Source organism: Charadrius vociferus, unplaced genomic scaffold (genome assembly GCF_000708025.1).
Source record: "Charadrius vociferus isolate BGI_N301 unplaced genomic scaffold, ASM70802v2 scaffold115, whole genome shotgun sequence".
Lineage (NCBI taxonomy): Eukaryota > Metazoa > Chordata > Aves > Charadriiformes > Charadriidae > Charadrius > Charadrius vociferus.
In genome coordinates this window covers 1,498,676-1,570,764 of record NW_009648636.1, presented here as the reverse complement: position 1 = coordinate 1,570,764, position 72,089 = coordinate 1,498,676, and positions in this window count along the sequence as shown.

Below are 72,089 nucleotides of genomic sequence, written 5' to 3'. Positions count from 1 at the left end.
TATAGGATCAAAGCAAACCAACTGGGTTATGAACCTAAATAAAAATGTGAGGAGTCTAGAGACAATATGGAGAAATTTTGTCTTATAATTTCAAGGACTTTTCTCATGGGAAAAGTAACACTTTGCTTTAATAAAAGAAAATAAATAGTTCCAAGCACAACCCATTTGCTGTTTGATGTAACAATGTTATCTGCTCTCTGGGCTTTTTTTGTTTCTGTTCAAGGCATAAAATAATTATTGAAGAGGGCTGTTTCATCTCTGTAGAGTACAAAAGTCCTCTTGCTAATTGCCACATCAAATGACTAGAGGACCCCAATGGAAACCTTCAAATGACTGTGAAAAAATTCAGGCCATCACTAAATGCTGGGCACTTTTTTTGTGTGTGTGATTTCCCATTGCAGATTAGGTTACTTGGGTGTGGGCTTATCACACAGGAAAGGCCTGGCTGCAGATTAGTTCTGCACCATTGCAGGTCTGTTATGCCAGCTTCATCCTTGACCAAATCGATGGCTAGCACCTTTATTGTATTTTTGTGATACGAAAGAACACTGGACTGTCCAGGCGACAAAAGAAGAAGCAGAAGGCCTACTGTGTTTCTAAAGTGTTACTTCTCTACTTTTTGTCATGCACCAGTGACATGAGTGCCGGGTCCCAGACTTTAACCTCACACAGAGTCAGAAAAAAGCTGTCAGTCTCGGCTTGTTCAAAGACAATTCCTTTGTGAAGATCAGACTAAAGTGGCATGGTCCATATACTCACTAAAGCATGCCAAGGAGTCAGAAAGTCATAATCCGCCTTTGTACTTATGGCCATTCACATTTTCCTCCATAGCTGGTGCCCAATTACCAGTGCTGTAATTTTTTCTATTGTTAGAAAGCCATAAGGGTTTAGCTACCACTTATCCAATCGGGGTCATGACCTGATGTATTTAGGCTTTGCAAATATAAGTAACAGTTCCCTTATCAGTGTCACCAGGACTCTTTAACACTTAGCAAGCAGAAAGATAAATATACTTGGCAGATACAATTTGATCCATTGCTAAGCCTTCCATTTTACCAATGACCCATGGCGCTCTGCCATTCAGGGGTATGTTAAGTATTATAACCTTATACCCTTCAAGGCCGGCTCAGAAACTGGTCAACTTATGCTTACACGAAAGACTTACACATGACAGCCTGTCAACCTGATCCATAACACAAGGGTTTGCACTGGGAAACCAGTGATGATTCTGACCTTGCTTGTAGTAGTTCTGCTTTGGCCTAGTTTTAGCAGAATTCCTCCTGATCTACACCAGGACAAGAATTGGGCTCTGTCCAGGCCAACTCACTTCCGGGAGGAAGCCAAAGCCAGCTGATTTCTGTGTTGCTATTACTAGAAGCATCGCTTTTTCCTTTTTGACTTTCTTTGATTAACTGGCAAACTTAAATATTGCTTTATGCTACTTTACAACTCAGATTTTTCCTGAAAAGTTCTGATCACTTTCTTCTCTTTCGGATCCTTTCTAAGACCTCCGCCAGCCACAAGGTCTACAAGAGGTGGGACGAAGACCTGGTTTCAGAAGCTGGAGAGTGCAGATTCTCTCATTTATCTACCCCTCTGGCAGGTACTAAAATAAGTACCCTTAGCAGGGTTATGTTTAACAGGCACATATTTAAGAAGGCCTGAATATGCAGCATCAGATATAGAGAAACATCTCTTTTAAGCAGAATAGGGCAAGAATCCAAGTGTGAACCACTAGTGTGAAAATCCTATAATAAAACGATCAAGATAGGCTGGAGCTTTCTGCTATCTTGAAAACGCATCTTGATTGACTAGAGGTCTGAATGTTTGAGGCATTTGTTTATTGCCTCTTCAACAGTAACTTGAGAAACCTAGCCCTCATTTTTCACAGAATGAAACTTCCAAATGATATTTTGCAGTCTAAACATAAAGGAATTGAAATGCGGTTCTTACCAGAACAAGCAGGCATTGAGTAGCCAGACTCCCCAGATTGTTTTGCAAATCTGTATCCAAGTCTTCCTTATTCTCACTCTAGAATTTTGATCTTTGATCCTCACATTTAGATTTTATTAATGTCACCGTAAACTGCATGGATGGATGGATGGGAGGAATTAATGATAAAGGTACTGTTCTGTCAGTTCTCTTATGAGACATTTGGCAATGAGGCAGTGTTTTCGCCTACAAGTAAAACACTATGAAGACAACTCTGTCACTGCTTGAGAGCTGACTAGGTCAGAGCCCACCCGTAAGAATCCCTTCCCACTTAGAGCAATATGCACCGGAAGACACAACACTGAATGTTTCACAACAGCATGAGGTGAAAAGAGCTTTGCAAGCAAGAGGGAGCAGAACATGATTCTCATATGCTCTCTAACAAATTTTTCTGCATTGCTGTGGAGCACTGACTCCTAATATGAAGAAATCCAATAGAGTGCCATTGTCAACTACATTTGATTAGACATAAGGTAACACCGGAAAACACCAGAGTCAGCCCTTGCACTAACCATGGAAACTTTACACCTTAAGAAGCCCTGTTTAAAATTACAAAGACTTCACAAGCTGTTTTTATTTATTTCCATCTGTGGGCAATTTTTATGACCACTGCAAATATCTTCTATCAGAGTATCCTCCTTCATTAGGTTATAATACGCTTTAATTCCTTAAAGTGCTTAAATGCTAGTTAGCTACTAGAAGAAAGAAGATAACTTTGTTTAGGAAAATTAGAAACAACTTAGTATTTACACTGGAATCTTAACCAATCTAAAAGGATGGCTAAGACTCCTTATTCTTATTACAATGGCTTAGCCAGAATTAATGGCTGAGTAGCAGCACCAGCTCATTTGTGTATGCAATTGGGTCATGATCAGGTCAGCATTTCAGTCAAGATTAAAGCATGGAGTCTAACTTCCCACTTAAACATATGTCTGTGCACATAAAGGACTGTTTGGCCTTCAGGCCCACGGCTGGAAAGCAGAGGTGAACTTATACTTTCTAACAAGGCAAGCTTCCCTGTCTCCCCTCTCACATATAAGTGAAAAGCTTTACCTGAATAAAAACTGCCAGGTCATCTTTATACTCTGCAAAACAAGGGAATGTTGTGCTACGATCGGTGCTTTCAGGATTACGAGTCTAACACTTTACCAGTAATAATGCAGTGTCAGCACTATGCATTCTAAGGCAGAGGCCACGAGATGGCTTATGTCTTTTTTGAGTATTGAGAATTTCCTGGACAAAACGAAGACGGCAGAGGAAAAAAAAAATACTTTACATTTGCACAGCAATGTCAGTTCAGGCTGATGATACTTTTAACATGATTATGCACTGTTTTATCTCCCCAGTTTTGCAGAGACTTGCTAAACATCCTGCATATTCTTGAACAAAGACACTCAGCTAACAAAGTCCTCTTCCTCCTTGGAAAAACTGTCCATAGAGAAGGTTAGCACCCCTTGTTAAAATCAGCAGAAAAGCATGCCTATTTAGTACATGGCTTCTCTAAGTTTATATTGTTTCTCCTTCTGTCTGCTCCTTTCCTTTTTTGTTTTTTTAACACTGTCCATTCTTCAAAATCTCTAAGTACTAAGTAAGCGTAGGTTTTAATAATTCTTAACCTAAGAGACAGCAATGTAGTGCTGGACCTAGCCCTTGCAGTATGCAGCAGCAGTTTTGAAGGGTGAGCAGAATCCAGTCCTCAGCCAGAGGATACCAAAGTCCATGCTTTGATGATCCAGTGCAGACTTTGCAAGCATGTCTTTACTGCTGGCCAGCTGAACTTCTCGATTCTGACTCTGTTAGTCTAGCCTAAATAATCACATTATTATTATTATTATTATTATTATTATTATTATCTCACATTATTATTATTATTATTATTATTATTATTATTATTATTATTATTATTATTAATTTTAATTTCCTTAGAGTTCATATCCTTTGGAAGTGCATTATGGAAGTTTTCTTTTTTAAGTGGCAGCTATATGGGACTTAAAACAGATGATATATTTTAGGCTATCACTCTTATCTGGAGCTGAGATGCTTGGGAGAATAGGGAATTCTTTTTTGTTTTTTAATGATGTGTTAGGGCACAGAGTTTCCTGAACATTTAGCAAAGGGATGTCAGGGTGAAACAGCTGCACATATTAAACCAGCAGTGAAATCCAACTCCTTTTCATCTTCTCAGTTATACAGCTCTTTGTGAAATTATTCCACAGGGCAATGTGTGAATAACTGCTAACTAATGTATGATCAATTCCATTTTAAGGTGGTACAAATGGGACTGCTTGCATAGTGCTGACATAGGTGATAGAGCCAGCACTGAGAAAACACAGTGTCATAAATTGATTCAGGTTAAATGGCCTGATTCTTAGGTAATTATTTTATAGTTCATTGACATTCAGCAAATGTGAGAACTGCAAACCTTGTAGCCACAAGGTGCCATGAGATAGTTGTAAACAGAAGGGCTTTGATGCGACAAATGGTATGTAGGGCCAGTTCCATACAGGCATCCTAACACAAAGGCTCACTTACAGGGCTACAGCCAAAATAAAAAATAAAGCAAGCCATAACCGCTATTTTGATCCTGCCCAGAAAACTTTTATATGAAAAAATCTGACGTGCTGACCTTACCTTTACCTTATCGGTTCCTCATCTCTACTCTACCTACAGTTTAGAAGATGTTTACAAAAAGCGTTAAGAGAAATCAACCCATAATTTATATCAGTGTAAAAGTAAAGCCCTTCCAGAAACAGACACTGTAATCAAATATCACTTTGTAATTTAAAAGAAATATCAGAAAACTTCAAAAGTCATGCGGTAACAAGAATACAGCTAAAATAATACATCATGTTTACGAATACCCTTCACTCTCCTTTAGAAGCAGCCAGGGTGTCCTAATTGATAGTACACTCAAATAGGGTGAAGAGGGGGACTGATAAAAATAGTTTATTTTAATCCGGTTTTAAATTAACAAGCAAGATGTGTTGATTTACATGACTGGCTCTGATCTTTTTTGGTGCATGTTCTTCATTGTTTTCCCAATAAAAAAGAGGCTGTTTCTTCAATAAGCGACAAAGCCTCCTTCTCCTTTCTGTTTACCACAAAGTTTCCCTGTCTCTTCATATTTATTTCAGAGGTTGTGTTGCCTAGCGTGTATTACGCATGCATTACTCAGATCTATCAAGCTGCATTTAGATGAGAATTTGAAACTAAACCAAGTATACAAACCAATATTTTACCAAAATAGTGCTACCTTAAATACACATGAGAACCGGATATGGTTTTACCAAGATAGGGCATTGACAGATTTCTTAGATAAAGAAATATGTTATCTGTATGTATTAAACTTAATTGATTGGCTTTTGATCACTACAGACCAGAAGTTGAGATTTGCTATGTACTGTCTCTCACAGTCTGACTTTATTCATGAATTGGGAGGGGAAGACAAACTTCCTTGCATTCCCAGACCTCAAGGAGTTTCTGAAGTTCGAATCAACTAGTCGTTGTACCAGACTAACCAAACAGACATAAATGAAAAAGTTTAATAGTGCAGCAAACTCTGTTTAAAGAAGCTCACCCAGCAACCAGTTCAATGTTTTGGCTTTTGTTTAAAAGGTCAGCAGAATTAATTCACTGTTGCCAGAGAAGCTCAGAAAATATCACACTGCTGGTCACTGATTAGAGGTTCTGACTATGGAGATTCAAAAAGATCAGGGCCCATTTATCTTATTTTTACCAAAGTCCAGGACAATCCCAAGAATTCTGTATCTTTCCCTTTCCTTCCCCCTCCCAAGCTGGAACAGTTCAAGATTGTTTTGTGATGTGGTGTAGGACATCCCTAGGATCAAGCATCTGGTATAGGAAATTCATCAATTGTAAGCACTTAAAAAACCTTCATGCATTAAGTTATTGATTCACTGTTAGTGATTTCAAAATGTCAGCACTGTTTTTCCTAGGACGACTGAGGCTCTGAAACCAGGGTTGCTTCTGCTCTTTGGGACACAGAAGATGGCCCAGAGAGATTAGGTTTCAGTTCTCCCATCTACATTCACATTCACATCAATATGGTTACTCATACCTAGAACTCAGAACTGAAGGGATGGTAAAAATATAATCTTAAATTACCAATGACAATGAGCATTCATTCAAGTATATTATTGGGAAAAAAATACACTTTTTGCCACAGTGATTAGGGCAGGAAGGGATATCCACACAAAATGGGATTTGCTGAGGAATAAACATGCATTTCTTATATAATTTCACATCCCCAAACCCACCAGGACTTGCAAATTCAAAGTTTTCCCAAATTAGAAGTAGATGAAAAATGTAATTTCTCCCGGAAATGTCACCTACTAATCTTAAAATAAGATAAAATACATTTTGAAACAAGGTTCCAAGTTAAATACAATTTTAGATTTTATTTTCAAAATTACAGATTATCATTGATAATATTTTTTATCGTTTCTTTTAAAATTATTTTTAAGATTCTACTCCTCTTATTTCTCCTTTTCTTTTTCTCTAGTTTTCCTTGCTGGAAAATGGTGAAGTATGAGAAAGAAGGGGAAAGTGCTTACTTTAAAGAACAAAAATTTGTGAAAAACTGAACACACCTTTACAGAGTTCTCAGCATTGCCTTCCAAATAAAACCCCCAAATAGTGAAAGAAAATTGCAAAGCATAGAAGGAAACTTACTTTCCTCTGTTCCTGATTTCAGTTTCCTCATTTGTTTTGTGGAAAATCTATTGGACTCAACAGTGTTTCAAAGTGAAGGATATCAGGTTTGTAATTTTATTTGTTCAACCCAGTTAGTCATAAATATTTTTATTTAAGTTGGTAAATTATACTTCCCAACTAATAAAATAAAACCAGCTGTGCTAGAATTGTGTGAGCTGATTTGACTACTAGCTTTGCCCACATTTCAAAGTTTCTTGTGTTCAGGTGCTTCATTTAACTTTCAGAGATCCTAAATGGGTAATGGAATCAACACAGAAGGTCAGTTAATTCAAATCATCTTTAATTTCCAGTTTCAAAATGTTCATTATCATAAAAGGTACACCATACAATTGTTCAGTCCAATATTGCCAAGAATGTGACAGCATCATTTCTGTCTACAGGGAATGTCACGCTATTTAAGCTATTCACCTTTCCTATGCTGGTATGGAATTTTGCTTTCTATTTTGTGTCTGCCCAAGTAACCCTACTTTATTTATACGGCCTGTTCATCAGAGATATATGCATTCGCTCATGACTTCTGTGCAGCATCTTTTTGCTGTTCATCATGTTATCTTGTGAAAACAACCCAACAAAACAAAACCAAACCAAACCACAAAGAAAAACCCCTGGAATAAGAATTTATTCTTTCTTATTAAGAAATCACCCTCTCACCATTCTCTTGCTTCCTTTTAAAGACATAGTCCCCTTGATTAGCAATAAACAGATGTCTGATAATCATAGATAAATTTTACTTGCTATTCCTATGCCCGTTGGCCAAAAAAAAAAAAAGAAAAACATTTGAAGCAAAAAGCAAGCTGTAAAAATGAGTAAATTAATGTTTAATACAGACTTAGTAACCTTCTTGCAAAATGAATATTCATTCCCAAAGGTCATGAGTCAGTAGAAAACAAATTTCAAACTATTATTCTGGAGTGGGGCTTAAGTGGGGTTTAAGAACAGACAATGAAGACTGGGAATTCAGTCTTGCTCTTGATCCCTTCAGTGGTGCGCGGGTCTCACTGAATTTGTTTTGTCAGTCTATTGGCAAGAATTTGGCATAGGAGTCCAGCCATCAATCACTAGAGTTTCTTCAGTTTAGATATAAATAGCATAGGTGAAGGTTTAGGGTTGTTTATAAAGAATCCACAAAATCTTTTTTTAATCTGTTACTGACAGATGGAAATACCACAGCATGTTTTCAGGCCAAACTCAATGCATGCTGCTTGAGACAGCTTGGAGTATAAAGTGCCAGCTAGCTGGCCAAAACACAGGAAAACAGCACTTTTCATAAAATTTTTCAGTCACGATATGGGAAGAAAGTGGGGGGGGGGCCTGAAGTGCCATCCTCGAACACCAGAGCACTGAGCTGGGTCTCCCTTGGCAGACGCCTTGTGTAACGCTACAAAATACGCAATGTTTCTGTGCCTCAGCTTCTAAATAATCTCTAAAATCAAACCTCTCTCCCTTTTGTCCACCTAATTATCTTTGTTTTCAGAGAAGTTCTCCAGAGCAAGAGGCTCTATTCTGTGGGCACGTGTGGTGGGTTGACCCCGCCCAGCCGCCCACCCAGCCGCTCTCCCGCTCCCCCTCCTCAGGGACAGACAGCAGAGGGAGAAAACAGGATGAAAAAGATCATATATTGAGGTAAAGACAGGGAAATTGCTTACCCTTTCCAAGGCTCAGCTTCACTCCTTCACCCCTGACACATCTGCCGGGGCACAGCGGCTGTGGTCGGCCTGTAACAGCTCCTTCCTCCTCACACCTTTCCCCGGCTCCACCATGGTCTCTGCGCGGGCTGAGGGGGAATCTCTGCTCTGGCGCCTGAAGCACCTCTTCCTCCTCCTCCTCCTTTTCTGACCTGGGTGCTTGCTTTTTTCCCCCTCCTCCTCTGTTTGTCCAGCATTTTTTTGTCGTTTATAACACTCTTTCATGCCCTGCACAGGCCAGCCCTGCTCTCTCCTCACAGAGGTGCCCTGTGCCCCCCCCCCGCCCCGCCCCCGCTGCCAACACCTTGGCAGAGACACCCAATACAATGAGGTTTTACATTATATGGCAAAGGTAACTCCAGTGGCGGCCATTATCGCTGAGGGGCGGGCAGCAAACAGGGATCTGTGCCCTCAAAGCCTGGCCCAAACCCCCTCAGGTTGTCACCCATCGAACAGGAGCTGCGCGCCTCAGTGAAGAGCTAAAGATGGCGTTGTTAGCTTAGTAAGTAATCTTACTGTGAGACAGTTGATTTTTATCGGTCTATTACTGCGCCCAGTTGCTCCTGGAGCAGCTTTAAGGGGTACCTGGTGGCAACATGGAGTCAGGTCTGGAGTTGTTCCAGCGCAGCCACCGCTCAGAAGTGTCTGGCGTTCAGGCCGGAGATGACAGCAAGGCAAAAAGCCACCTGAGCTCCTGGGGCCTGAGCACGTCTGCCGGCATGGCCATCGGTCCTGGAGGCCGGTACGGCCATCCCGGAGGCTGGGCTGTGCTGAGGGCCTGGGCAGAGTCAGTGCCACAGCACAACAGGGAGGCCTGGACGAGGAACCTTCCTGGGACGCGTGAGTATGCCGCTGTAACTCAGTTTTAGAAAACCCATCTCTTATCTTTCCATAGCGTGGTTAAGGAAAATGTTGCACTATGCTGAAAGACTGGCTAAAAATAAAAATCCAAGTCCCGCACAGTATTAACTTCCATTGATTTTTTTGGCAAAAGCAAGGTATTTCCTACTCCTACTAATGCAGATGGGTATTATATCATCGCTGTTGATGTGCTGCTTGTTCTCGTGAAAGGCAGCATGCTGATAGATAATGCCTGTATTTCCAATCTCAGATATTCATCTGATATAAATTTGTCCCCAAATACTGCTTTTCAATGGCAAATATAGATACCTTTATGTTTGCATTTTGACCTTTGAGCCTTCCTGAAACTTCTTCCAAGCTCTTCTCTCCAAACACATGCCCTTTATAAGGGGGCACTAAAAAGTGAATAAAGAAATTAACCTTTTAAAGTCAGAAGAGCTGAGTTTCTTATGAGAGTCTGACCCACAGCAGAACAGAAACCTTAATTTATGAAAAATACTATTACAACTGTCGTGCTGGCTGATGTCCTCTACTTTTACAACAGAACAATAGAAAATCAATTCCACTGGCACCCCCCTGCCTTGCAGGGTGAGACTGTGTAAGCTTTCTCAACAGACATAGCAGATGTTTCTTAAACACCAATTTTTGAAGCCTCGTTTTTTAGGGAAATTAGGCCTCCTTTGACAAATATTATGTCTACACTTCCTCAGTTACAAATCACAAATCATTTTGTATTTCCAGGACTGGTAGGCTTTATCACTGAGACACCTGCTAAACACTGGGCTAAAATCACTAGTTCTTGGCGTATGGGCCACCAAGCTGCCTGCAGATGGTGACACTGGCCAATAACCTCAGCAAATCAACACTGCATAGAGTTAAAAATGTTTGTCCCGTTCCCTTCTCCGCCCTACCATCCTTCTCTGTCCTTAATTTTTATATCTAGAGAAAAATACAGCATTTGGTATTAGGACTCACTTTTGTAAAGGGTTTTAGCAGCTCACATTTTTAGGGATGTCGTCTCCCAGGTCAGGGAAGGACTTCTTTTCTGAATGCCTAATACATATTTAAAGGCTGATAATAGCACAGGATAGCTCTAAGAATGTTATATAACTTATAGAGTGTCTATTAAAAAAGGAGAGACTTTGCCATTTAAAAAAATAGAAGCCTGTGAGATTCCCACCATCTGGATGGAGTCTTTTTTCTTCCCAGATGAATTAGTTGTCAGGGGAGGAATTATTTTAGGCATCAAGTAACCCCTGATTGTGAGTGACAGACTAACACAAGAGCAGATGCAAGGTTACTGCTGCCTATCCATTATGTGGAAAGGAGACCCATGCATGTCCTACTTACTGTGCATACTGACTTGGGTTATTAAAAGAGTAACTAGAGGTGGGTCAGACCCAGAAGATAGCTCATACCACTCACAACAGATGTTCTTTCACAAGAGAGAAAGCAAACACTGGATACTTTCTGGGGATACTAGAGAAGGAGGGGTCTTCACTGCTTACAGCAAGGCAGTAGTTCAGATTTTCAAAAGAAGTACAAACCCAACTTTTTCACCCAAACAACAAATACTTTGGTAAACTTTCTTAGGGTCTGAATTCTGCAGAAATCGTGTCCTGGTATAACACCCTTATTTGCGAGTATCTTGTGTATAACAGCATCTTAGTGAATCCAGATAAATAGAGCAACTGGCAGCATTTTGAATACATCTTAAGATAAAAATCAGTTTTCACCATCTCTATTTCAGCTAATGGCAATGTCTTTATCTACATAAATATGGATATCTGTAAATCCCCCTGTCCTTGCAGGCAGTACAAGTTTATTATGGGAACCTTTAGTAGTATCTACTCAACAATGGTATATTTATAGGTTTGTGTAATGTAAGCTATAGTCTGATATACAATAAAAGAGGTATTATTATAGTAGAAGTGTATGAAATGCTGTCTAGAAATTTTTGTGCCACCTGATTTCTCTATGAATTCAAAACTCAAACCATGTCCACCCAAATCTTTACCAAGGCTCCTGAATTTAGGGCAATATCTGGATTAGTCTCACATCTGAACCGTTTTTATTTATTTAGTAGACCCAAAGTAAGCCTGAGTTGGTCTTAGTCTGAAAATTCGAAAGTGAAGTGGTGAGCTGTGTAACATTTTACAGCCTGAAAGGAAAATAATGTCTCTAATCAATAAACACCGCAAGCCACAACCTGGCATTTTTAAATCTAGTATAAAGAGAGCAGATGGTCAAAATAAACAGGTATATGAAATAAACGTGTGCTAAATGTGATTGATCATTTTCTCTTTAGAGAACTTGATGAAACCTTAGAGGACTGTGGACAGTACTAGCTGAAAATAAAGCCATAAAAAACAGTGCCATCTTGTGGTAAGTAAAATGCTTTGATAAGAGTTCATACATACTCAAAAATCTAGATGTTAAACCTATTTAGAACTTGAGGTGGTGCTTTTCCCCTCCTCTGGGTTGGTTTCTTTGATGAGTTCATAACTGCTGCTGTTAGAAAAACAGAAAGCTATAAAACCACGTTTGTTTCCACCAAGAAACAAACAGTAATTACATTAATTTTAAGTGAATATGTTCATGTCTAACTCCTCATTGTGTTGCCTTATTTAACATAAATCACTAGTCTCCATATATAAATTACTGAGGCAGAAGGTGAGTAATACTTATGCCCAATGTCTCACTGCTGAAATGCCGTAAAGCTGAAACTGCAGCTCAGGCCAGCTGTGCAGCAGTAAGACTGTGTAACCTCTGTGGAAGATCATGTTGAAGAAACAAGGTGTATATTCTGAGAACAGACTCTCTGAAGTTATGCAGTCTGCCCAGGCAAGCGTGTGCTGTTTGGAATGGAGTTGAGAGTATCAGAACAAGAACTTATCAGTGCCTTGTTCTAATTACTGATACTACAGTATGACTAAAAATAAACCTTAAGTGTTATCATGCAGAGTGACTTTGTCAAAATATTTCTCAGGCCTGACTAAGACTACTGAAATCAGCATGATCTTTTGTCTTTGACCTAAATGGAACAAGACTTCAACCTAGGGTACATACTTCTAACATTATCCAACATTTTCTGGTTTACTCCATGAGTTTTTTCTTAAGTCATGTGATCTGTTTACCAGTGCAGGTAGTAGTAATAATATAATAAAAGCTTGATAATTATTTTAGGAGCCATGGACTGTCTGGTACAGTATCTCCCAGTGAGTAATAAATACTCTGAAATTACTCCATTAATTTGTTCCTCTTGATTGCTTTTGAGATAAGGAAAGAATTCTACAGGTTTTTTATTAAGAATGTCTTTCAAATACCTTAAAGAAAACCTTTCAGATTTCTTTACATTTCCCAGCTGTAGTTACTGACAATAAAAGAATGATGAGAAGAAGGATGCATTTTATGGAATTTTCCAAAGTTCTAATAATATTTCTTGGAAATTGTCAAAATTGGCCTTAAGGTTAACATAACTAATTCCTGGTGCTCATCCGAAGGTATTAGAATTAAAAGAATTGCATGTCTTCATTTGAACTATGTTATTCATCCTAAGCAATAAACTCTTTGCTGTAAATGTTAGGCCTACAATATTCTGCATGTTGCCAAGAGGAAAGAGGAAAATCTTTTACATCAGGAAAAAATAAGGGTACCTTCTGGTCAAACCATGAGTAATCTTATTCCCATTCAGTTTCAGGTCTTCGATATATAACCATTGGTTTTATAATACATTTGAAACAAGTATCTTTTCTTTTTTATAGCAACACATGTTTTAAAATAGCAGTCTACTATCTTTATTTGACTAGTTCTTTACTACTGAAGAGCCTGGCATCACATACATTCAACATCTGTCAAAGTCATGTCCATGGTTTCCTAAATTTAGGCACCTGAAAGCTGAAGTTTCCAAAATTACGATTTCTTTCTGAAAATGAAGGTAAAAATATTTATTGTCTTTCATTGTTATTCTACATACAAAAACAAAGGTATACTTCTGTTGTTTTTTATTTTTATTTTTATTTTACATGATTGGAAAAAATAAGCAGTTCAATGTAACTTAGGAAATATGATGCTTATGTATTTTCCTGCAGCAGGCTTTTTGCAGAGCATGATTCTTTGATACTTGATGTAGCAAGTAAAAAGGAACAGATTGCCTTAAGAGACCTCTATAAGTCATTGAACGCTAATGCTTTGACACCTAGTCTGTGAAAGAACTGTTGAGCCTCACAAGCACTAATACTTCATATATTAAGAAAAAAGCTTACTGCATTCGACAAAGTGTGTTGAAGTCTACCAGCACCTGAACTGGGACTTCATCATTCTTGGTAAAACTACTCAGATTCTCACAATAACAACCGTTCAGGTGAGGGAAAGAAGACTGCAAGTCTCCTTAATGTCCCTTTCTACATAATATCTTATCTGATTGATTACAATCTAGCTATTTGCTGGCGGAAGTGCAGGGGCTATACTCCTAATCAGCTCCATACCTATCCCCATGAGTCAGCATGTGATCCCAGGGTGTATAAAACACGTAATGCAGAAGAAGCGAAGAATATGTTGAGCTATTATAGCGCTCACTAGCTACTGATCTTTATTCCAAAAAGGGACTGTTTCAGAAGGGTAAAGAGCAAATTGGCTGGTTCAATCTGGATTTCTGGGAAAGGTGTTATTGTACCGTCTGAAGGATGGAATAACCGATGCAATAAACATGCATAAAAATTTACTTGTGTACCTTTAAAAGTAGTCCCAACTTCTTAGGTGGTGAAATGTTGGTATATAGTATTTCTGTCAAAAATGAACCACACCTTAAGCTGTTCCTCCTCTTCACTCTCTGATGTGTGTTGAATGTATGTGTCTTATACCATTCAGCCATATCAAAATATTATAATGGGCTGATAGAGTAACTAAGTTCAATTACACCATTGTAACACAGTTGCCTTTTTTTGGTTGGTTGGTTGAGTTTTTTTGGGTTTTGTTTTGTTAGAAACATGATGGTATTTCCAAAATGGCTAAAATAAGCTATATTTTTCTCCTAAGTATTTCCCTAAGGACTGAAATAAGTAGATGCCATGCTCTTTGCTGATGGGAATAAAATCACACACTAAGACGGAGTTTAGCTGAAAGACCATGAGGCTGATGCCCTTCTAAAATATCAGAAATGAATCATTATTTCATTATTTCCATTCTTTGCTCTGAAAATATTCCCCAGGCCTAAAATACAACAGAGGAATTTATTCTAGACCTTAACGGGTATTAATTCACTAACACTAGGAAATACTTGATCATAACGTCACTGGCGGAACTGATGTTAGGTTGTGACCACAGCAGGTACGTGTATGAGTGTATTGCCAGCCTACACAGGCCAATGCACAGATTAAGAGTATTTTAGGCACATTTAGATCATAATTGTCCAGAAGGTGGTGTTATGAGTCACAGGTTTCTTAGGAAAACTTAAGTGACCTGAATGTTACAAGTAGTTCTAGGCCTTGGGGAACAAGGAGGACTACTTGGTTGAACTTTAAAATGTACGACTGTTTGATTAACAATTTGAGTTTATGTATATGATGCAGTGTGCCTAGTTAATAATGCAGGTGGAGTGAGCCACATATCGACACAAACTCATAGTCTGCTATTTTTTGTTTGTTTGCTTTTAAGACTAAGTCTCTACCGCAAATCTGTATCCAAGGCATGAAATAGACCTTTGTCACCTCTGAACTACTTAGTTTGTTTTTTTTTTTTATATTTCTAAAAATGGAAAATGAACCTGAGTGAAATGTTTAGTTAGGATTGTTCAAATCTAGGAATGTGTTCCAATAAAGTGTCTTCTAAGAAATGCCAGGATCTGAAAATATAATACGAAATCACTGGGAACAATTGGGGTTGTGCCTTCTTAATACATGAGGATCTAGGAAAAGTTGAGAGATGCATGGGAAGAAAGAGAACAAATGGGTTCCCATCGCAAGTGAAAACAGTTTTGGCTTCTCTAACCTGCTTTGGGAAGCTGATTTTCCACAGAGCACTGTCTGCTGGCTACAGGTGCCAGATCACATCACGCTTTGGCCCCAGTCCCATTTCATAGCTGTAAGAAGCATTGGCCAAGTGGTCAGCAGCCTCACAGAAGATTTGCATTTCACTGCTGTATTAAACGTGTGCGAAGAGGCGGAGGATCAGTGACAAAGGCTGTGGAAGGACCATTCTTATTGTAGCATTTGGGACACAGAAATGAAGTGTTAGAGCAATGGCTCTAACTTAGCAATGGCTAAGTAAATGGAGACCTGGATTGGAGTTTTTCCTGTTTGAGGGATGCCCTAACCCCTGTAGTTTCTTCTATATGCTTTCTCTTTTCCGCTAACATTGTTCTATTCTTCAGAAAAGACATCAAGAATTGCTAGTCCAGGGAAACTGAATTTGTATAGTTGCTTTCTCTAGTAAGCAGACAGCAAAAGAGAGCCCTGAAACCTGTCTCTTCCTTTGCCTATTTTGCACTACTGGACACCGTGTAAAATACACCAGCCATTGATGGAGTGTACACCAGAATCCAAATTTCTCACCTTCTAGATGAGTTCCTGAATCGTTATTTGACAGCAGGAGACACCAGTTCTCACCCTGTGAATGTTGAATTCTTTCCTGAGTGATGGCACAGCTTCACCCTTTGGTCTGGGTAGCCAGGGTACCTTACATGGAAGTCAGAGATGTGGGGCTGATCCCTCCTAGGAGCACACAAAAGATAAAGCTAGGCTTCTTGCGTCCAGGATGTTTGTCCCAATCCCGTATGTAAGATGATGAATATCTCTTTCTTCTTTTCAAAAGGCTGAGAAATGCTCTGTTTCTTTCCAAAGAACCCTTGCAGCCAATTATCCAAAATTTCTTGACTTTCATTCTGTTCTGGAACCCAGAAAAGTCAGGTTCTCCACAGATGAATTTGTAGCTGCTGATGGCAAGCTGAATTCAGCAATACAGATGCTTCAGATACATATACTGACTTCTAAAACCATCGTAACACAAGACGAACACAGGCCTCACGTATGAGTCCACCAATTGGTTAAACTGGAAGTATTATACCAATCAAATTTAGACAATGACTATTTTTTGAGTATAAGACTGTAGCCAAAGAGCACAAACCACTTAAAGATGTGCAGTGGAAGTTTGTGAGCTTTTAAGTACTGTTGTTGCACGTGCGTTGTTATAGACATGCAGCAGAATATATAGTAGACAACTTTCTTGTCCATGAATGTTGCAAGACGGGAAACAAGGTAGAACCTACTCTAAGAAAAGTAAATAAAAAGATGACCTTTCACGTAGGTAAGGAGTTCAGAGTTACATGGTTGTTGTTCCTTAATTGCTCTAGCTGGAACATGAGTTACCCAGTCACTGTGCTTTCTTAGGCATGCCTTTTTTTCCCTGTTGAGAAGTAGCAAAGTCATATTGCTAATTTCCGGCTCATTAGAAGAGGAATTCCAACAGATAAGTCAGTAATAGAAAGAAAAATTTATTAAAAACAAAATCATTGATGAAATAACCATTCATCAATTATAAACTTTTAATTGTAGGGTTTATCTCTGTTATGCCTTTCACCACCTGTCACAGATTTGATGGCTTATCACAATTATCTTGTTTATTACTGATATCGCAAGTGAGTAATACATGAGAGGGCGTATTCTGAGAGTACAATGCAGAGAAATTGTGTGAGCAACCATTTATTGGGATTAATGAGTGCAAGAACAGTAATAGTTATATGGGAGTGCAGCCGTAGTATTGGAAATAGTCATGAAAAGAAGGACACCTGAGACAATGATTTGATTAAAAAAAAATAAATTGATCACTTGTAAATATACATCCACATGTTTAGCTAAATTTGACACATCTCCTAGCCCCTCTGTCCCCTTGGAATATGTCCCTTACGTTTTGTAAAATCAGCATCAAGCCCAGTGCAATATAATGTCCATGTCTCCAAATTTGCTTGAAATGTAGCAAATAATAGCTAGGAAAAAAAAATTCCAGACTCCACAGAGTAGTAGTTTAACCAATCCAGGTAGTGAAGCTCCCAAAGACCATCAGTCAGGTTTGGTTTTGCAGGTGTTTCTCAGATAAAAAATGCACTTTGATGTATACCAGCTAACATGAATGAAGCAGAAATGCATCTTGTTCCTCACGCACCTGCGTCGCTAGAAGAGGAAGTTTTAACTTTCAACTTGGAAAAAGCCTTCTAGAGAAAGGCAACATTTACCTGACAAACCCAGCCATGGAGTGTAAAATGCAGTTCCAGCAGTACTCTCACTTTCCTTTTAGACATATACATGCAGCAGCTCAAGAAAATGATGAGTGTCTTTAGCAGGTTATGGATTGGGTCCTTACACCTGTGAATGTCTACATTGGTTAGATGGTATGACTGTGGATTTTTGCTGTGGTCTGCAGTGGCAGAAAACCATCTGAGAATTTCCTTTTCACCCTTGTGTACAACTTGACTAGATGAGTCTTCAATAAGCAAATTAGGAATCCTATACTAAATCACAAAATATCTCAAGTCTTAAATTAGTTGATGACAGTCACACCAAAGCAGCAGTTATTTCAGTAATCGAGACTGTTTCTGAAGAAAAGTAAATCCCCCTAAATCTGTGTGGCCTAATATGTGGTAATTTTTTTTATGATCAAAGGTTTTTCCTTTTCTTCCTCTGTAAATTCTTAAATAATTCTGTATAATTAGTCATAGGCAGCTGCCTGATTACACATGTACAATGCTTATATGATAAGACTTTAAGTTTAAATCACAAGTGACATCTGATGGAAAGTGAGTGCTTCCTTTAGTGCAGGCTTCTTTGGAAATCCTAGTTTTTGTCTATAAAAACATGATTTCCAGTACTTTGCAAAGATGTATACAGAACATATACAAGTTTTCTTTAAAAAATAAACAAAAATGATACATAAAAAAGCCTATGATTTAAAATATTTGCCACAGGATGTTTGAGAAGAGTTTCTGAAAAGAGAAAAGAAGCTGACGTTGGAGACATGATATTCATTCATAGTCCAGATTGCTGTTCACTTTGCGTGTATGGATGATGGAGTGAATGCCTGTTTCCACTCCCTAACAGCCAGAATTTCAGGCTGGGAAGCTCTCAGGGACTTTTGAACAGAGTCAGGGTGGAAGTACATGAAATGTATTTAGAGTACATGAGGAACTGATGTATTGGCGTAACACCAAAGTGGAGCACCAGTATAGCACAATTTGTGGAATGGCCTCAAAAATGTTAGCATTTTCTTACTGCAATTGTTTCATTCTCCTTTGCTCTAGGCACCTTTCTTTGCAATCTAAACAAAACTGCCAGGGATTAGGTTGAATCAACTAGCTGCTAATATTTTAATCCTTTTGCAGCTCATTGACCATAGCTGAACTAAGCGCTGGTCAAGTGCCATGTCACTAGTTCAATGGAATTCAGACTTTGGCACTCTGAAAAAGGCAACAGATGTGCTTTAATGATTATCTAATAACTTGTATTTTTTTTTTCAGTTTGCTGTGCTAATGAAATCTAATCTCATTGACCCAACAGACAAAACCGTTACAGTAAGAACATTAATGGCAAGACAAAGGACCTGAACAATACCACACTTTGGCAAAAGTCCACAAATCAAAGCACTGCAAAATGTACTGGGAGCAACAGACAGGTTGATTCCCATTCCATGCGCAGTTAAAAAATTAGCTGTACAATCTGTGAATTAACTACAGGAATATGAACTCAACGTGCCTTCAAATAAGCATCCTGAAATATCACTGCTTTTCCTGGGACTGGAAATGAGCAGAGTAAAATCTCTAGCAGAAATCAGCAAAAAATCGAGACTGAATCCAAAAAGTCAAGTTTAACCCTTGACTGTTTCATTAAGTTCAGCAGAGGTGTATAAACGATTAATTCAGCTTCTGATGCCTGATTTTCTATATAAAATCAGGATACTGCAGGCAGCAGCGCTGTTTAAGTCTTGACTTCCATTTTTCACTTCATGTTCAATGACTGTCAGATCATGTACTGAGCAGTCTAGAAAAGAGATTAGTAAAATGCCATTTAAATAAAACTGGGACTACTGTTTCAAGCATAAAATTAGGGATTACTAAATCAAGTGGACTTAAACTTTGTCATCCTCTCTCAAATACATCTGGCTGTTGTGGCAGCTGGCTTCACTGCTCATTACCAATCTCACTGCGAGGACTGCTGCTTAGATGCACTGATTGGGAACGAGCACTGAATTCCTGTTGATTTCCTCTGGGATTTTAACGGGAGTGAAATACCTAAATGCTTTTGTAGACCTGGTGCGAACTTTTTAAATACCAGAATTTGTCTGGTATTTAATGCTTTGCATAAAGCATTTAATGCTTTGGGCTTTGCAGCAGCATACACAACTGTAAACAAGTACTGTTTCAGAATTTTCCCTTAGCTGTGCAGAATTTTCCCTTAGCTTGTGACTGTGTAAAAGTCCCATTTATGAGAAGCTTAAAGAGAGCTTTAAAAAAGAGAAGACAAGCAGCTCTCTAAAAGATAGCTTTCACTCATGAGCCATATGGCAGATATTTGTAATATAGTTTTTAATATTCTTTTATTATTATGTTTTATTTGTAATATAGTCTTTTCTTGTCTCAAAATGTTGTCCTAAAGTGCTGTGGAGCTGATCTGTTCCCTCAGTGATGGCTGGCTTAGTTTAGCGATGATATTGCAGTTGTATTTAGCAATGATATTGCTAAACAAGATGAAATATTTTCTTCAGCCTTATGTGGCTGAAGTGACTTAATCATGATGGACTGTATGGCATTAAGCAATAAGAGCAACCTGTTGGCATTGGAGGCCCTATCTGAATCAAAAAAGTCTTTGAGTTATATTGATATTCAGGGCTCGTGCTCTGTAAGTGCACTTCCATGGAAGGCCATTTCCCTAGTGATCCCTCCCTCCTCCTGACTGTATTTCTTTTGCCTTATCCAGGTTGAATTTGATCTAGCTATCTCTGTCTGGACACTACTCTTATGTAGGCATTGCAATATCCTATTTATATCACTGGTGACATTAATGGCAAACGGGACACAGTAGTGATCATCACAAGTGAGTTGTCAGATGTTGAGGCCATGGCTTCTCTCTATCTCTCCAGATGACAGCAAGTAAATATTTTGAGGTAGGCGACTTAGATAGAAGTCTTTGATCTTCATGTGTGCCCTGCAGAAGCTTCTGGACTGTAGAAGAGACGAGCAGATGTCAGTCACGCTAATACACAGCTGTCGGAGAAAGCGATGTGACCTATAATTGGCAGTACCCTTCTTCTTTGAGTGCAGAAATTTGGCTAAGGAGCTGAAAATTATCATTCTGTCTTCCGTAGGCTTCAAGCCTATGAAAGGGATAGGGGAATTAAACTTACAGGCACTTCTGAGCATTTTTATTGACTATGTCGTTGTCAAAGGGGACTGACCGAAAGATCAGAGATGACCTGATTGACCGGATGTAGGTTGTTGTTTTAGTTTTAGCTTCTGTGAATCCTATGTGCTTTTGGAATCACCAGAGATAAGACGAGGAAAATGCACAGGAGGGAAATGACCTACCTTGTTGGACACAACAATCACTCTGGCAGGATGTTTTGTTGATGTGAAGTTAGAAACCTTTAACCCCATTCAGCAAGATTTTGGCCCGTGGAATTTAATGGAAATTCTGTGTTGCTAACCAAAGAGGTAGGAAACCTCAGTGATAAGTGCTGCAAACAAAGCTGTATATTCCTCTTTCTGTATTTCCAAGTGACAAATCCAGCTTCTCAGGCACTCTGTAATCAACCAGTGAGAGAGACTGTTCAGGGAAAGGCTGTGACCCAGAGGCCTGTGAGTACAGCCAGACTATTAGAAATCCACAGTAGTTCGCTGGCCCAGGATGAATTGAGCTACGGGACTCAGCTCCAGGTTAGGACTGGGGATGCCTGGTTCAGGTCTTGGTATTATTAGTGGCCTGCAATACATGTAAACTTTGGCAAATAATTTCACCTCTGAAAGTACCCATTCCTCAAGCTGTGAAATTGAAGTTTTTCCCTGCTTTGTAGAGTTCCTTGTTGACCTTATTTAGGTAGGCATCTAAGTTGTCCAGAATTTATATCAAAATAGAGATGAACAGGGGTATCAGTCTTTTTTTAAGTAGCTCCATACTCTCTGTATGGTTTAAGCTTCTTTCATCAGCTAGCAGCCGGCAGGCAGCTCCAGACATTAGAGCAGACACAAGGCTTTTTAAATTGCATTGCATTTTGCAGAGAAAATGTATTTACTATGCATAAACTGTCATGGTCGTACAGCAATAAAACATCCTTTTCTCTAAATTCGACCCTTGAAGGTATCGCTGCCTCTTGGAGTGTTGGGTTTGTTTTAACAAATTCTCTTTATGTTTTTCTGTCAACTTCTATTTTTTCTGTCAACCTGCAGTTTCCCATCTCTCCATCTCTGTGGCTTTGAAGCTTATCCCTGATAAAAAACAGCACTTATGTCAAAATACACTAATGTCATTTTGACACACAAGTGCACAGCCTGGAAGCCATTTCGCTTGGCAGAATTATCTCCTTTGGCAGCCTCACCACAGCTGAGTTGAGCTGCTGGGCACTCATGTATATTTGTCCCACTCTTTTTGTCAGAGGTAAACCCTTGGGACTTTCATCAGCTCACACGAAATAAACACCAATGCAAATAACCCTGAAAAAACATGCTCGTCTGAGACTGTTTTCTGGGAAACAGTTTCTTGTTAGTTTTGGGGGTTTAATTCAGGGCACCAGGGTAATCCAGGGAAATGAGGAACAATGTCAGACACAGCATTTGCTCCTCTCCTTCATTTTCTTCTGCTAAAGCAACATGTTTTTAGTGAATGAAGGTGATAAAACAGTTTGGAATTACTACAGATCATCTCCGTGTTTCTGAATAACTCTGTTGTGCTCCTGACTGCAGTTTATCTCCATACTAATTAGATAGGAGACCTGTATTAATACTAGCTTTTTTCCATTGAGAGAAGAACGATCTTGTGACTTCGGTGCTGGACTTTGGGTCTAGATCCTCCCTAGGAGCCAAAAATGCTCATACTGTCAGCTCCATAAACTGTAGGTTACAGGCCCTGCAGCTCAATGTAAGTTTTCAAATTTTTTCATAAAAGATTGAACAGCATTTTTGCCAAAAGCGCTTGCATGTTTCTTCTTCTTACACAGTTTTTAGGGAATACAGCTGCCAAGAAATAGCTCAGCATTTGTATGCACTTACAAAGTGAGAGCATCTCTACTCCAGCTGTTTTTCAAAGGAAGCATGTGCTTACACCCTATACTCAGGCCATTTTAATTTTTATCTTCTGTACCTCTATTTCACACAGATTCCCCCAGTGCTAAGTGAAAAGTGACACGTTGTATGTGTTTTTGAAAAAAATCCCGTATTTGCCTGTGATTTTTGTTTAAATCCCTGACAAGGTGATGCTTTCCTCCTTCTACCCCTCTCCGTGTTGTGTGTTTAGGCAGTGGCTCTTTGGCACGTGATGCCCCTTGGGGAAACAGCGTGTTACTCACAGACATAACTAAAGATAACCAGCATTTCACTTTAAAATGTGTATGTTACATCATACTCTAAAAAATCAGTTCTTAAGGGTCTCAAACTGAGTACCTATTGTCAGTGAATATTATTTATACTGACCTCTCTGTCTTGGTTGTAAGCTGTAAACTGACAGTACAATACTACTTCATCACCTCACAAAGGTGTTGTGAATATACACATATTCCTGTTTGTGTTGCACTTAGCTTTTGTAGTGATAAGCACCATAAAAATGCATGAGGAATTTGCGTCAGACTTTGAATAGTGATGCAGTTAAGTAAGGCCTCAGTGAACACTGCTGGGAAAACCGTATACTACTACAGAATTAGTTTTAAAGTGGATAATCTTTTTGCCTACTGAATGAATTAAATGTAGGGGAAATCGGGTTGTGTAACAAAATAAAAAAGGAGGAAGAATACTTTTGTTTAAATCTTTGAGATCGCAAATAAGAGTCAGAAACTTGTGGAGTTCCCAGTTACTCCAAAAGCAAATATTTGCTGCAAATGCTAGAGGCAGTGTGTTTTAACCTACTTAATAGCACAGTAATGAATCGTTCATAAAAAGTTTTTGCTTTCCATAGGATTAGAACTACAATTAAAGTCTAATTCCTTTTTTTGAACTCAATATGAAATGCAGACTCAATATAAAGCACCACGTTGAGTCTGCATCAAGATATGAGGAATGCATAAAAAGGACAAAGCAACTAGAAGCAAATCCTGACTCTGTTAAAGTAGAGAAGTTGCCATTAACTTCCCTAGAATTAGAATTCATTCCCTGGTGGGTACTACGAATACAGAATATGCATTATGTGCCAAGGTTGCATGTTTTAATATCCACACTAAATAAGGACAACTGAGACATCAGGTCTTCTTCACAAGAAGGCAGAGTGGCTGAGAAAAACATGGAAATGAAATCAAGGCTTAAAATTATCACTGAATAGCTTTCTATTGAAAGATAAAAGTACTTTCATAATTAGGACAAAATTAGCAATAACTAATAACGTGACAAAGTGTCACATTACTCGGAATGTATTATCTCAGAGCCATTAAAAGAACAAATCTCTCACTGCTCCACACAATTGTGATGGAGTTTTTCATAAAGACTCTTTTCTGTTTGGATTTAGATCAGTATTTTGTTCAGTGGTTCTTGATATTTCATGCATCATAATACCTCTAGAAAGAAGAAGGAAGATTCTTGTCTCTCTGAGAGCTGAAAGCAAGCGACTGAAATAAGAAAACAGTTGTAATGTCTCAATACAGCATTGTTATTATGGCAATTTATTTTAAAACATGACTTAGAGAACCACAAAGGCCTCATCACATTCTCAAACTGTGCCCCACGCCTGGCCATCTGCCTCACCTTCATCTGCATCAAATAATGTGTGATGTTTTTCTAGACAATATTTAGAACAATGAATCAACACATCTACAGAACAGAAATAAATCTTTCACACGTATTCGGAGAAGTTTTTGCACACTGGAAATGAGTTCAGAAGTATTTTTCTATTTTTAACTGCTAACACAAATTTGGAAAAAGAGACTGTGTGCTGGTTGGTAGATGTGTATTTATAGCTACCACTGGCAAATTGAACAGAAAAAAAGGTCATAACTTCATTGGCACATTGGCAAATAACAAAGTCTACAAGGTTTTCCTCCTCTTGAACACTTTGTAATGCAACCCAATCAATTACGTGTGCCAATATCCTTCAGAAATCTTCTGTGACAATGTTCGTTCAGAATATCAGAACATTGGGGCTACTGTAATGCTTCCCCAGATTAGTGAGTTTTGACTCATGAAGTTAGGTATCTTCCAGTAATTCAGAAAATAGTATGAGTGAAGGGAAGGACTGTAAAACTGGATGTGCTGTGAGTTTAATTAGTCTTGAGCCTAGATAAGATTACAGCCACTGACGCTGGAGGAACACTTGAAGATCACATTAGAGATTTGGCTGAGGTAACCATATCATGTTTTTGATGCTTAAAAGACACTTCTAATTAGAAAACACTCCTTCTTGGATGAGTACTCATCTCATTGGTTTGAATAGTCAACATTGGAATGTTTTAAAACAAGGGAGAGGGAATGAAGGTTTTTACATCTTCTTTAGGTTATCTCTCGTAAAACTGGTTACAGAGAGGAGAAACAGGGAAAACAGTTTTAACCAGAATTCTGGTGTTGGGGGCACATTTCTTACAAATATTTAGACTCTGCTTATTTTCCCCAAAGGGCCAAAGAGAAAAAATATTTCCAATTATTCCCACCGAAGAAAAAAATCCACGGCTTGTTTGCAAAATGATTTCAGGATTCACATTGATACTGAATCTTTGTTATATACAAAGAAGTCTATGAAAAACAAAATCTGCCTGTTGGTATTTTCCTCTACCCCCTTCTTAAAATAAAAAGCGTAAATATGATCAGTCAGTCTGGAGAGAAACAGGGGGGTGAGGAGAGCTAATACTCGGTTTAGTTCAGACTCAGCAGACTGAGAGACAGGAAGCAACTAAGAGAAAGGTGTTTCTGCCGATATGAAGGCCAACATAAGAAGTGAGAGGATATAGCCATATGCTTCAGCAGTAGCACAAAGCCTCACTGTTGAGCGGCATCTTACAGGGGAACTTGCATAAAATGCGTAAAGCTCGTTAAAGCAGAGCACAGGGAGGTCTGTTTCTTACGTCGCACTGGTTGTTGCAACAGCTGGCTAAATTCAACTGCAATTGTAGTGGACAGCAGCAGTTGGGGGCCTTGCTTTTTGTCTGGCCACGAGGGACCACTACTATAACCTGTCATCACTCATCTAATGAGCTTGAAACAAGAGCAAAGGCTCCTTGGCTGTACTTCGCTATCTTTAGAAGTGGTGGCATGAACCCGTAACTGCTGTGTGTGGCAGGCCCGGTTGGAGCTGAGCTCTGGGTACCGATGACAGAGGGTCGGGATCAATTCGCACACTTAATCCTAGGCTCAAGTGGGCAGGCGCTGTCCATTCCCAGCGTACAAGCACACGTGTGCTTCTTCTAGTTTAAGCTTTAAAATACTTGTAAGTCTCTGAAGCCCTGGTATTCAAACCAGAGGAAAACATCCAGCATCTTGATTTTGGAAGCCTGTCCTTTGTGTGGCCAGTTTTCTTGTTTTATTTATTAATTGCTCACTTTTATGGTGGGATAAAACCCAAGACTAAACAAGGCATGTTTATAAATGCCATGGGTTGACCTCAGTTATGCATGGATCAGCCAAGAATAAACACATTACAGTATCAAGAACTGCATAATGATTTAAGAATATAAAGTCCTGAGCAATAAAAACACTAAACGACATCCATATCTTTGTCTCCTGTCATAGGCTTCTAATATATCAGTTCCATTTTTGTTGCCAGATTTTTTCATCACACAGCGATTGCAGTTTGCAGTTTTGGTCAATGTCTGACTTGCTGTTTGTTTCTTTGCTGGGGTGCCTGGGTGATAAGCCAGGTTTCAGGGATACCTAAGGATTTCATAAACAGACTCCAGAATATGACTAGGTGTTAGCTGGAACAGAAACATGGAACCAAAGGATTTTAAGAATTTTTTGCAGAGGAAGCGGACAATAATTTTAAATCAGAAGAATTATGACATCCTCAAAATTTCTGCATTCAGAGGTTTTCTTAATTGATAAGCAATCCACCTGGTGAACAATTTGGCCTCTGTACATTCCTGGTTTTTGGATCTGACAAAACAAGGAAAAAAATCTTGAAAACCTTTTTCTGTCCCTATGATTTCAGCAGCAAGAGTTCTGCCTTCTCTTCAGTTGGCTCATGTGTGAAGCTGGTTTCCATGCCGACTAATGAGCCCTCCTCATTAATTGTGGACAGCTGGCTGCAAACTCCAATTAGGGCCCAATCCTTGCAACTGTGTGTGCATGTGTATGACTTTAAGCACATGAATGTGCTATTCACACACTTACAGTTAGCTGTGAGTGTACATGCTCGAAGCGTTACGTCTTCCTTCTGGATGTAGCAACACCTTCAGGTGCTCTGCAGGCTCCAATGAGGACTGACTCTCCCATCAAGGCGATTCTGGCCAGGGCACAGTGTGATCTGACCTCGGGCTTGCAGAGATGGGCAGGGTGGAGGCAGGGAAGGCACTTTCCTTGGCAGAAGACAATGTTGTTGGCTTCGCAAGTTCTGCATTCACTTACCCATTTCAAAGAAGTCAAGGGATATGGCAGTAAAAGCAGCAGGGGGAAAATAACTGCGTATTATTCATATCTAAGCATATTTAGCTTCAGGCTCTCACAGAACCTCAGCATGAGTTATTACCCACTGAATCAAGCCTTAGGCTAGTTTAATTATAGGAACATCTTATTAAAAGGGAAGGAAACAAGAAAGAAAATTAAGACAATATTCCTGGAGTACCATCTGTCTGAGTATCTGGAGCTCATTACAGATTTCAGATCTTACAATTAGCTATCACAAATGCATCACCCCTATGTATCTAGGAATAATCTTTAGTTCAGAAGATAGTCATTCAGATATATTCTCCAGAACTAGGAGCCAATTACTGCAAGGGTTGATTTGGTATCTTTAAAGTAAAACCGAGTTGCATTTGAAATTGATTTGCACATAAATTTTAGGACTAGAAAAAATATGCTTGGGTACATAAAGGTCTTCAGGATGAGAACTTTTAAAAGAGAGATCCTGCAGACACATCCTGGATATTCATGAACTGAAGGTGTTTTAACAAAGGCGACTGCTCAGCAAGGGCTTTACTAGTTATTTCTCACCTGACACTCTTGTGCAATGTGGCATTCTCTGTGAGCTTCTGTCTTCTAATCCAAAGGCTAGGGGGCTTGAGGTGGGGGAAATCTCCTCCTGTAAATATCTGATAACAATAAATAAAAGCTGGCTTAAGTAGCAAAATCAGACTGTGTTTCATGGTGCCAGAAAACACCAAAGTTTAAGGATACTCTTGACAAGGGGATAGATTTGGCCCAGTGTTATGAAACTAGCTCCAGAATTTGGGTTTAGATTCTTGCTTCTCCTTGACAGTTCACAGGTATTCGAGTCCCTAATTTAATTTCAGACCTACCTCATTCTCATTTCAGGAGTAACATCACTGTGGTGGCACGGTAGCAAAGAATGGTAACACTGCTGCTATACCTAATGTTTCCTTTGCTTTGTTTAAAAAGTAAGGATAAGATCTCCAAAAGTTTAACCCGTGGATTAAACTACTGATTTTTTAAGCAAATTATTTTAAATTTTTTTTCATTGACTACAAGAAAGCTAATGGATTCCTGACTCTTTTGTAAAACAAGCCATTCAGTAAATGCTGAACAGTATTTTGTTTTGATTATATTGACATTTTCATATAAAACTGGGGAAAACTCAGGCAGAAGACAGCTAAGAATGCAGCCTCACAATCTTTGTATAGCTGAGTATTATTTACTTGTGATGCTTTACTCATCTTGCAGTGTATGTAGATTAAACTCCATGACTACATGGCGCTGAATGGCCATCCTTGAAGGCGCCCTCAGTTCCCCCCACAGTGCCTCGCAGGCCGCTGTGGGAGGGCTGTTGGCCCCTGCTATGCTTCCTCTGCTCCCAAGGCCGGCTGCTCACATTCCCAAAATGAAAAGTTGAGCTGTTCCAGCCCCAGGGCAACCTCAGCTCTGCCGCTGTGCTCAGTAATCATCCATGCCCATGCCACTTAGAAGACAATCCTGACTCACGTATGATTTTTGTTTGTTTCCAACCATTCCCTTCTCTGCACAGCAGCATTCCCCCCCCCCATCATTTATTTACTTGATAGATTATAACAACACCTGCAGAGTGAAATCCTGCTTTCTTCTGAGCACATCATGCCTTTCCTTTCACTGAGCTATCACTTGTCAGCTCTGAATTACCAACAAAATTTCTGATTTCCCATTGTCATTTTGTAGCTTATGTACGTCTCAATGGGAAGGCCAATGCCCTGTGGCTACCTTTCCCTCATCAAATGCCAGGCAACAGAGGACAATACCATCAGGTAAAGGGAATTTGGGGTACTGCTTTTGGGTTTAAGTTCTCTATGCCAAACTTCTGTGTATTTACTTATTCAAGCTTTCTCTAGCCCAAAGACCCATTGCCTTGGGAAGCTGTTGTTTCCTACATGGGTTAGGTGGAGGAAGTTTGATGTGGCTGGCATCTGAAAACAAGGTCACCTACAAGGGTGAAGGCATCCTCCTGAGCCCATAGGTACCTTGTACCTCATCTCCCATGGGTGCCTGAAGGCTCCTGTCGCCCTCCTCTGCTGAAGCTGAAGAGGGGCTTCGATAGCATTTAAACCATGCAGAAGAAAACAGTAAGAAGGATCGGTAACTCAGGCCCGTGTTCACATGTGTGAGGAGGATCAGGAGAGAGAAACATTCCTGTCCTCACCACATTCATCCTGCCAGGCAAGGCACAGGGGAGGACGTTGCAGCTCAGCATGCAGTGCAGTAATGCCGCTGCAACACGGTTCCTTTGCACACACAGGCACACACAGCCGCAGCCACAGCACACAAACCTCTCTGCGTATCAGCACAGAAAAGAGGGCATGGAGTAAGTTCTCCAGGATTTATCTAATGAATTCTCCGTTCTTGGCCTTCACTTGGACTAAAGAAATACACTGAATTATTCCAGCTTATGTCTTAGCCATCGGTGCTTTTAGAGATGAACAAGTAGAGACGTTAATTTAAAGCATTGTGGACAGCAGAATGCATTGACTTGAGGCTGGCCATGTGCAGATTGGGTTCAGCTAGAAATGACTGCAGACCACTGAGATGGAGATGTAGTCAGAAAGCGTGCGTATAGAAACGAAATCACCTCGAAAGGAAGGCCAACATTCACTTCACCTAAGAAACCCTTATTCCCTGAAGTATGTCGAGGCTGCCATCTGGTGACAGCAGGAAGAATCTGGGTACCAGGAATGACTGAAATAGTGACAAGGTTTTCTGAAGACAGTAATTTTTGTGTAGGCTTTAATGATTGTACTACATCCATCTTCTGTGCACAGAAAACAAAACAATTTATGGAGAAGCAAAGCATTTTGACAGAGTCTTACTCAAGATTAAACAGAAACAGGTATCGCAGCGGCTGGAATGCCTGTCACCACAATAACTGATTTTTAATAAGTTTCAAGTTGTCAAATCATTAGAAAGTGAGTCTGTTCCTTTATCATCTCTTTGTCCTATATTTTTATGAATATGTCTTAGAGAAAGATTTTTTTCTCATAAAAATGCCATCATTTCAAAACTGACTGAATCTTTAGCTAGAACTGAAACGAGGAAGTTTTCTTATCTGAAATGTAGAAACAAATTATTTGAACATTTTCATCTGTTGTTTCAAACCATCACTTCAACATAAACTTTCATTTCCTAAATTGACAACAGAAAAAAAAGTTAAAAAATGACAGAAAAATGTTATTTCACTTTGAAATATTAATTTGGAATCAAAATATTTGTTTCTTGTTAGAAAATTAGCAATTGACAACTAGTCATTTTATTTGGAAAAAACAGGCAATTATTTTTTGAAAAAAATCTTCTGAACAAGAAACGTATATTATTACAGTTAGTGGAGCTTGTTACAGTCAAAGGAAACTATTTCCCTGTTGAATGTTCCGGTCTCCCAAATTTCCCTTTTTTTTTTTTCTTTGTAATACAGGGGCAACTCAGGACTTTTTTTCATCCGCCAATGATTAATAGGAAATTGGGGCTGGGCAGGTGCAAAAAATACACTGGGAATTTTCAGGGGACTGGAGCAGGAAGGGATCAGAGAATTTAAACATAAAGTGCAATATGAATGAGTTTAAATTTGTGTTGTCTTTAGCCTAGGTTTTAAATCCTGCATGCATCTGCATCCAAACACATTAATATATGCACCCAATTAGTGTTATAGATTAGCAAGCTAATTTTCTATGCGTACACTAAGGACATTTTGCAGGTAAGTGTGATACGATTTTGCATTTGTGTTAGAAATAATGAAACATTTCTGCAGTTCATGATATTATCTACTACAATATACACGTGTCACTTCACATTCTAATTGTAGGGGAGTGTAAAATGGCAATTCTGTGCTGAGAACAGAAAATCAATGGCATACAATCACGGATTGCCAATATGTGCCTTACTAGTAATCATGACTATTACAGTGCTACACAGCAGGGCTCCAGGAAACAGCTGGTCAAGGTTTCACCAACTGCAAAATATTTGTGTTTGGGGCTTAGAATCAATTCAGAATAATGTGCGCTGCGAAACCATGGTCTGATACTTGCAATTGAATGTGCATGAAAGCAATCCTGTTTCTTGTTCTTTCAAAGATTTTGCAGTTTCATGGTAAGGTTTGGGTTTCCCTAGAATGAAACCGGAACCCATAGAATTATTTTTATGGGAGTAGCAAAGAAAGAAACCCGAAACAACACAAGCCCAGCATCCAATGCAGTTGCTTCTCCAAATTAGGCCAAGCAGGGAACTGGAATTCAATGCTACAAATACAAACATACCACCAGTATTCTGATCAGATAGGCTCCTGTCTTTTTAATCAGAAATTTCATCCTAGTCCTGAGAAATTTCTCCTAGAGAAAGTTTCTGCTGAAATTAAAGTTTCTGCTTCAGTCAAAGGTGTTTTCCAAAAAGTTAACTTACAAGTTTATTTTGGTTTGCTGCATTACTTTCTTCAGAATTATGAATTTCTCCGTACAGTGTCATTCATAACCTGACTGCCCTTTAGGTAAAAGTATTTTATAAGCATGTTCGTGACTGTGGTCATGATACTACGGAGACTAGAATGAGAAACCTGTCGTAGTAAGGGCAATAAAAGCACAGACTAAAGAGGTGGCCCATTCATCACAGCGTTCAGCCTATGCCATGGCAGCAGGAGGAAGACAGTCCAAGAAGGGGGGAAAACAACGAAATAAAGCTGTTCAGTGTAGGAGGCAGTGGGGTCAAAGAATGAGTGGCCAAACCAGAATTCAGTTTTTTGTAAGCCTCCCTCATTTCAAGGGAGAGGTTAGAAGGAGGAGAATGAAGTAGCTTTGTAAGTGTTTAAAGGGCAGCATGGGAGGAAGCAGGAAAGACTAAATTTTGGAAACGTAGCAAGTTTTCAGTGGGAGGCTGATACCGTGGGTTCATTAAAAGTCAGAGGTGATTAGAGCTGATGCTTTGGAACAGTTTCAGCCAAACGCATTTCCAACAAAGTATGTTTTCTTAACTGGAGTCAAATGTTTTATATCAGAATAAAAAAAAAAAATCTAGTGAAATTTCCCAGGGAAAGTTTGGTCAGAAAGTGTGAAAAAGATCAAGAGAAAGAATGCATAGACATATTCTACTTCATTCTGGTTCAGAAGAAAATGAGTTTTTTATTTTCAAAACACCCGTGATGTTTCCTTTGCATACTTGTATTTCGAAAGTGAACAGTGATCAGCAAAGTGGGATTCTGAAAGGGTTTCAAGGTGAAGACAAGTCTTTTTTGCTTGATATAGAAGAGACATGGAATTGTTCAAAAAGAGGAGGGCCATGGTCAAAACAATAGGATGGAGAGAGCATTGTAGCAATGCTCAGGATGGCAATATGAAGGGAAAGATGTCAGGGCAAAAGAGAAAACTGTTGAGGCAAAAGTTATGCACATTAAAATATACCCAGCAGAACACTCGGTACGTTTAAAATATACATCACCGACTAGTACAGCAACAGCAACAGACTAGTACAACAACTCTGTAAACCCTGTTATATATTACTGTTTTAACTACAGCTGTTAAAATCCTTGTTTTTCAAGCAAAAGAAGGACAACAGGAATAAACAGATAACAAATTAAGAAGACTAAAGTATTGTGGCTATTGTTGCATTTTTCTCTCATCACACTGTATTTATTTTGATGAGCTGTCAGGGTTCATCAGAATATTCTTGAAGCCCATATTCAGGCTAGATGGCCACTTGTGCAGACAGGAGTTGTGATTTCAAAGTACTGTGACCCTCTACTATTCTGCTGCACTTTGAGTGGTAGGAGAGGAGTGAGTTTTCCCCAACTATGTGTCATCTTCCACTTCAGAAATAATGAGAAGTTGCCCCCAGTCTTCTGGAGGCAGAGGGTCTGCTTCCTTATCAGATGACTTTAGGCCCAGATTCTCCAAATATTTTTGCCTCTATCTCATCCAGATTGCTCTGAAGAAAAATGTCTGCTTATGACAAGTTGGCAAGACAAAACAAAGAGCATAAAGTTGTTTGGATACTAACACACTGTTGCTCCCCATATTTGACTTATGAGCTCTCCTCTTCTGAAGTTACCAGTGCCTTAGGCTGCTTCAGGAAATACTAAAGGAGAATTTTGGTCTTAGCAAAGACAAATTAAGTGATTGGAATTACCAACATTTCCCAGTGAGCACTCTGAGAAAAATGACTGGAATACAGTTTCAATATTATGAAACTAACAAAATATGCTCCTTTTATTTAGCTTATTTCACATTCTGACTATTTAAGGATCTCAGTATTAAACTGAAGAGTCCCAGTTGGTTAGTCCCATTTTCTTGCATGAGATTACCTTCATATCTGTACCTGAATAAATGCTTACATATCTTCCAGGGTGCTTAAGGCAGTCAGAGGCTGCAACAAGTAAACCCTTTATACATCAGATATTTCCATGACATAAATGAAGGTGGGTAAGGTAATATTCAACAGTGGAACAAGGAAAAAAGTAAAGGGCTGGAGTGTAACATTGACATATAAAGCTATACAATATTGAGTCTCTTTTTTCATCAAGAGTTAGCAGTTTTCTAAGATTTAAAGCTCTGATACAGTTAATTACTCTTCTGCATTTGCATCTAACACCAACTTTTTGAAGTGTTTATACCTGCAGCCTACTCTCTAGATATCATCTGAAATTTTACAATTTCTGTTTTTTAAGCTGTTCTGTGCCTTTATTTTAAGTCTTTGTATTTCCCACTTGACTTGCCGGAAAGGTTTCCCTCTTTCATGGCCCCTAATAATAACAGCTTACTCTGTTATCTAAATGTAGATATCCAGAATTTGATTTCTGTAGAAATCCATTTCACTTATTTACTCCATTCATTCATTGGGCTCTTTCAAGACCTGGAGTCAGGAGATAAGGCAACTCAGTTAAAAGTTAGGTTTTATTCTCAGTTAGTTATCAATCTGCTGACAAAAAAAGAGTCTTATTCCAAGGTGGAGTCCCTTCTTGCAGTAGTCTCAGAGCACTGACTTCAGGGCTGCTTTTTGTAGGTAGAGACATCATTTAGGATGGAGTTCTTCATAGAAACAAGACTATCAATATTCAATTTTGGCAAACCTTTGTTTTTACCGCATTATTTCAATCCTTCCTGAAACACCATTAGTGTAGGGATAGCGTTGTCTGTGTACACTATGCAAATGCAAAAAAAAAAAAAAGACAAGACAAAACAAAAGGAAAAATGTCAATGAGCAGACTGCGGAACATATCTGTCAAATAACAATGACAAGGTTATGTAAAAAGCCTAATCACAGTTCAAGTTTTGTCTTAAATGTTTTATGGCCTAGGATGGCCCTGGAGGAGGGGATATTTGTGGTAATCTCCTCCGAAGAGTAGGGAACAGTTGTGTAAAAATGGAAATGGAAAGGAAAAAAATGAATGGGTCAGTTCCATCTATGACAGTAAAGGACATCTCTGGAAAACACAGCTCCACAGCTAGTCTGGGAAAAGTTAGTACGCTTACGCTCAGTAAGAAGCTCCGGTGTCACTTCAAAGACAGAGATTTTGAGCTATACTGAATGAGGAGGTAAAGTAAGGACATCAAGGGAGTGACATGAGCAAGTCCAGGCTTATGACTTTGCCAAGGATTTTGGAAGAGATAAAGGGTGACAGGATAGCATCTGCCAAGAGCAGAGCTGGCCAAAATAGGTTTAATCATTACTGATTTTTTGTTGAAATGGTGTCTAAAACAAAAGATAAACAGAAACATAGAAAAAAACCCCACCTAATTATGCATGTTTTCACAGTATTTTCAGTTGGCACTTTTATTAATTTTCCCATTGATAGTGTTATAAAACTACTAATAAAGTTTGGTTTATGGGAAAAACACAGAGTAAAGTCCATTTCAAATCTGAAAATTACAGAAAAATATCAACTTTTGAAATAACTGTGAGATTTCAAAATACACATGGGTGATTCATCCCAGTTCAGAAAGGTGTCAAAGCGAAGAAACTGTCCTGGGAAGTTCAGCTACCAGGGACCTAGCTTGCCCATTAGACGTAAATTTTTGGGTTGCTTAGACTGAAATTTAAGGTGAATTGGTTTTTGAGCTGCATCACTATGAAGCTTTCAGACACCATGAAGAGGTTGAAGTAAAAAATAATGTTCAGAGTGTTGTCCTCAGCAACAGAAATGACATTGCTGTTGTTCCTAAGATTGAGAAGAGAAAATCGGAAAGATATTGTGGATGACCCCATGCTTTGGAATGGGATTCCCCAGAGAATAAAGCTAGTTGAAAAACAGTGGATACATTACTTATGTAGTCACCAGCATTTTTCAGGCATGATGACTTGGGCGCTTTTCTAATAACTACACATATTTAGATACATAAATATAGAGCGGGGAAAGATGGGTTAAGAGTTGATCTTTGTGAGATTCCCTTTGACTCTTGCACCAGGAAGGAGGAAACATTTAACAAGGAAGGAGACTAGCCAGGAGAGGGCAGAATCGTAAAAGCTAAGAGGGAGAAGATTGGAGGGTCAACAGTGCAAACCACAGGAAAATGGGGAAGGGATTTGGATATCCAGCTTCGTGCAGGGTGAGCTTCACAAAGTGCTCTAACAGAAAGGGAGCAAGGCAGCATTGAGGACAGACGAGCAGGGAGGAAGTCCCAGTAGCAACTGGAGCTTGCACATCCACTCAGCTGACACATAATGTAGATTAATGGGACTTTGTCGACCTACTTTCTTAGTTTTGGTAAATGTAAGACTTCAGCATAGCGGCTTTTTTGAAACAGGATGCAATTTAAGGCAAGAATGTTCCCTTGAAAGTAAATAAACATGAAACGGATGGGATGTTATGTTCTATTAACACTCATCATGGCCTTTTCTGATTGTTGAATTTTCTGAACACCGGATTCCTGGCAGGGCCATTCCCTCTCTCTCCCTCTTTTTCTTTTTTGGCTCAATGAGGTTGAAAATCTATTGTATTTATTGTACATCATTCAGGCAGAAATACGCTTCTTCAAGCGTTGTGTCTCTTCAGTATCTTGAAGGTGATTTGAATTTGCATGATGCCTGTTACACGAGCATTACTGTTCTATTTTTTTAATTGACTAATTTTATTTTATCATAAATACACACAATTGAAATGATGCCCATTCAGTCAGTATGACTTTAGCCTGATGTACTGTTATCTTTAATTTATCAAAAGTCCCACCTGGCTTAAAAAACACAGGTACAAGTATCCCTTGCCTTTCTTCAAAATGATCATTGCATTTATTTCCAGTCCCTGAGATTTAATATTTGAAAACAGGCAGTATATATGAAAAGGCATACAGAATTCATATGTTTGAGACAACAAATGCTGGTGGAAAACAAATTCCCTTTGTCTGCTTGTCTTCATCAAAGGATGAGACTGTCTCTATGCAGGCAACTTTTCCAGCTGCTGCTCACATTATGACAGTTGAAGGAATATCTCCCCTCCCTGTTTAATCATTTCAGGAAAGTACTTGCAGGTATAAGTACACTTTGGTCCTCCCTTGATACCACTAGGAGTGTTTTCAATCATGGAATTCAGTATGAACTAGGCAGGTCAAAGCCTTGTGGAAATCTGCCTCTGCGATGTGAGTACCATAAGAAACAGAGCACTAGAGTCTTTTCTGGTTTAGCTGTAAGGAAATTGTAATTTATGTATAGCCTAACACCTCATGCAGTAGTTATGAAAGTGTTTTCTCCTATGCTCACATAGCTCAGCAAATGACATATAATAGTTTGATAACACAGCTAATATTTAAATAATATGGATTAACATATAGCACAATGGAACTGGACTGAAATTCTACAAAGACAATGAATCTACTTGTTTGTTTGACCCAAAAGTCAGCATGCTGAGTTACAAGTTCATTTTAACAGCCAGTAGATGGAGCTTGACATCTCTTGGCAAGATTCGCTCACTTTAGTATAGTGAATTCTTATCTGAAACAGCAAAGTAACCTTTACTTCTTTTCCTTTTGGCTTAATTTGTTGTTGTGGGTAAGATTTGCAATGAAAAAATAATGTCAAAACGTTACTTACCTGTTGAAAGGCAGATTCAGATACTATGACTGTGTAGAAAGACAGTGGAGAAGCTTATTAACGTTACTTTAAAAGTATCTTGCCTCTGAATTGTTCTGGACTATGTATACTTTGGCATAACTTTTCACAGAGAGTCAACAAAAGTCTTATGCCTGTGTGAAACTGAGGGCAGTAGGACTTAGTGTGGGGCTAAAGAAGGCATGCTCTGAAAAGCTTTGGTGCTTAAGGGTAGAGTTAAGCAAGGTTTTACATGCTTTACTGAATCTTGGCCTAGGTTCACTTAATTTCTTACGGACAAACAGTAAATGCCATATAAGTGTTTCTGGCTTGTTAGTCCCCAGATTTTAAATAAATCCTAATCAGAAGGGTTGTCTGTCTGAGGGCTGCCTGTCTCATTTTCTTGTCCTCAGGGAGATTTTACAATATTTGTACCTGGAAACTAAAATTACACTCACTTCCCTTCCAGAATTAGTAAGATATTACGTAGGGTCTCCCACCTTGGTGTTACAAGTATGGCAGACTCTTTATTTTCCATATTACAGGTATTTTTTCCCTATTGAATGGACACTTCTTGCTATTCTCTTGGTACATAATACTCTTCACAAAGGAGTAACTCAGAAGTGTTTGGTCCTCTGGACAGCGAGAGACCAATTCCAACTGACGTGGCTAAGCAGTGACAGTATTTGGGGTGTCTCTTGCTCCTGAGGCTCTGCTACAACCTTCCCATCCAGGTGGCTTTCCCCACGGAGGAGTTTTCTCCTCGCTGGAAGCATCGGTTCTCCCTACACAGGCCATGGCTAAAGAACTTACAAGTTCTTTGATATGGAGATATGCAGCTTGTGCCAAATAAATCTTTAGCAAACTGGTCTGTAAGTTATGCTGCAGGAAGAAAGCGGCTAGTGAAAAATGGTCAAACACATGAGAAAAAATCACAACACTAAACATTTAGAAATCGAAAATTATTAAGTAGCCTCCTTTCAAGACCTGATTTTGAACATTCTCAGATGAAAACAATACCATAGGTTATCCCTTTTTCAGTTATCGAACCACAGATATTCATCTTGAGTAACATGGGCAGGGGACTAGTGCCAGACCTAGAAATCCTCAAGAAAACATGCAGAAGAAATTATGGGAACTGAAGGTTACTGTGGGAAGTTGTATTTCATCTTTAACAGCAAATGCCATTGCAATTACAGTAATAGCAACAGAAACAGAGCTGAACCAGAAAAATGACAGATGATCGGCAGTAGGAGGGGGTGTCCGCATTCAGGATGAGTCACAGTGAGTTTGCAGATAAAATGCAGTAAAATAGTTTGGCCAGGACAGTGTGAACAGACACTAGGAGAGATAAAGTCAAGTGATTCTTTGAAGGTGGTCTGATCTTTAAATATGCTGCAGATTAGAGAGGTTGTGAGAGGACTGAGGCCTTGCTGAGTAGGGGCTGGATCGTCATTCCCAACCTTTTCTCAGCATGAGGAAATGAAGGAGTCGTGTTCCTACAGATAAAGCAGCAGTGCTGCCCTGGCCCTTCTGCCAAGGCTATGCGGTCTTTCCCAGTGTCAATCATCTACAGAGACAGCACAGTGTCACACAGAAACAATTCTGACCTCAAACAGTCTGACTGCAGGAGGACATAGTTTGTTGAACCGAAAAGATTTTTAAAAATTGTTTCAAGTAACCTTCTGTGAATAAGGAGAAAACAATATGAAGAAATCCCAGCTGCTCTTAAAGCTCATTCTAGTGGTCTTGCGTAGGGTACTCAGCAAGTGGCACCAGTGGTTATCCTTCATACAGTTCTCTGCTTTATGTGTAAGCAACTCCACTCTTCCTCATGCCTTGTCCTTCTCATTTGGAAAGTTCATTTTGGACAAAGCTATCTCCTTTACCACTTTCCAAACTGTTCCGAGAGTTATTTCCTTCCTTGGTAAGCACACAAGAAACAAAGTTAATGGTCCAGGCAAATATTCAGAAGTACATCTTTTTTTTTTTTAATAAACCAATAAGAAATTCATGTGACTAATTGCTCATTCAGATAGCTTCAGTGGCATTGGATCATGGTGTTGCTCAGAAAACACATTATCCCGTTGTTGGTTTTGTTATCTTTTTATGCTTAACCATTCTCTCTATTTTCTGTTGTTCATCTACTCCATGCTATTACATGTCCTTTAATCTGGTGATGGCAGATTATATGTTCTCTGGCAATGGGTTTGTTATTTCTTTTCTGAAGCAGTTAGGATGTCTTCAAGCTCTGGAGCAAAAGTAAATGCTGACTACTTCTTTTGATACAGAGGAATGTTACAACGTAGTCCATTACCAGTTGATTAGAGGAGCAGAAATAAACCTTGAGCATGAAGCTGTAGCTCCCTGCTCAAATGACACTAAATCTATTTATAGATACAGAGTAGGCAGAAAGTAGATGAGGAACCAAAACATTAAGGAAATAATTTTCTCAGTCACTACCAGGCAATGACAGAATTATCTTACTAGTATTTAGCTTTTGATATTAGAGAGCAGAAAGTGTGTGAAGGGCTCTGGGACAGCCGCATCAGAGGCCCTGCGCTCCCCAGTAGGAGCGCCACATTGCTTGGTGGAGAGGGGAAGCAACTGTGGAAAGGCTGAATGGTTTGAGGTGGACAAACGTCTGAACAGAATGTGCAGCGTCTGCGTTTCCAGGGTAGTGACTGAAATTAATGACATCCTTCATGATATTTTTAGACATTCTCTGACCCCTTGCTCTTGAGGACCGAATTATGAGTGTAGTAGAAACGATCGTGATGGGGGAGCACCAACAATCAAAGCTGGCAGATGCTAAAGTTGGAAATATTGAAATGTTGATGGATGGTGCAAGATTTTAAAAGATTTGAAATTTTTGGAAGAATGTATTGAAAGTCTGACATGCGGAAGCGATAGCAAATGATTTTACTTACTGGCTCTATTCAAATGACACAACTGCAAAAATACTATCCTTGAAGCAGACAAGAGGCCCACTTCTACTATAGTCACAGACTTGCAGAATACAAATGATACACAAATTGACAGATTTATACCAAAGATGAATTTGAACAGAGAATATTTTGCACAAAAAAATTACATTTAAGCCTCAGACTGACTGGGATTTGTAGTAAATTGACAACAAATGCTTTATCGGGAGAGGTCATGAGACATATAAAAGGTTACGGTACCACACAACTCTGACCCAGTTTATCACATGATATTCTTCTATTTTACATGAAGTTAAGCATATCTGAATTATTACATATTGCCACAGTCTTGGTAGAGGCTGCCAGGACATCCCACAGGCTGTAAATGTTGCATATAACTACAGGATCTTTAATAATGAAGATAAAACTGGCTGGCTGTGCTTTAGCTCTGCAGGCTACATGCTGCTTCACACCCTGAGTGCTGATCATTGAAAAGGGGAGAAAGAATTCAACCATTCCCCATTATCTTACTCTCTGACCAGCAATAAGTTGTCCAGCTTAAACAAAGGTCTTTTTTTGGAGACTTTTACTCCAGGACTTCAACTCTGTGGTCCTACATTGATTTGGTGACCTCTTCGCTTCAGCCAGGCTAAGGTCAGTGAAGAAGAGAAAAATGAGGCAATCACCTGCAGCTGAGCAGTCATTTCCAAGCTGATGGCTGTGGGCAGTGACTGCCCTCCTTACTTCTGGAAAACATACAGCTCCTTTCTACAATGCTGTTTTTCTGGGCTTTTGCTAAGGAGAGAGTTTTGCATGTTAGCTAAGACAATTTAGAAGGCTGAATGGGTTTTCCTAGATGATGGAAGTCTTACAATAAGAGCACCAGCAAGACTACTCAAGAAGTTGGCTTCTTTTCCCTTCAAAGCGTAGAAAACTCACTGTTTGAAAGGTATGAGATAGGTAATTTAAAATCTATTTCCTTTGATGTCAGTGGCATTATTCAGGGATTATATAGACTTACATGACAACAATATGCAGCCTGGTCGTAGCATCAATTTCACACAGCTAAAGAGGAGTCAGCCTTTCTCAGGAATCCTTGCTTCCTACAAAGCATCAAAAACCTTCTGAAACATAAGCCAGGGTCTACTGGGGGAAAAGGAGAAAAGTGAAGAGAGAAGGGGGAAGGGATCAGATCATCTAATTGAAGAAGACTAATTCATTGAAAGAAAGAGGTTTAAGTTCTAGAAGTACTGTGAATGTGTTAAGGACAGTTATAAAACTGAACAGGAAACTAAAGTGAGAAGAGCACAAGCAGAATGAAGATGGAAAATTAAGGCTAGACTGAGAATTCAAACTCTGAGATTTCACCGAGGTAGTAAACACAGGAGTAATTTGCCAAGTAAGGTCATTAAAGAAAAAAGAGTTTAATGACTTATGGGGAAGACTGAGGTTTTGTAATTGAGAGAGTGGATTTAAGGAATTAGTGGCACAGCAGGAACATGGAGAGGAGATAAACGTAAAAGGCTTGTTGGACTCAGCACACTTTTCCTGTTCAGCAATGCGTGCGCCTCTTTAACTCCTGTCTCTGATTTGTTGTTCTAAACATAGACAAGTAAAGGCCAGAGGAGGACAGTTCAGTCAGGTAGGAGAACTGTGGCCAAATGAGCTCTCAGTGTAAACCCACTGAAGTTTAGAGAAAAGAACAAGTTGCATCAGAGAGGAATTTGAACTGATTTGTCATTTTGCTGGAGTTGGATGGTACTCTCTCCCAATTAAGGGATAAGCATATAAAAAAATGCCAATAGTTAAAACCTGTCAGTCTGATGAGTTTCTTCCCAAGACCAGGGGACAGGGAAGGAGGCAGTTCCGAAAAATGTTTACACAGCTTTTATTGAGTGATTCAAATGGGTTACAGACAGAGCGAGAGATACTCAGGCAGATAATTACATTCTTCATAAACTCGTTATTTGAAAGTTAGGGGGAGGTGGAAGGCAGATAACAGCAATGGCCGCGTCCCATAACAGATAGGAGAGGAAAAAGGCAGTGAATATGTGGTGGAATTTGTCAGAATAAACTCTGTAAGCCGATTGTACAGGAATATGCTGAGTAGTTATTTAGCACCAAGACCAAAGCATCGAAGACTGTCCTAGCACCTGTCTGTGCTGCAAGGGAAGCAATGAGTCCAAGAGGTGTAAATCCTGTGGGGCAGCCAAGAGCGGCCCGAAAATTTTTTTTTGCTGAACCAGTCGGTCAGGACTAGCTGGGGTTTTAAAAGTATCCCAAGCTTTGAACTCTGCAGATTCCTAAAGGTGGCAAACTCAAAGGGATCATACGGTGGTGATCATGATGAATGATGACACACTGTGGAAACAGAGGCTTAAGTAAAGGGGAAAAGAGACAAAGATAGCCAAGGACATTTCTTCTTATTATTTTTTTAATATTTATTTTTTAATGAAAACACTTGTATGCAGTGGTTCCCTAGTGCAAGGGAAACTTGGAGGGACTAGATTTCACCCACGCTAACTGAGAAGGCAGTCAGTGTTGTACCAAAACTACAAATTCAACCTGTTTCAGTTATTATCAGTCACTTCACAGTGACTGCTGCACTAGAGAACAATAATCTCTGAGCAAGCCATGAAGAGTCAGCCATTTCCATACAGCCCTGTGGCCAGAAGTTGGCCAGAAGCAAAAGGCCATACCTTTTGCTCAAATTGTTTTCCGCTTCTCATAATTTTTTCTTTTCTTTTTTTTTTTTTTCCCATACAAAGGAAACAATCACATCTTCTGGCCTCCCTACAAGTCTTATTTCTTCTGCTATCTTGCCTGGACTTCAAACCAGTGCCAATTTTTCAGTTTCTATTTTTTCTATTTCATTCATTTTGGGAAGTAGCTACAACTTTCAGTGCTGATCACCTTGAGCCATGCCTGAGTGTTTCCCTATGACTTCTTTTGCACTTGTCCTGTTATCCATTCTGCAGCCAACTAGTTTTTTTGTGCAGATGAAGCTGTAAAAGGTGCAAATATTCTGTGAGATACCAAATTTCAAATTTGTCTTTTAGTCATGGATCAGAACCTCAAGACAACAGGCCAGGGGTTGCGTTAGACTGCTCCTTTTCCATGTTAAAGCTGTTACTATCAAGATTTAGCAAATCAGACTTGAAGCTCTGTCCTCTCCCCTCCAGCTTATTGGTGAAATCTGCCGTGGGGAGATGTCTTTTCCCAAATCTCCTTCCTATCTGCTTTCTCATCCATCCCTAATACTATGGTAACAGTCATCATAATTTCTCGCTGTTCTCAGTGTCTTATTCAGATTCCTGCTTGGATTTCTCAGCCCTCACAAATCAATTTTAAATCTCTGTCTCTGCCTCAAAGGACCAATAAATCTACTATTTCGTGTATTCTGGCTCTCATTTCTCCTCATGAGCTTTCTCGCTATTTTCGCTCCATTTTATACTTCTCATCAAACCTGTTCCCATTCTGTTCTCCTTTTTGTCAACATGCCTTGCTTCCAGGTTTCCATCTTTATTTTCTCTACTAATTAAAAAAAAAAAAAAATTCCTCCCTATGACACACTTCTTCCAGCAAAGCTTTCGATGATAATCCCACCCAAACACCTTAATCAAAGCCCACTGAAGACTGGGAAGACTTTACTGAACTTCGCATCAGGCACTAAACGTGGTGGTCCCTGTGGCTGCCTTGCATTGTAGTCGGCAGGATAGACTTCAAGAAGATTTAGTGAATCCAACTTAGTTTGCTTCCTGGAAACTAAATTTTTGGTATGTTTAAAGTACACCAGCTATTTTATTCAATGTAACTGGATGTATTTGTAAATTTAATCTGAAAAGGAATAAATCTTGGATAATCTTCAAACCCAGAGATTGTCTAAATAAGGAAAGGATTGAAAAGAAAGGAAAACACCAGGAAAGTAATGGATTGAGAGCTTCCTGGAGACAAGAAGCAGGTATAGCCGAATGCTGGAGTCGAGGATTATTTAAAATTCCTTTGACCAGTGTACTTCTTTGTGAAATGGATCAAATACTGTTTCTATTAGATGACAGGGGTTCATTTCCTTTCCTTAGATAAACACTTTAAGGTGCCAGACTCCTCTGTGAGATGATAAATGACTTCCTAGACGTCATCATAAAGGAAGTTGTTCCTTATAACTGTTCTAAATCTGTTACATATCAAATTTCCTGTGCATGGCTGCCACTCTGCAATGCTTTCCAAACTGTATTTCACAAATTCTCAGTGTGTCTTGTAACATCAAGACACTTACTTTCCAGCTCCATCTTTGGCCTTGTTCTCAAAACACAGGAGGTCATGGATTGGATTTGTAAGTTAGTATAACACATCCTGCCTACCTTGAATTAGAAAAAATACACAATTTGGATGAGTGATTTATGAATTTACAATTACAGATGGGACTGTTCTATTTCAGTTCAGCTTGGTGAAGCTGAGAACAGCTGAAATCTGCTTATTTCAGTGATAGGAAATTCAAGAAGAGGGTTATTGCCCTCTTTGTTTTGGAAAATTTGGATTGTGGTTTATATGTCATACTGGAAATAACAATAGAATCTGAGATTCTGCTTGTACTCGTGTACTTTCAGATCGCCTGATAGGGCAGTAAATATCATGCCAAGCCTTTTGGGTCTTCACCCATTTCCTTTGCAAATAAATTGTTAAAATAAGGCGCTCTCTCTTTTTATGGTACTTGACATTTGAGAAATCTTAATTGTCAGAGCATTTGTTGCAGTCTAATTAGTCTACATGTTATCAAATTCATTTATTCATTGTCATAAAAGAAAGTTGCAGAGTCATAGAAAAGTAGAGAAGTTTTTGCAAGATCACAGACTTCTTCCTTGCGTGGCAATTGCATAAACAGAAGGCAAAATACCTCATGTCTGTCTCTGAGGCTTTTCATCACCAGACATTCTTTAGGTTGAGATTTGAGGCATGTGTCTCTGAGAACAGCTATTTGTAATTAAATATTTTTTATGAATTCCTAGTCTTGAGATGCATGAGGGACACTTGCTTCCTTTGAGCCCCAGCCTGGTTTTTCCTGTCACTGAAGCTGTGTGCCTGACAATGTTCTTCGGTGTTGCTTGGGCCGAGTTCCAGGTGGGCTTCAGGAGTCTTAAGTTTCCTTCACCAAAAAGTCCTTTAAGAAGAACACATTCGTCAAACATTTCCATGTGACCTCTTCTTTCATCTAGCAAATCATTCCAGTCTTCATGCAGTTCTGCTCTTGGTCTGATTCTGTAATACCGTCATTAAACAACACAGATTTTTGGAACAGCTTTCTGGACTGACGTGTTCACATACAATTAATTCAAACCACTAAGAGATAAGCATGTAGTAACCTGAGGCATAGGAGCAATCCCATCAAAGGCAGAAGTTGTAGTTACTTGATTTGTGTAAATGTTGGGAGAATGTTACAGAGGAGCATGGCTGGAACAGAAAGAAATGTGTGTGGGATGGATAAAGGAATGGTAAAAGAATGCAAGTCCTTGACATACATATTTGTATTATTACTTTTGTTTTAGCTTTAAAGCTGTTTGGGACATGGTCACTCTACTGCTTTGCCTTTCAGTGACAAATCTGAAGGCCTTAGAAAATAATAGTTTAAGTTATTCCAGGCTGGTGTTTGTTAAGCAACCTTTAAAACACTAAATATATTAAAGCCCAACCTGGTTTGCCCAGGAAAAATTGAGCAAAGTAAAATGCGAGTTAGCACCAGAAAAAATCTAGCAGTAAAGTGATCTACCCCAGGCTATTAGAAAGTCATTAAACAGGAGGGCTGAAAACCACCACTCTGAATTAAAATAATACAATCCAGGCACTTTTTTTCTGCACTGTGGAAATCATATTATTTTAATGTAAGATACCTAGTTTGGATATACACAGGTATTCAATGTGGCTATGTTTAGATTCTGCAGCATTTTAAAGTGCACTCAGAAGCTGCTCCTCAAATTCTAGAGCGATTGGCCTCATTTCCAAAGGCAATGAATAGAGAAGAAGTAATAAGGAAAGCCTCTTGTATTGCTGTACCTGGCAGCACTATGAGTCAGGTCTTTCTTTTCTTTTACTTCCTTTCACTGGAGACTGCACTCCAAAATTTCAAAAGCTAACGAGTATATGGGCTTATTAAAAAAAAAAAAAAAAGAAAAAAAAAAAAAGAAAGGAATGCAGCCTTTTTGCCAATAATATAGTTCTGATGTTGGGCATGGTGCTGGGCATTTGGATAGCTGAATGTCTGATCTGAGCAGGGGTTGTGCGGCCACGGCTACTGCTTGTAAGACACATGCAGAACTGCCCTTCCCAGCAATGCCAGTGGGGAGGCAAGAGCCCCTACTTTATCTTCAGCCCAATACAGATGAAACCAGCTCCTGCACTTTCATACACCTTCCAGCTTGAGAAGACGATGCATTTATTTGCTGCATATATTATTTCACTAAAGGCAACACCACAAAGGAAAAGACAAATGTATGATTCATATTCTGAAGTGTTATCAACCTTTTCATCTACTAGTGAACTCGTTTTGAGAAGTAAATTGCAAGGAGACCCTATATAAACACTAACCTGTCTATTAGCAGAATAGACTCTTTAGTTGTTTCACCAACTTCATATTCCTTAGCAGAAGAAAGAAAATGATTGCACCGTTATGCCCAGTTCATGTGGAAAATGAGCAGCCTCAAGAAAGATTTCTTTAGTGGGAATCCAATTCCCTGGAAAAATTCATAGGCTCAGTTAGTGTGGACTGTTTATGACACTAACTTAGCAAAGTTGTCCCTTCAAATCCATGATTTTATTAGAAAGAATAAAATATCCATGGCTCAGTATGAGATGATATAACTACGGGGGAAAGCATTTTCTAGTGAGTTTGCAAATTTCTTTGTCCCCACAATGTCTCTAACACTGCCAGGACATTCCCAGTGCTCTCCTTCCTCAGGTGGCTGCAGGGCTGCAGGACATCCAGGCTTGAGGTTCAAGTTCTGAAATCAGATGACTGTGGCAGTGTGTTTTCCTTTTTTTTTTTTTTAAAAAAAAAAAAGCAATTTTGGACAGAATATAGATATCTGCCCTGAGTGTAACCGTATCTGTGAGAGTACAGAGAAAGCCTAAACCAATGAATGCTTCAATCACCTGAATAGACTGGTAGCTCTAAGACCCACTTTCTTGTGGAATCATCACGCAGGTTATCGAAGATCAGAAGACAGTTCCAGTGATGTGCAATGTTTGTAATGATTTTACCGTAGCTAATAATTATTTCCAGCATTTATTTATTTTCCGTAATCTGTCAGCCTTCACTGATATAATTGGTATTGTTCTTGAAATCTTGTCCTCCTTTATCTTTTACCAGTGAAAATTTCTTTTTTATTCTATTACTCCTACTGTACCTCCAATCAATCTTTCAGCACGTCCCTGAGAAGATTCTATTTCCCACCCTCCAGCTTCGTGGACCTCCCACTGGCTTTGTTCTGGATACCGTAGGCAACCTCAACATCAATTTGTTGTCCTTATTTTTCACATCAGTTACAAAGCCTAAAAATGTCAAGGTGTCTGTGAGTCGGGATCAGAACCTGATGACTGATACTGGCCCTCTATTTCTCCTTTATCACACCGAACGGCCAATATTTTACCATTGTCTTTTCTTTTATATTTAGATTATGAGCACCCTGCCAGAGGCAAGCTTTCTGTGGCTGTGTGGCAAAATGGACGGGGGTAGAAGAGTGACTTCTTACCACTGCATCTCCCAGTATGGGAAAGTGTTAGATGAGCACATGGTCTGACACCATAATATGCCCAGGGTTCCAAATGATTTACTTTTATTTGCATGTTTATAACATCTAGTAACACCCATGAAAGATTCCTCTAAGGACGGATTGTAGCCCAGGGCTCTGAGTACAGAAAATGCAGAAAATGCCTTTCCCTAAGAAGCTGTGAAAGAAAACTATCCCTAATGTGACCTCGCTTGCCAGATTGGATGCATTCCAGCACAGGGGAGACCTTTGAATCTAAAATGTATATAAACAGAAGTACACAAATCCAGTAGCAATACAGATCTTAAAAAACGTCAGGACATTGTCTTTACAAGAATAGTTCAAGAGCAGGACAGTTTATCATGGCTGCCCTGCCTAATATGGGAAGCAAGGAGCAACAGCAGCACTTGGTAGGAGGCAACACGACTTGCTGGAGCCTTGGTTTGTGTGATAGAGCACCACGTATGCTGACACCCATGGGGCTAAGACTGCCTCTTAATGCACCCGATCTGATAGAGCTTGTTTGCAAATATATTTAATTATTTTCAGTGTGGGAGATACTGTCTCTTATTTATGATAGTGAAAACTCCTCTGGCATTAAGAAGAATCGCCACCGCGTCTGCCCTGAAAGGCATCAAGGTATCTCTCAATGCCTTGAGAGGGATTAAATATAAACATCTGCTGATATGTCTGCTGCCATGAGAAATCCAACCGGGCTTGTACCTTCCATTCTTATGTGCCCCGAAAGAAAATCTGCCTCAGCCTTAAGCAATACCTTTATGCAGTACCAAACAGGATGTAAAAAACCATACCACTTAGGAATAAGAATAATTTTTACATTTTTAGCCAACTTTAGTAATCGACAGATCTCCTGTACTGTAAAATGTATGAAAGCCTTCCCATTTGAAAAATGATGTAGATAATGGGTGAATACTAGCACTAATTGTACCTTGTTGTGTTTGGGAAAACGCAAAAATGACTGAAAGAACAGCCAAGAAAAGCTGAGAAATCACTACCACAATTGATTTAATGATATGATAAGGCATATATAAAACTCTCTGCTTGCAACTGGAAGACACCTCTCATGGTTTTGATTTGTTGCCAAAAGGAATAAAAAATACAACAACTAAGGAAATACAAAAGCAATGAAGAATGTAATTTATCTTCTTCATGATCATTATCCTGAAATAAAACATCTTGTGAAATACAGAAGTACCAGGTTCAAAGCAAAAAGAAACTCATACATTGATTTGAATATTACTGCATGGAGAAGCAATGGGAAATTACTTTCCCGTACATATTATGGTTATGAATTACATAATTTAAAATAGTTTGATTAAAATCATATAATGAAAAATAAAAAAGGTTGCAAAATTTGAGCACCAGGGACTAAAACCCAAGAATATTAGCAGAAATGGATTTATTTATTTCCCCATGGCAGAGATGAATGACCCATGGAATTCTAGCTGTACTTCTTGCCTGTTCAGCTGCACTGTTTTCAGTGTTCACAATTAGTTTTATTAAAAAAAAGCCAAACCCCAAATCTTTTATATATCCAGATGGGATTGTTCTGTCCTAGTTTTGTGGAGAGTGTCCTTTTCATAGAATATTCTTTCTATTCTGTATGCTTTTTAACTTATTTCCCACAAACAAACAAGAAATCATAGCACTCCTGGAAATCATTTTGTGATATTAATTTTCTGCCACATGAACAATCACGTCTAATATGTTTTTATGCATCTTCTTTTGCTTCTTTTTACACCAGGCACTAGAATCTCACAGTAGGCCCTGTCACTGTGCCAGGAAAAGCAGTTGTAACATTTTTAGCTCGGTTTCTGATTTGTTGCCGCTGTGATTTTTCCTTTATTTTCACTCTGGTTTATGCATTGTTGAAACATGATTTTGTGTGTAACTGTTATTGTACGTACGTACATGGATAGCTGCTGTTCTTTTCACAAACACGGGTAGAAAGCTGGACTTCCACTTGGTGGTCACCTTGCCTTGACTGCTCCAGTTGCCTGATGTCTACATCTGTTACTGGAATATAATATAATGTCGGGCTATCAGGATGGTAGACCAGCTGTCATCAGGCTTGCTTGACAATACTCCTGAAGATATTTTCCAGGTCTTCTGTCCATAAGAACAGAATTTAGAAGCATGGGTATTGGTAAATCAAATTATCCTTTGTTGCAAAATGGGTTCAAAATGTTTTTTGAAGCCTCTGAGCTAAGCCCGGAGTAAGGGCTGCAAGAAGATGACAAGAGCGTATCAGGTGTATTTCTTGTGTCTAATAAGGAACACAAGTGTGCCCAGGACTAGGTTTAGTGCCGATTGAAAGCAGCTGGGCTATCAGGTCATAGTGTGCTGTAAGTGTGACAGACACTTGCCAGGGAACTGAGCCTAGACTGTGACATCTCTAGGCCAAGAAGATTTTAAAAGCCCAGGATCCATACACAGAACCTCATGCTCATGGGAGGGGGCTTTAAAGGGCTATTTGTGTGTCATATGTGGAAAAAACAGGAGTGTACTTCTGTGTACACTTCTAGATAATTTAAAAGAAAGTTGAAGGTGTGTTTTTCAGAAACATTCATTATTTAACTCATTCAAGTCCTTACCTAAAATTTCCATACTAGATGCATTTCTAGCAATTGCATCAAATATTGCATATGTCTGAAAGGATATTAAATATTAATATTGGGAAAAGGCAGGCTGTTCTCTCTTCTTCCTCTTCTAAAGTCCTCCTTTGATTTACTGCTTTCTGTAGTCCCGAATGTAAACAGTGTCACAGCAAATAAGTGTTTAGTGTCTGTGAAGTTTACTCTATTGGTCTAATCAGGTTCTTAAGTCTGAGTTATAATGCATATAAATTAGTGGCCAGTGAGTGTTGTTTAATTATCTAGAAGCCTTGTCATTGACAAAGTGACCTGTGCTGGCTTTCTTGCCAGGAAGAATTGAAGTTGTTAGGCTAAACTCTGGACAATTTGATGTAAATATTTACCCACCCAATAAAGAGGTGCTAAAACTAATTCAGCCTCAGGATGTTAACTCCTGGAGATCACAAAAGTTCCCATAGGAAGCCAACTTCATGTTACACAGGGAAACTTCAGATCTTGCTATAGTAAATGAACAGTTGCTCTAACAAGGTGATGATAAGGAGAAGTTTGTACTTGATCATAAGCATGCCTGAGAAAAATTATATACACACAGGGAGGGATGCACCTCTCTGTCTGTGTTCCCATACGGTGCCCATCACTGTGTGCTGTCTGACAGAGTGGGGTTTTTTGAGTTCTGAGAGGGAAGGTCAATGCAAAGACATAGGTCTCAATGCTTACAGTCATCTAGCACCATCTGAGATGCTCTAAACTATCCTGCCTGGCCTCCCCGTGGAGCTCCAGGAGTGTCCTATAAGTCTTCTGGCTTGTGAATATCTTAGCTAGGCTGGGGCAGGTCAAATGGGATGAGACATGGGTGTGTGAGCAACTGAATCAAGCCTTTCTCCTCACTAAGTCAGAATGATAAATGTCTGGCCAAGGTCTGGAGTTTTGGTCACAGTTTCTGTCAAAATCAAGGTAGCAAATAGCTGGTGATTTTTGTTTTAGCGGTTTGTTTCTGCATTCCTCCTCTGAGGGACAAACTGACACAGTATTTGATGTGATGAGTGTTTTGATGGGTGATTTGTAGTATCCTCTTTTTCTTCCAAGACATGGGTAGGGTTTGCTGCTCGGGACAGTGTCAGATGCACTGGTTTCACATTGTTGCCAGAGAGCTCGAACCACTCTCCTCTGGATGTCCATCACTTGTGATCACTGGAGTAACCAAGCTGTCTCCCAGAATGAGACAGCCAGTGCTTGAGCAGCAAACTTTTGGATAGGAAAGGACTTCACGGCCTGTAAACAGTGGGACATCTATTTCTGGGCTCCCCGCCCATTCCCTCCTGACCCAGGAGTGATGAGGCTTTGCCCTTTGAAGCTGCCTGAGGCCAGTTCCCGGGCTCTGCAGCGCGGCACACAGCAGTCAAGCGCTTGCAGGCCCATGAGGCTGCTGCTGGATAAGGTTCTTTGAACTTACACACCATGTGCTTGACTCCCAGGCCCACCATCTGCAACGTCCCAGGCAGCTCTGCTCCTTTCGAGGCAGAAGCTGTGCAAAGTTGGGGTCATCTATGTCCCTCAGGGGAGGGGACAGCTGCTGCATTTGGTTTCCATCTGCTACTTGGCCCCTCTGGTCAGTGAACTCCGCAGTGATGTGGCCGTTAAGCGTGGCCTTTCCAAAAATGTTTTCCTGCAAATATAGTGTAAAGGGTTCCTGATGGCTCCATGTTGTTGCCCCACTGCCACCTCCAAGTGCCGGTTTCACACTGCTGGCTCACACTCCTGAACTTCACATGAAGAATAAGAGGACCACGGGGCTTGTCAGGGCTGGAGTTTCTGAAGAGACATAGTAGAAATCGCAGTACATCTCATGTGGCGTTGCCTTCCAGAGAGTTTTGGAAAGCTTTATGGCACTACAGGGTGGGGGTTGCCCAGACTGAGTGTTGGGGACACCCTCAGAAAGGCTGCAGAGCCCAACATGCTTAGGACTGACCCTGGCTCGCTCCCCTGGGGACTCTCAGCACGTCGCACGGGCAGGGCAGAACAGAGTCAAAGGCTTTCATCTCCATAGCTGCCACTGGGAAAAGCATAAGAGTACAGTGGAGAGGTAACCCTTAATGTCATTAGTCAGTGAGCAGGGACTGCTCCTGGTGTCAACCATTTTGTAGAAGACAAATAGGGAGCAATGACTGCATCAGCAGCTCTGGGTAAGCAGGTGTGCTGTGGTCTGTGCTGCCATCGGTGCTCCCACATGGGATCATCGGGCCACAGGATCATTCAGGCTGGAGGGGACCCCAGGAGGTCTCTCATCCAAGCTCCTGCTCAAAGCAGGGTCAGGCTATGAGGTCGGACCTGTTCGCTCAGGGCTTTAGCCAGCTGGGTCTTGAAAACCTCTCTGAGCAACATGTTCATCTTCATTTCCACCTATTATCATCCATGTTAGACAGATTAAAGCAGTGTGGATACATCTGTCTATGCTGAACTCACACCTTCCTTCAGAAGCACAGGCTTGTCTTGAAAGCTCTCATTTTTTTCCAGTACAGAAACTGGGGAACAGAGAAATTAATTTTGCCTCCAATAAATTGCAAAATTTATCTATATATTTGCTGTCTGCTGCAAATCAAGCACCGACATTGTCAAGATTATAAGGGAAAGCATATTTTCTCTTCTCTTTTGGGAAAAAATGTAGACAGAATTAAGGCAGATCTGATGAGCTTAAGTTGTTTCAAACTTCTTCCAAGAGAGGACTATCCTAGTTTCCAATTTCATCTTCCTAAAACAGTAATATTTGCAGAGAATTACAGCAAGAACTTTTCTGGGATTTTTTGTTAGAAGCCAGTAGTAACCTGAAAAAGAAATGACCTGACAATGAATATGTATACACATATTTGGAATGCCAGAAACTGCTTTGCATATAATTAAAAACACTCAGACAAAAAGGTTACTGACGCTGTATACTGCAGAACTGCCGCTCGCTGATCATACAAAGCAGAAGTGTCTGGTTGAATTGCAGATAAATACGACAACAAATAACAATAAAGGAGCAGGGACAGATTTTTAGCCTACGTTAAGAAAACACACCGATACTGTTCTTGATCTGTTTTTTGCTTGTCCTGAAGTAGAAGATGAAAAATGTACTCAATATAAATTTGCTTTTAGGGGTTAATTTTGCTCTTTCATTCTTTGTGACATGAAATGCACTTTTACAAGACATCAAAATCATAAATTGACATAACCAGAGACAAGCTAATTTATATCGCCAGAGAATCTGGCTCCACATGTCTCAGATTAGAGCTTCCATTCTGTGACTCTCCCTTTTCCCTTGCTGTTATCTCCCGCGCTGTCTCTTGTCGGCTGCAGAAGGAAAACCAATGGCTCCGACCACCCACAGCGCACGCTTAGCAGCTGTAAAACATAGGTGCCAAGAACCAAAACGCTTTTTCTCCAGCAGTGGCATCTCTTGTGGCTGGTCCTTTGGTTGGCATTAGGAACCAGGACTGATGGCAGCCAGGAAATTTCTTTTCAAATGCGGAAGGATACCATCCTTGCAATGTTCCCCTCAGCCTGAGTGTTTCCTCTGGGGAATTTGCTACTCTGGTGTATGTACAAAAAGAGGATCTTATCGGGGGGTGGGGGGGTATGTTCTGTGTTCAAGGCCCTAATGACTCGGATTGAGCGTTCTCAGCACTTTATGGGAAAACAGCCATGGCCCACCTTGGCTTTTATGGGAGAAGAGGAATGTGAATCAAAAATTAAATTCACATAACTTTGTGGGTGGCCTTCTCTGCTATGCGGAATATCTTTGTGTATGCTCATGTCTGCCATGACTTTGAGAAAAGAGCCCTTTACTTGTATAGCAACAAACTCTTAAGTCAGAGTGTTTACGTTCCTAAGTACTATATCATATTTCCTGACTAAGTTAATGAAACAAATTAAGCAAAACTCCACACAGATTCCTGTACTCACAGAGAACTTTGCAATTCTTACAGATCCTGGTTATAGCGGTAGCTAAGCGTGCTGAGCTTTATTTTCCATTTGCTAAAAATCATAAGCTGACTTGTCTGCTCTTGACTTTTATATCTCAAGGAACGGAGGATTAGGTTATAGCACTCTTTACAACTACATCCCACTTTTAATTGTTCAAAATCACAGTTTTCAAAGTGACCTAATGGACTGGTCAGCTTCACAGGGACCTCACATATGTTTAAGGTTAAGAAAATGATTGATGACAGGGTACTTTGAACACACCTTTGCCCGACTTGGGTCATTAAGCAAATAGATAATTAAATTCATTCAATGAGAATGCTGTAAAAGCATAAATATATAAATGCTTGTCATGCTGGATTCTTAATATGATGGTCTCCAAATAGATATCATCAGGTCTTAGAAATACTCTATTTATAGTCAGTGAAACATGTATAGGAGAGCTCATTCACAGTAACTGGGGCTGCGCTTCATTTATGTTTTGTTTTTCTGATCAGTTTTGAAACACAAGGAAAACAATGAAGTACCCATATCTGCACCTAAAGAAAAGTGTTTTCATGAAATACAAGTGTATCTTTGAATTTCAGACTGGTTTTGCAGACCCATTTAATGCAGCTTTAAACTGAGTATATATTCACTTTCAGTGGCAAGGCACCTTGGAAGAGATTTCGTCACACATATGAACAAATGTTATTATGCATTTACCTAATTATCCTTCTACAGCAAATACTTTCTTCAGGAAGGGGCCTCAGGAAGCTCCTCACCCATGAAGTCCCATTGGCAATAATGGAATGGGTCGTATGAGTAACTGACCCCAGAATGAGAAGGCAGTTCAGAAACCGGCCTTTTACTGTCATACTTCATTAGATGTTCATTTACGAGTTTCACATTCATACAAACTTTCTACAGAACAGCAAATTTCAAAATTAAATCTGCATATAAATTAGGACTATGCAATAAATTGTATATCCACCCTACAAATCATATGCTATATTATCCTTAAATAAATCCTTAAATAAATCAGGTTTCGGGTAAATTGAAATTTGAATATTTGGATATTAAAATAAGGATTTTTTCCCCCCTGTCAGCTCAATGATTATGGCAGCTTTCTGTTGATATTTTTTATATATATTCATGACATAATTAATTAGTAAAAGTTGAACTTTGCCACGTTGCTACTCTTCCTCTAACCTCTCTGATCTTTTTCTAACAACAAATTACAATACTGCTAAAAATGTATTTAAAGCACAGATGAATATACAATGACAGGAAATATCACATTTTTTAAACATTTTCCTCCAAATTCACCCAGCATCTAACATAACAATCGGATTCTAAACTATGCATATTTTTAAGGGCTTACTCTTAGCATCCATTTTTAGAAATACAGAACAATTCCTTCAGCATTTTAAATAGCTGAGACTTAATGTGCCATAAAAACATACTGTAAATATTTCTGTTGCTGTAATGGTGTCTCAGTTACCACAATGAGTTGCTAGGATATTATCTGTGTCAGGAAGTTTGTTGTGCCTTCATAAAGGAAAACCAACAGTCATTTTGATACATTATGCAAATAATATCCTGTTTTCTCAACAGATTCCTTTGGAGCAATCAAGAAAACCTCCCAGCCTCTGAGCAGTATCCATCTAGATTGCTGTACTCTGCTGTTGGTATCCCTGCAAGTAACACTTTCATTTTTTCTGCAATGATTAGAGTAGTAAATAAACCTACTCTTAATTGAATTTAGTGCTAGAGATCATACTGCAAACATACCTATAGAAAGCATTTTCCAGTTCAGAAACAGGAAAAACATTTAAAATTTTATAAATAAATCATATTTGTCATCAAAATAATATTTAGAAAAGATGCTGTTAAACTGACATCTCTGTTTAACTGCTGGCTATCAGGTATGACATATTTGATAGAGACCAGCACACACAGTGAAGTGCTGAACTTAATAACTGCAACAGAGAAACATGGTTGCAAAACTTTTGCTGACCCCTATGTATACGGCATCTTAAAAGAACCTGTGATAGAATTTAGCATAATTAGAGTACTTATAATGGAAAGAGGAAGTTGTTTTCCCTTTAAGACACATAATGTCCTCTTGACTTACCTTTGAAGTTCCCAAGTTTTTTTTTTCATTAGATCTGCAGCAAATCACTTCAGTCTAGCTTAACTCTAGGCAAGCCACAACTTTGCTGTGCTGCGTTTGAGCTCTGAAGAGTGACAACTAGAAAGTGAATTTTCTATAAACAGAAAATGAAGTTCCCTGAGCTTATTGCCTTAGAATCCAAGTAGGTCATTATAGAAAGCCAAAAAAAACCCCCAACATTAGTGGCGAAATGATCACCTGCAAATACTAGCAATATTGAAAGGCTTATAATGTCTGTTGGCATGCTCTCATAAGATAAAAATTAGCTGTGGACTTTGCTACTTATTAGGTGTTATTCTAAACAATCCCTTTAATTCCTCATGCGTTTCTGTTCATTAATTTGTTCTTTGTTTACTACTGTTTGAATAAGGACTGAATGAAAGTTAAGTAAAGGCCTCCAAATTATGGCTGTTGTCCCTTGTTACTGAAGACAGCTGTTAGTCTTTGAGTAAACGTATATGACATAAACTGTGGCCCAAACTTTAACTGAACGTGCTTAATTTTTGTGGAGCTCAGCAAGCCTTTAAGTTTGTTTGTGTTAATTGTTTGCATGTCTGTGCATTGCTTGGTGTTGGCAAAGGCTCGAAGTAGCACAAGAACATTTAGTGCAGTGTTTCTGACCCAGCTGGGTGAGGAAATGTCGATAGGATGGGAAGGTCTCATGAGATCTACATTGTGAATTCCAGGGAAAAGTTATTCAGACAAGTATGAAGTGAATGATGCTATAGCTATTTAAGTTTGACTCATTACTAATGTGTTTTTGATGACAACTTTTGTGTAGAATCAGAAAAATGAAAAGGATGAAAGAAAGTATTTTTCTGAGAAAATCAAAATGGAGCCTGTGGTAAATCTGGTTTTTTCCAGTGCTGGATTTAAGTTTGAGCAATAGCACAGTGGAGGCATTATATTTGTTCTTTATACACAGGGAATTATGAAGAGGAATGAGACATCTTCCTAGGGTTTTAGTGGCATACTTGTTTTTTTAATTATGCAGCAGTAAGCTAAGAATAAAAAATCATGACCCTTTATCCAAATAGATGTTCTAAATGCTTTTCAGTTTAATGTCAGGTGTAGAAAATTATTCCCATGTCTTGGCGTTATATGACTAATATTGATTAGTGAATCAGAATTACTTGGGTTTTAAAGCCACTGCACAGCATACGCTTCAGAAATGAAAGAACATTGCAAAAGAGTTGGGATGTTCTGTCCATTTTTGGAAAAGCAACTTCTCCTTGGTTTTAGTAAAATCCTCAGCATGTCCTGAAGAAAACAGTGCTGCGCCTGATGGGGTTTTGAAATTTGATCAAATAAGGATGAAGTTTGTGCCGAGCTGGGCTGTGGATGGTGCATCAAGTAGGTACAAGAGCACCTTCTCCCTGTAACACGTGCTCCTTATCTTTTGAAACTTTTACCCGTTCATCTGCTGGTTGCTTCATTGCAATATCAGTTCCCAGCCGCTGACGTGATCGATGCCATCAGCCTGGGTGTCCTCCCGCGGGGCTGTGGCCAAGGCTGGGTGCACCCGGGGTATCCAGATCACGGGGTGCTGCTCCATAGCGCAGCCACTGTCCTTCTGTACCATAAGAGCTTCCAGTAGCTCCACTCGCTGGTGTGACCTAGGAGGTGTCGTTAAAATAAATTAAGGATGAAAAAGAGGTTAATTATTATTTCATCAAAGGAAAACCAGTTTAAAAGAATATTTAGGCCGGGAACTTGTGAGCACCTGGAAGTGCCAGGATTTGGTTTGATAAAGGCTGGAGCGCTCAGACATGCATATATGTGGGTAGCTGTGCGCAGCACACGTTCGATAACGTGATCTGATTCAATAAACCAATTCAGCCTATAGGAAGCTTTGAAAAGGCACAGTTTACTGGCTTTTCACTTTTTTAAAGATAAGCTTTTCCCTTACATTTGCATTATTCCACTACCGTCCATGTTACAGGAACCATGCTTACAAATAATAATGATTAAATACAATTTGAACTGTGATGGTGCCTAGAGGCAGCCCCAATTAAAAAAAAACATTTACGGAAATGCTGGCAACTTAGGGCAAATAGAAGAACAGTACCTATAACAGAAAGACAAGCTGGAAGTATTCTTTATCAGAACCGAGTTTGTTTTACTTATTTCAAGAACGAGTAACATACTACATGCATATGTTTAGTACGCATATCACTAGATCTATTTAGACACAAGTTAAAAATGAAGTCTTTATTTTAAAACATGCACAAAAGGTGGACCTGTGATGTACCCAAAGGCATACAAACGTGGTTTTTTTTTTAATTCACATCATCTAAAACAGTAGTGAGGTGGTAGCAGGGTAGGATAAAATATACATACTGCTGTTTTTAAACAAAAGGATTGTATCACAGACAAGGAAATCAAGTATAAAAAGAGACTTTGTATTATAATTATAGTTCAGATGGAGAAGAAGTTCACATTTGAAAAGGAGTTTGAATAATACACATGACAACAGTGTATACTCTTATTGTAGCATAGTTCACACAGCATATAACTTGTTTTAGGTGAGAATATATGAAGAACTATGGTTTTCTAAGCCTAAAGGTTTTTATTAAAATCATTTAATTTGAGGAGTTTGAGAATAGAATGTACTTTGAAGGATTAAAGTGAAGCAATAACATCACACTGCATATTATTTTCAGGGAGTCTAAATATTTCATCACTGTTAATTCCCACATAATATCTCCTGTTTCTTTTAAATAAATGGTCTATTTTTCACTATGTAAGAAACAGAAAATAGAGAAATAACTTGAGGGTTTTTTTCAGTTCTCCTGATCTCTAATTCAGGTAAAGCTTGTTGCCTAATGCAGTTTTCTTGCCTAGCAGACAGTGGGGTGATATTGATGCATATTATTACTGATACATAGACAGAGACAGCTGATACATGGTATATACCTTGCTCTACAAGTAACCATGTCATGAAGTGAATCCAGATCCTTCTGGCTCCTGTTTCTGCTGTTGTATACTTCTCAACCAGCTACCTGGTTATAAGCGCCATGCCAGCTTTAACTCTCAGCTTACAGAAAGTCTTTCCAAGGACCATTGGCTTAAAACGCTTCCCAGCAAAACTCCTCATGCAACTCAGCAAAGGGAAACCTTTGGAGTATTTAATAAGCTAGCTGAATCTTTTCCCATAAACTTAGCTATAGGTATGTTTCTTCCTCAGTTTAATTTCTTTAATATACTCCTTACTTTTTCTTCAGCTCCTCATCAAATCATCACACATTTAGAGGAGGTAATATGAAGTAGTTTTTAAGGAGACTTCATACTTGGCAATGGCTGAACCAAGGTTTGTGTATTTCACTTTGTGATAGGAAAGATATCCACTCCTTTTCTAGGTCAGCTACAGTACAGCTACGAAGCTGGTCCTACTCCCAATCCTGCCCTGTCTCTTATTTTAAGGAAAAACTCCCCATCGTGTTCAATGAACTAATATTAACATAAACATAGGTGCATTTCAGCTGTTTACCATTTATCTGCTCTGAGCAATTACTATATAGCAGCCTCCAGCCCTGCTTACCCAATATTCTCCTTCTACCAAGAAGAGCAAAATTCTCCATTTCTCTAATGGGTTAAAACAGATGTCCCAGTTTCTGGTGATACCAATTCCCATTCAAATAAAAAATGAAGCACCGACATCCGCTGAGAGGTAGAAGGACCTGACTGAACCTTTTTGTAGTGGAAGATGTCTGGATCCCTTCTGAAGATGATCTGGCCAGCTGAAAGAGGGCATATTGACTTTGTGACACTGGAAATATTTTATTTATTCTCCTAGAAATTTTCTTCCATTATAATAGCAGACCTTATTTTTTTAAGAAAAAACAAGAATTCCTTAGTTTCCTATTGAATGTGAAGTTGGCTGCAGTTCACAGTAGCAAGACAGAAGATAAGGTAAGAATCTAGTGAGCAGAAAGGATGCTAGGCTGGCTTTAAGGATAGCTGTCTGCAAATATGGATTTCTTTTTTTACTGTCTGCATTATGGAACAGTTATTTACTGTAAAATGTGAAAAATAATGTAGAGCTGTTTGTATGTGAAATAAGTAAAACAAACACCCCCTTCTGCCAGCACATATGCTCCAAGCATCATGTCTTGTAGACTCTCAGAGAAAATACTTGGCACTTCTAGTTAGTAACTGTAATGCCCTCAGAAAGGAAATGAGTTTAATTTGCCCCGGTACATTTTTCCCTGGTGTGACTCAGCTGAAATCCATAGACTCTCACCAAAGATGTCTGTAGCCTGTGTTTATACCTTCTGCTTTAGTGCATTAGTCCTCTGAGGAGTGCAAATCCACTTGGAGAGCAGAGTGTTACCAAATACTTTGTTTGTTTTGGTATGGTGTCTGCAGCATAGTGAGAAGGGCTGCAGCTCATCATCAGATTAAAAAATTTCCAAAACACAGTTATATTCAGTCTTTTTAAATTAAGTAGATACACATTCTCATTTCCTTAGGGAAACGCACTTAGAAGGAGGTCTCTCTGCAGTGGGAAGAGAAGGGTAATTTCTAAGGCACAGTAAATATGGAGAAGAGGGAACAAGAACTGCCGCCTAAGATGCAAACTTCATTTTTCTGTATAGCAGTTTTCTATTAGATTTGCCGAATCCCGAGTTCTTCTTATGAGTGATAGGATCGACTGTGGGGTAAACACTTCTGTATTTATGAGATGATTAAAAAAAGACAAAATGTCAGCCTCTACTGCCTACATTGGTACGTCTATAACAATGATAGTGCCAATTTTAAGACTGACCAACAAGGACTAAATACAGGAATCCATCCTTGGGCAATGGTTCTGACAACACTAATACCTTTTAACTTGAGTACGGAATTCAGATTTGTAATTTTGTCTGTAATTGATGTAAAGTGAAAATCTGAGATGTGTAAAGTTCCAATAGCAAAATACAAAACCAGATTAAGCTTATCTAGTTTTACATTTTCTCACTGTCTAAAGAGCCAGGCTTACCAAAAAGGTTAGAAGAGCTGGTGAACCTCACAAATAATCTGAATTTGGTTTTGGATTCTAAAGCTGATTTGTCTTCCAGGCTTGGAAAAAAGTGTGAATCACTGTGGCATATGTGGTAGCTCTTCAACACTGGGCAGAACTTGATCTGAATCAGTAGATATAAGACTGTCTTATGCTGGAGACATTGCCTGAGGTCCTGTTGTGTTGGATGCTGTGTGTAGATATGTGTGTTTTGTTAGATGTCCATGCACTACAGAATTCCAAATACAGGTAGGCAAGATAAAGAAAGGAAGCAAAACTACTTATTTTACGGATAGGGAATGGAAGCACAGGCAAAGACCTGTTTAAATTCATATAGGAACTCCGTGCTGGACCTGAGAAGAATGGACCTCCATTTTACTGTCCTGGTCCAAATCACCTATTAGTCCCCCAACTCCTTATTTTTTTGAATTAATAATAGTTTTATTGAAATATGGTAATGCTAATGCTTGAACACAATTAATCTTTCTAAGAAGGTACAACCTAAGCAGACCAAGAATAGAAAAAGATATAGGCACAGAGAGATACCAAAGGTCATACATTACGTGAATAACAGAAACTGAGTCCTCTGAGTACTACCCTGCTCTCCTTTTTCCTGCAGCTTTTGCTGTACTTTTAGGATTCCTTTGAGAATCAAGACATGGAAACTCCCATGGACTAGCACTTTGAGACAAGCATAAGAATCTTGAGTAGTCTGTGTACAAAGAAGGCCAGGTTTCTTACATTTTCATTCTAAATAGTGATCATATTTTAGAACTACTTCATATAAATTCAATTACTTTAATTCAGACCTAATTATACTATAATGCAAGTCCTTCATGTTCACTGTTTCCTGCAACGCGGGTGTTTTCAAAGCACAGCACATCTTATGCTGATAGAACTCATGAAAACAAATAAGCTATATTTTAATGCCCCTGGTTAAAGGTCTTGCAATTGATCAGTCAAGCCTATAGCTTGCGGTGACTTTAGAAATGCTCCTGGACTCTCAAGAGCAACCCTTACGTGTCAACTGCTGTGAATAACATACAAAAACATCTTTGGGTAGAGTGACGCAGGAGGTCTTCCCCTGGTGTGGTGGGTAAACTTCAGCTACGTAAACAGCAAAGCTTCTTTGCATGTTGCCCCAGCTCCTGCTGATTTCCAAAGGAGCTGGTGGCCATCCTAAATGTCACAGTCTTCCAAAGAAAGTCTAGGTAACATGTCTTGGATGTTGAACTTTCTCTAATTTGCATACATAGCTCTGTGTGCCTTTATATGCATGTCGGTGAGTATGTGTGTATATTATAGAATCGTAGAATTGTTTTTGTTGAAAGAGACCTTTAAGATTATCAAGTCCAACCGTCAACCCAGCACTGCCAAGTTACCACTAAACCATGTCCCTCAGCACTACATCTACCCATCTTTTAAATACCTCCAGGGATGGTGATTCCACCACTTTGCTGGGCAGCCTGTGCCTATGTTTGATAACCCTTTCAGTGAAGAAATTTTTCCTAATACCGAATTTAAACCTCCCCTGGTGCAGCTTGAGGCCATTTCCTCTTGTCCTATCACTTGTTACCTGGGAGAAGAGACTGACCCCCGCCACTCTACACTGGTCTTTCAGGTAGTTGTAGGCAGTGATAAGGTCTCTCCTGGAGTATAAAATATATTCCACTGTACACTTTTCTCCTGCTGGGAAGAGTCTATGATGTGCTGAATCCCACTATTGCCACTGACTCACACTCCCAAACAGAAGATCTCCAGAAGGAAAATGAGAAAGAAGAGACCTCAGAAGGAAATGTCAGGGTAGTCATTTTCTCATAGGACTCTTTTTGGCAGCTGGAGATAGTGACTCTGTAATAACATGTTGAAGTTTTGAAGGGGGATTCCTCCAGAACGGAAATGTCCTTAGAAGGACCATTTCCCTAACTGTATTCAAGCCTGTGGGAAACTGTTACCCTATGACGAGTTCTTCTAAACTAGATAGGATTTATATTTATTCTTAAATTATGTTTTATTTTCGGCAACTCCCCCGCTGTGACTTGACATCCCAGAAACAAGACCCTTCAGATTCTCAGAAGCAAGAAACACTGCTGACAAAACTTATTCAGAATTGTCTTTGTTAGTTCTACTCACTTGATAAGATTTTCCTTCCATTCAGCTATTCCCTTCTCTACTAATTCCGGAACAGCTGTGGTGTATATTAAAAATTTAAGACCATCTTGCTGGAGATATATAATCCAAATCAAGAGAAGCAAAGAAAAAGAGCTATCTGCTTAACCTGATTACATTTCTATTTTACAAGGTTTGGATTTTGCATAATGAGGCTTAAAGACAGGTGCTGAGTAAATACTGTCTTGGAAAACAGCCCCAATTTTTGGATTTAATTCTGAGTGTATGTTGTGAGTTTTGGGTTACTTTAGTTTTGTGTCTAGAAGGTTTTATTCATTCCACCAAACTTCAGTTGTCATTTTGCTCAGCTACACGACTGTAACAGCTCATACTGCATTGGGCTGATTATCAATAGGGTTTTTTCCTTCCTCTGCAGACCTTGCAATCTCAGTCTGAGATCTAAGAATGAGACTGGATTCATTTCTAATCGCACACCCTCACGAGAAACAACAGATTTGCCAGTTTGCCCAGTGCCATCAGTGATATTTCTTAATCTCATTAACACCTGGAACTCTATTAATGTGAAGCGTACACATATTCTAGACCATTCTGCTGATTATGTGCCGTGTAGGGACAGATTCAAAATCAATATTTCAGTTTTACTGGTTGTTCAGATCTGGCAGTAACAATGAATGATAAAATCTGCTGCTAATAGATGAAGGGCGATTCCACGCGCACACAGCAAGCAGCAGACACTTTTCCAGACATTCAAAGCAGAAGCACAATGTAATATTTTGTTTGGTACTTGCCCTGTAAGTCTTCCAGTTTTCACACAAGTGTGAGAATTTGATGACTCCTTGTGTTACATTTCCCACTGGACCCTTTCGCCGCAAACACTTATCAGCTATTGGAGAAGTTGGCAAACAGAGAGCAATTAGGGGGTCTTTTAACTGATGAAGTGAAGTTCTCTCCCACGCAAGGGACGCACTGGGTTAGACACTGCTTTATGCCTTCTTTGAGGACCAAGTAGGAACAAGAGAGAGCTACTTTGCCAGCCCTCTCCCAAGTGAGGGCAAACGCACCAGTGAGATGCTCCATAAATCATGTGCTCTGATGCCTGCCCCGGTGAACAAGCCAGAGATTCGAGGGCCTTGGATAGGCAATTTGAACCAAATCTTATAATGAAATGGGCACAAATCCTAGAGGAAAATGCTCCCACGCTTCAAATTTTGCACCTGAATTCAAATATTCCTACTGTCCTTTGTGTTAGAATTTAGCAACGCTGAGATTAACTCCTGTACTACACATCATCGCATCAAATAATTGCATTTCGATGACCGTTGTTTTCAAAAACAAAACTGAAAAATCTTTCTGAAATGAAACCAAACCACTCTTTAGTGCTTGCATTTAGCTCAGAGGTTAGAGTTCAAATTTATACTAATAGGTAATCTGGTGATTTATGTTACAGACATGTTTTCTCATGCCTGTAGGTAGGCAAGAACAATTAAAGCAAGTTAAAATCATTGAGCTCCCTTTGTTATTGCAACTGAACTTGGAAAAACAATGCTGAATTTAAAATTTTCAAAAAGCTAAAGAGTATTTCTATTTCACTTTTAAGGCTGTGGCTGGTTTTCGTAACAGTCTTTGAATTACTTGCCCAGTAGTAACACAGGCACTTACAGAGCCAGGTAATGGCAAGTATCTCTTGGCAGAGTTGATCCTATACCCAAACCGGCAAAATACCCACGAGTCTGAAGGGAAGAGACAGTCTTTCGCTTGGTCAGAGCGTGCCAGAATGGCTATCTTCCATACTTTGGTCCTTGGCATTATCCCAGATCATCTGCCAGGGGAAAAAAGGGAGTAAAGCTAAGAAGCCAGTGCCTTAGTGCAGGGCTCTGAAGATTGCGAACTTCCTCCTTTCACAGGGCATTTCTACATGCAAAACCTCCCATTTTGTGCTGTAAAATTCCAGCGGCTATCACGCTGGGGGATTTTTATAGCACCTCAAACACTGTGCTTTATATGAATTCTGGATGAGCAAAGTCTTATCGGGTAAATTCTTTCTCCACTGTCTGCCACAATTGCTTCTTTTATTCCACTTTTACATTTAAAACATTTATGATGTGTTCACATAAAGATAGTTATACTTTTTTGTAATTTAATACCTCTAGAAACCAGACTTGCCACCCAATACATGGGCAAGCATCGACATGTGTCTTGTGAGATCAACTTCTTCCTCTTGAATAAATGCCATTAACGTGTTGGGAAGTTATGTGGTGATTCATGTCTGAACACCGTAGACCAGGACAGAGCTTTTAAATGCTACATCTATGTTTAGGCATAGATTGCAACAGATAACTAACCTGGAAAAAGGGATGCAGAGCAATGAGAAAATTTTTACACAAACTAGACTTCCTGTCACTGAATCTTGCGTAATCTAAGATAAATAGAAATCTTGGTTATGAAGCTCAAAAAACCTCAGGATGGAATACTTGTTGAACATCATACTGTCTAATTTCTACTTTGTCAGCTGTAAAATTCATCTCCTTATTAAAAAAAAAGGTGTCAAATAAACCAAAGTTTATGAAACGTATGTTTGCATTTAAAACTGTTTTGCTGTTCATTTTCAGATGACTTTGGAGACATGGCCTGTGTTATAATACCACTTCCATTAAACATTGGAAGCTCAACTTTTTGCAAAAAAATTCACACAAACATTCTGCTCTTAATCCAAACAGAGGGGTTGTGAACTGAACCTTCAAACAGAAACTTTCAATATTTGGCTTCTCGGCTCAGTAGCACCAATATGGTATGCCAACTATCAGGCACTGTAATTAATAATTGTTGTAAAAAAATGTCTTTAAGGCAGAATACCCGTTGCATATAGCTTGTCTGCTTTTTTAACCAAATAAGGTAATAGGGCATTTCACTGTTTATAATAGCAACATGAAATACGATGTTTCAAACTGTTAAAGAAAACACATTTAAACTTTTCCTGCCCATTTCCAAGTTTCTTCAACTTCTAAAAAAAAAACCCAACTGGCTATGATTCTCTGGCAGATTTATAGAAACCTCCATTTTTCACGTTTCAAAACACTTTAACAAAGCTTCAGAGACGAACAACATATCACCCAAGTTCTGGCATTTATGCAAGGACTGTACACACAGTTCAGAAAGAATAAACACGCAAAAATCAATTCCAGAGAATGACAGAAAGCGGAACTAATTAAAGACGCCCAAGCAAACGAGATTATTTTCTAAGACAAACACGCCAATATTTATCACATAAATAAAGTTGGTGCTGTAGTGAATCTGGTGGTATTTATAAATATACATCTGGCACAATAACGTTTTGGTAATTATGAAATGAATGCTAATAAAATATGCATAAATACTTAAGCACTACACTAGACGACTCTCAAGCTACTGCTTTAGCCTCTTATCAAAACTTAAACATTATATTGTCTGACATCATCCTAAAGTTCTTTGATGACCAAACATTTGTTACAATTCCCACTTACCATTGTAACTTTATCGACTTAAGCAGAGTTGCTTCTGATTACACCAGTGAAAGGAGACAGATTCAGACCATGTAGTCCTCGTTAAACATTTTTCTTTCCTACGTCTTTCTTCCCCTGCGAGTGCAGTAGCTACGTAACAGAGGCACCTTGGGGTCTCCTGGTTGTGATGCCAGGCCTCTCCGGTGCTAATTACCCCTTCATCTTGCTGGAGGTTTTCCTGGCATCAGACCCAGGCCAAAGCAGATGAAAAACATCCTCAGGGTTTTATTCCCTGCCACTAGTTTGCATTATGTTCTGAACAGAAAATTTAAGTCAGTGGGTTTTCACTCCCCAGAAACAAGGACAATGAAGCACATTTAGGATGAAAGACTGTCTTCCGCAATCCTGGCAAAAATCACAGGAGGCATTGTATCTTTTAAAGCTTTGCAATACTGAAGGTGATGCTGGTATAGTTCTGCCAGAATCAGGTTTTTCCCATCAGCTGAGTGCTTGATGTTCAGCAACAGCAAAGCTACGCGCCCTCAGAATGCTGAAACTACCACTGACACCTCCTGTGTTCCACAGCCGGGTTCTTTTAAGGCAAGGAGTACATGTCCGTTACTACTTCGTTTTGTTTCTGCCTGGTGTGCCACTGAAACACAGCCACTTGAAGAGGGGGCAGCCATTGCCTCTGTCACTGGAAATGGACTTCTATGCACTGGTGCCAAATACAGAGGGTGGAAAGTGGGGAGGAGGGATGAATATATGGATGTGTATGAGTTACGTGAGCTTTGTGCATGCCTGTATTCAGGTTAGTTATCTTTTTCTGATTCCCCGGTGTATTTTATTATCTAGCATATCTGAAATTTCTAACCGCTTTTGAGTTTTGCATGTATCAAATGCATGCAGGAAACACTCATTCCTTTTAAATTACAGCTCTAGAGCCCAGGCATAAAATTCAGCTTTGCAGATCAAAGTTCCTTTTGTCATCAATACAAATTCAGTATGGAAAACAAAGGGGAAATCTACAGCAAACCTGCACAGCACAGATAAGAAAGAGCGCTGTGACTGGAAAGCTTTACTTTTGAGTTTGTGTTTTCTGGGTTTGGAAAGGTTAAGGTAATTTGCTTTGGCAGCATTATCTTTATCATGTCAAGAGCCTCTTTCTATTTTTTCAATTGTCTTAGGTGGAGATTTAAATATAACAGCAAGAAAACCAGGTTGTATTTGTCATTTGACTTAATTTCTGCTTGGTTGGTTAGCAAGAGAATTTCCTGTCTGCAGGAAACTTCCATGCTTTGGAAAGAACACTTTATTTCAGCTTGATGGAAACATTATATGTCATAGTTGACACAGTGAATGAAATAAGTTCAGGAAGTTTGTATTGCTGCCTGAAATGAAATTTTATCAGACTTGGGATCCATGATGTTAAAAGTTTCAGTATTCACAATGGGGCATTTTCTAACTTTTCTATGAGTGATTCCAATTCAGGCTCTAGCGCTACATGCAGCAGCATGGTTATTGAGGATGTTGTAAGTAGCCCTTAGCTCTTTCCCCTTTCCAGAGCTGTCTCCTGCTCTGCACCATCACTAGCATGTGTGCTGTCATGTTGTGAAATGGTTTGAGGAACTGATTCAACTGAAAACAAACCAGAACTTGCTCTCTGCCCCCTCCCTTTAGTTACCTGAGTAGTTTCTCACACGCTTGCAGAGCCATAGCACAGGGGAAGGAATGAGTGCAGCAGTAAAAGGTCCAGCGGGTACAGGCAGAGGGATGGATTAAGCCAATGTTGCCACCAAAATTTATTCATGTGGAACCGTAATCACTGTGTAATTTCATTATCATGTACGGACTACCTTGCTTCCCTAAAACAATGTATCCAGATCCCCAAAGAGTTGATTCATATGTCTGAGGAAGATATATTAAGTACCATGCATGGATGAGAAACAGATGTTTTATGTGAATGTTAAAAATTCCAGGACAGTTTTTGCGATGATAGAGATTGCTCTGGTGTCCTTGGCTAACTTCCCCGGTGGTGTCGCTTGTATTGTATATTGTTTGGATACACTGCAGAGATGGATGCTGCAGTCGTGTTTAATGTAAGGCACCTATCAAAGGCATCCCAGAAGTCTAGGGCACACATGTAAAATATCTGTAGATAAGAGGGAAAACATAAATGAAAGGAAGGCAAAAAGAATAAAATGTATTTATCTAAGGGAAAAAGTGGAGGTAAACATGAAAACAACTGTAGGAATAATGACTCATGAAAAGGAAGCAAAACACAAGGATGTCGTGAATATTGATTACTCAAGCCCCAAACAAAAGTGTCAGGTGATGATGTTCTGTGGGCAATTGTAGTGAACGAGCTGACTGTCGAATGTCCCAGCAGCACAGGACAGGAACAGTTCTGCTTGAAGCGATGTGCAGTTCAGCACAAGCAAAGCTTGAGCTTTTGCAAGTACGGGAATGAACACTGCTGCTAGCACACACACACACAAAAATGCCTCTATCATAAACAGAGTTGGAGACGTGGCACAATGCAAGCAAAACCACTAGTATTTTGGGAATTAAGTAAAAAGAAAGGGAGAAAAAAAATGGCTTAGGCAATAGTTGGACACTCCTAAACTGACCTGCTCCTCCCCTCAACTCCATCCCATCAACTATTTAAGAGTAAGTGACTGAAGAAAAAGCCCCTCTCACGCACCCACAGACTTTATTAAGCCATAGACTTCCCTGATTTCAAGGGCTGGTAAGTGCAGTTGGAAGCCACTGTTGCTAAGGTTGGAAAAGCCAGGCTTCAGTCTCAAGTTTGCAGGAGCGATGGTCTTTTTTTTCCAAGCAACTGGGCCTGTTGTCAGTAATGTACAAGGTAAACATTTACACTTGAGAACTAAAGCTCAGACAAGTTAGCTGACTCATACTCACAAGCAAGGTAGTTAACGGTGTGAAAACGATTCACATTTCTTGACTCCCTCTTCTGTGTTTTATCCACAAAACCATTTTTAAGGCACATGATACTTCTGAGTTTATGATGAATTTAAAGACTACATATATATTTACAAAGCCAAAAGAGTTTTCTCAATGTAGAAACCATTAATTGGGAGTTCTGCCTCCACGAAATGGGCAAGAAACGATATTTTCATGGCTGCAAGCAATTATATTTTCATGTCTACCAATTGGAGGGCCTCTTAGCAAAGAAACTTAACAGCTGTGATTACATGGCAGTCAAGGTTATACTTGCATGCAATTAATGCAGAGGGACTTCTAATCCAGCACTGCCCTGCATCTGGTCTCCCCAACCTCCCCAGAGACCTTCTGCCTTTTGTTCTGCACAGCCATCTCTGTCTTTGTTCTGGGACAGATAAATTGATAGTAGACGTTACCCCATCTGCAGGTTTCATGATTTGAAATCCACTAATAAATCCTTCCTAAATGTGGTAGACAGCTGAACACAACAGTGAACAGGCAGTTCATAACCTATATGAACACAGAGAATGGGAAAAGCATTCTGTGCAGGTCCAAACATGGTAAATTATCAGGAAAATCTTAACAGTGAGATCTGTGTCATTGTAGATCCATTTTCCCAAGCAGAATAATAGAAGCTTGAAACTTTCATACTTGGATCATCATCATATGAACGGTATAATCGTTCTGCGTATGGTATGACTACATTGCTAAGCCATTTTAACTCTATACAGGGTTGTGCAGGGCTCAGTTGTGATTTTAAATGGGTGAAAATAGTTTAGCACTTGCAAAAAAACATGTTTCCTCCTTGTGATTGTTACCGTCTGACTCAAGGGTCCCACCTAAATGAGCTCTCAGTCAGGGAGTCTGCTTTGACACCTCAAGTTCACCTGGAAAGTGTTAATTCCTTTGAAAACTAGTTCTACTAATGTTTGTCTAGGCTGGGAAGAGGGAAGGGCTAGACAGGTAATTACCTTGAGAATTAGAAGAACATAAAAAATCCAGGAAGAATGAGAGCGCACCTAAGAAAGCAGGAAACACCTAGGGAGGAAACCTTCAGTGTCTGAAGTCAAAGAAGAGAAACATGGGTAAGTTAGAAAGAAAGCATTCTGCCAAAACCATTCACTGAATTCCCAAAAGTGACTTGCTTTCATTCATTGCATGAAAAGATCTATATTCCTTTGAGTTTAGCTATCTTTTATGAGCACCAGAGAGAAAATGTATAGCAACTGATCTTTCACGTATATAGGCTTACAACCTGACGTGGCATCTTGCAATGGGACTAGAAAAGCACAGCAGAAATTCAGCAGTTAGAAAGGTGAGCAAGCAGAGCTTAGATTGCCCGTCTATCACCCCACAGCTCTGCTCTCAGGATTTACATGGTGTTGGGTCTCGTCCTCACCCTCTGCACTGGGGCAAATTCCACCTGTTTGTATGTGCAGATACCCGTATTTCAATCGATGGGATCACACTACATTAAGAACTTCCATATCTTCATTGATATTTCAACACTTCCTTTTTAGTGGGCTTTATTATGGAAACACAAAGAAATCAAAAAGGGACCAGAAATTTGAGTAACACAAACATTACTGATATTTCTATGTTAAAAAAAAAAAAAAAAAGCTAATGGTCTTTTGGGTCAGCTTTGCGTTTTGGGGGGGATTTGGTATTTTTTTACTTAGAAGTTGGATTCTCTCTTTGTAAAACCAAGGAAACAGAATTCCACCTTCCTAGATAACCATATGCAGTTGGAAATAATCCAAATTCTAATAGATAATCCAATTTCTAGTAAAAGAAACAAGGCAGCATAATATGCACATGTCAAGGATTACTCTTCCAGTCATTTCAGATGAAAGAATGACAAAGCATTGCATTGCTTTCCTTTATTTTCAAAATCCGTCCCACTTGAGAAGACTATCAAGAGTTGTAACAGTTTTTTTCTAATTTACTGTATGTGAGCAGTTTCTGTCTTGCTCCACTAGCTTGTTGGTGCCCCCTTGTGTTTAAAAGAACATGATAAAGATCAATT